Here is a 71,359-nt window from a genome sequence, read left to right as displayed (position 1 = left end):
ATTCTAAGTTTAAGTCGAGAAATCCTACAAATTCCTAGTTTGCTTAAACTAATGCTCTGATACCAACTGTGACATCTCCAAAATCACGGCCAGAAAAGACCGGTTTCATTTATACTTTTAAAATAATTTTCAGAGTAATTCTTTGATTAAAAGAGTTGCGGAATTTGTCCCCAAAACAATACATGATAAAATAAGGTTCATCAAAGCATTTCTTAAAGAAATGTATTTTCATTATATATTAAAACTCAGGATGCCATGTTCCGATACAGATACATAAGCATAAACAATACAACATAGACCTTACACAGTTACATATAACTACTGGTCTATAATCCAAAAATATCTTGACAATGTCATCCAACTTATGCTATCGCGCCACTACCTGTAATGCAAAGAAAGACTTAATGGGTCAGGATTGGGAGTCTGGTGAGCATATAGGGTTTTCAACCCACAATAAATAATTATATTTAGTTCCTCGACCAACAATAACCCGATTACCCATTCCCGTTATCCTCACTTTATGTCCCTAAAACAACAACTATTACAAAGGGACCTAATCTAGGATTTTCATTGGTACGGACATTACTGCAAAGGGGTTTCCTTAACAATAGATGTCCTAAAAGCAACCATGAGGGGGATGGAGTACACAGGTGAACACATCGTTCACAACACCTACAGGTTATGAGCCTGCTAGCCTTCCACTAGACTGTCTAGAAAGAGTCTGTGGTCGTCATCCATACTCCGCTAGATGTTTTCTTGAAAGCTGGGCTTCTCGCGGGCAGAGCTTCGGCTCGGAAACTCTTTTCTTCTCGGGATCTTCGGTCTCCGGGACTCGCTTCGGACCTCGGTATGATACCAGGGCTTTGGGGGGGGTTAAAATAGGGCTTAGAGAAAGTATCGGGAGTGAGAGAGAAGAGATAGAGCAACTAAAATCGGCTGACCCTCGATTTCTATTTATAGGGCCAACATTCGGGATTCACGTCGTGAGTTTCCAAGGCTCACGTCGTGAGCCTAGTATGTCACAGCGTTCGTCACTCGTCCACTTGCTCTGGAAGACGTCCATCACTTGCTCACATCGTGAACACTGTGCTCACGTCGTGAGCTCCGACACAGCCTCAAATTTTGTGTTTCGAACTTCAGAAATTCATATCTTTCGCATATGAGTTACGTTTTTGACGTTCTTTATATCCACGCATAGGTGAGATCATGCTCTACAACTCTCGTTTAGACTCCGTTGGGTAATTTTGACTTTATTTTTGTTATATTATTTTTAGTAGGCCGGGACAGGAAAACTCTGTTACAAAATCATATCTTCTTCATCTGACGTCCGTTTTCGTCTGTCTTTTTACCATTTGACTACTATCGACGAGATCTTCAATTCTCGTTTAGATTGTTTCGTCTAGAAATTACTCGATCTCATATTCGAATTTCGGGCTGCATACTGCTAAGTCGAAACTTCGAAAAATCACAACTTCCTCATACGAAGTAAGATTTAGATGTTCTTTTTATGCACGCTCTCGGTTTAACCTATTCTACAACTTTTGTTTAGATCGTTAAGGCTAAAAATCTCTCTATCGTAAATTCACATTTTACGTCATTCAGTGGCATGTCAGTTCTGTCGCGATACTTCGATAGGTCATAACTTCTTCGTTATAACTCGGATTTCGGCATTCTTTATATATTCGGAAACCTTGTCACGACCACTTCGTCTTCATGTATCGATATCTATTCTATCTAATATTTCATTTTTACGCTTACTTTTATTCTTTATTCAATTGAGCCACATATAATACTCAAATAATACATTCTTATTATTTCAAAATGAGTTACAAAGGTTAACCTAGACTATTACATCAATATTAATGCCTAGCCTACAAACGCGGGCGTTACATCAATACATCAAAAAACTGTATCTACAGAATATACTATTTGTTCTTAATTCTTATTCATCACCGTATGAAACAAATGAAAGGTATTATCTATCTGAAGCTCAATAAGGGTTTTAAGTAAAAGTTTCTCTTCCCTGTTTACAATAAGAGGTATAATTTTCTTTTAAAACCATTGGTCAGTAATTCTCAACTTTTTTTTTATTCATAGTTCTAATTTTTAGAATTAAACTAAACATAGAATGCTAATTTCACTTTGTAACCAAAAATAGCATTATACGTTCATTTTAAATAAAAACAAATATTATGTTACTTTCATTTTTAAGCCAAAAATAAATTGCTGATTTCATATTTAAAGGAAAATATGCATACTAATTTCTTTCTTTAGACAAGAATAACATTCTATTTTTATTTTTAAGCCAAAATTATTTCGCTACTATCATTCTTAATTCAACAATAGCATGCTACTTTTTATTTCAAGACAAACAAGTTTTTGAAGCTTTGCCTTATCCAGTCATTGCTACTGTTACTTCAGTCAATATCAAGTTTTTTTAAACTCATTTGTATGAAGTTGATAACATTACAGAAATGGTTCCTTTGTGATTGGATTTATAACTAAAATTATTTTTGTTATGTTAAGTCTCACAGTTAATCATTATCACCATATTTTGTAACATCCCAAAAATCAGGTATACCTTATGAACCTTTATCTTTGAGCATTTGGCACTTTTGGCCCTCTTAAGGAAATGCATGTTTGGCGAGTACACGGGGCGTACTGGGGTGTACGCTCAGCGTACTTGTCCGCATCTTGATCGGGAAGGGTTGCCAGGTACGCGGGGCGTACCCGGCCCAGAAGAGAAACCCTAAGATGTTGAGCCTCCCTATTTAAGCAACCATAAGGCTATTTTGTTGGCCACCTTTTCCAGAGCGTTACCATTTCAAAACCCTAAATCTCGTTCTTATTGCAAGGGAGTGTCTAGGAGGGCTTTGTATTGTGTTCTTGGCCTTTTGGAGCAAAGAGATAACCTTGGAAGAGGAAGAGTTGGAGCTCAAGCTTTTGGATCCGAGTTAAGCAGTGAAAGGAGCTTCATTTTGAGGTAAAAAGCTTCAAGCTTTGCTTCTTTTCTGTTCATGCTTTGTAGAGAGAAGTTTTAGGGTTTTTGATCCCCAAGTTCATAACTTTATGAGTAGTTGAGCTCTTAGGAGCCGAGATCTATCCCATACTAGCTCATTGAGTGATGTTAAGTGATAAAAATCCAGTCTTGGTTGTTAAAGGTTGTTCATGCATGAGTTATGGACCTTGTAAGGTTAGAAATGGAGTGTTTTGGGTGCTGGTGACTTCCACAGCCATACAAAGGCTTAAAGTCACCAACTTTATGGATTAAGTCACATTGGAGGAGTCAGATCTAGATTTTGGACGCAAGTCTTAACCAATTAAGGCCTAAATGGAAAGGAGGAAAAAGTTGGGAGTTACGCTGGGCGTAATCCCAGTACGCACGGCGTAAGGGGCCGCGTACCCCGATTCTGTGAAGGCTCCGAGTACGCCCAACGTACACGTTTCATACGCGCAGCGTAACCCGGAGGGTTGACTTTTGTTGACTTTTAGGGTTTGGTCAACTTTAGTGTATTTGAGCCAAGTAAGGGGTAAAATGGTCTTTTACCCTCCTGAGAGTGATATGAGAGGGAATGGTCTAGCCTTGGGAAATATGTTGATGACGAGTGTATATTTCATATGATTAGGCGGAGGCTAGATCCTATTTCATAGAGTCCGAGATTTTCGCGTTACCGAGTTACGCGAGGTGAGTCTTCTCACTATACGTTACCTAGAGTGGTATTATGTGTTAACCAGAGGGTCTTATGTGCTATGTATGAGATACATGCTATGAATGAGTTTATGTGTTATGTGATATATGTATGTTATATGATTGTATAGACCGGGCCGGAGGGTCCAACGATACAGACCGAACTGAAGGGTCCAACGATACAGACCGGACCGGAGGGTCCAACGATTCAGACCGGGCCAGAGGGCCCAACGAGCTATGACCTAACCAGATGGTCTAACGAGCTACGGGACTGGAGGGTCCCACTGAGACACATCGACCGAAGGGTCGATCAGTAGCCTCGAGTGGCGTATGTGTTGTATGCGGTATTTTGGGGAACTCACTAAGCATTTATGCTTACAGTTGTTGTGTTATGTGTTTCAGGTACTAGCAAGGACCGTGGAAAGGTGTCGGCGTGACCCGTACACACAGAGAGGAGATTTGAGTTGTGATCTTGGGAAATGTGTTTTATTTGATAACTACTGTGGAATACTTGTTTTGAGAATGTTTTAAATATAAATTTGGTTGATGAAAAATGGAAAATTGGTTTTGAAAATTACATCATTACATATTTTATGTACAATGACCCAGATATAACTGTCTTTGATTTTTGCATGTTATTCCTTCTTGGTAGGATTTTACAATTTTGCCCTTTGTGTTATATGACTAATATATGGTAGTTTATTTTTAAATTTTGATAATTAATTGCGGTTGTTATTTCTCTGGGTTTTGGTCCAAACCGATTTTGAACCCCTAATATGATTGTAGTTGAATTTATAGTTAGGCTAACTGCAATGAATGTAGGTTGGTATAATGAAAAAAAAAGTTTGTATAGTTGGAACAAAAGAACAATATAAATACAAAAAATACTGAATTTCATGGTATATCTTTCCGCTTATACTAAGTTTTAGTCCCTCGAGTTAAATACAACATAAAAATGAACCAAAATTTGTTATTCTCACCAAAAATAGCGATGTACTTATTGTAGTATCTAAGTATATTTTAGGCTTCCAGCATGTTTACCGTTGTTATATGAATGATATTAACTATAACTAGGTAGATTTGTTATTATAAAATATTATAATGGCAACAAATTAAAGGATGATGCTATAATAGGCAATAAATATATATATATATATATATATATATATATATATATATATATATATATATATATATATATATATATATATATATATATATATATATATATATAAATTTACATAACCAACAATCAAAAACTTTTATAGAATTATAACCATGCTATACATATATTTACAAAATATAATTGTATTATATTATTTGAATATCATCTTGACAAGTTTATTATAGCCACCCATGATCATGTTCTTGGCTATCAAATTCAAAACAACTTTATATGAAAGATATAGCTATAATTTTATAGAATTTTCAAAATACAATGCTATAATGGGAACTAATGAAAGTAGGATATTATAAAAGAAAGTAAAATCGATCTATAGTTTTTATATCGGTCAACCAAGCCACCGGCCGGATATAACACTAGTTGTTTATGTGGAGAGGTGGAGGTGGGGTCTATTTTGAAAAAAAATGTTAGATATTTTATTGATGTAAGCTTAAGGTAGTGACTCGCCATGTTCTTACCTCGAATTATTACCCATGCGCTTAACTCTCTCTCTCTCTCTCTCTCTCTCTCTCTCTCTATATATATATATATATATATATATATATATATATATATATATATATATATATATATATATATATGATATTTTTTTTAATCAACAATCAAACAATAATATAATTAAACACAAAAGAAAAAGAATATATATTAATCGGATGGAGATATGAAATAAGGATGAAAAATCTAATTTGTTTAAAAAGAAGGGGTTTGAGAAGAATAGTCGCATGCATATACTTATTTAAAGAGGTTGGTTGGATATCCAGCCCGTTTTCCAGAACATTGACAAATATAAATGCCAAATTAACATAATTTTTTATCCAATTTAAGGGTGGCTTATGTAACTCAAAAAGTGGTTTATTTATTTATTTCTAAATTTATTTTGGGCAAAATTGCTTATTGACAATACCAAACAATATTTTAGCCATGCCAAACAACATCCCTCCATTTTTACTGCTAAAACCACACCAAACCATATTGTGTTCAAATTTTCTAAAAAGCAATGTATTACTGAAGCAAATTCTTCATTTTCAGAGTGTTATCTTTCAATGTTTCAGCCATAAGAAAGTCAAAAATACAAGTTTATGTGTTCATAGTTTGTTCCTCTAAATGCATTCACATCAACTGTAATAAGAAAAAACAGCAAAAATAAGATCCCACCTTTTACTAGTCATCCAATTTTGATTTCTTCTTAGGAACCATAGTGTCATCCGATTTTCGCTTCTTGAAAAAAACCAAAGAGGCAACCTTATGTATCTGCACAAATATAAACAACAATCTCTTAAACACCACCAGCCTCTATGAATCAATACTGATATGAAGATGAAATGAGAAAAACAATAATACTTCAGTACTGAAACCACGCAAGATCTCCACATCAGGATTTGCTATTCTTTTAGAAACATTCTTTTCCCATTCGAGTGGTACTTCAACAACATCCTTATCAATATGTGCCACCGCATGATAGATGCCTGCAATTTCAACATGATAACACTCTAAGCATGTTTTTTCTTTAGCCTTCTTGAAACAAAAGGGCTATATATGTACTTACATGGTTCATTAAGGGGAGGCAAGAATGTGAAGGTGGCTGAAATATGTCTCAGAACACCTCTAATCTCATTCATGATTTCTTTATCACTCTTCTCCCTTAAACTTATGAAGATCATAAACCATTAAAATGGCATGAAAACAATGTATCAGTGGACTCATGTTTCAGGAATATCTTACCCTTTTGCAGCAGCTTCACCATCAGTCTCTATACTGAACTTCCAACTCTGAAGTACTTCATTGGTGGCCTTAGTCATAATCAGAAGTTCAATCTTGCGCAACCTCCCAGCTTCCAGCCATTCTTTATAAACCCCATTTTAAATGCAAATCACATAAGCAAAATACAATACAAAGTGTATTAAGATTAGGGAAAAATGTTATTAACAATACTGAAAGTTTACCGGAAATCTGCTTATCAAACGTTGATAAATATAACTGAACACCCACATTCGTAGAAAGGAACAATTGATGTTCATGTTTCTTCACTCTTTTAAAAGTTTCTTCAGGATAAACACCGTTAAGGTGCAGAATACTACACATTTTTTTCCAATCGAACACACAGAAATGAGAAAACTACATCTTCTAGAAATCGCCAGCAATTCTTACCTGTTTGCTGCATAACCTGAAAAGAAGGTTTATAATTAGAGATTTATGGGTGTTTAAATACAGATTTATTAGCATCAAGAAATTAGGGGTTTAAGGAGACGTCAACAAGAAACAAGAGTTTTTACCAAAAAAATCGCGCACAATGGCAGAGGATCCACGGAGAGTGATTATGTCTTTGCCTGCAGTTTTTGAACCCATTGTTCAAAAGATTTCTGAAGTTTCTGTGAGAAATTTTATCAAACAGGTTAAGTGCGCGGCATCAAGCTAAAGTTAAATGGTGAACAATGTTAGAAATTAGGTTTGGAGCTCAGGTTTAGCTAAACCTAAAATCTAAACCACTGTTAATACACGAAAACTATGAATAGAATTTCAATTATACGAAAACTTCGATGAATCTAGATATGAGATGAGCTATGTACCTTGAAGGAAGAAAGAAAGAGAGGGGTGAGAGAAGGAGCAACGCAGTCGCTTTTTTGCTACCTTCAAGTTAAATGGTGAATGGCTCGTGAAGAAAAAGATTGAATAAAGGTGAAGGTGATGGAAGATGGTGGTAACAAATTGCTACCGAAGTAGGAGGAGACTAATACGCAGAGATTCAATGAAGGTTGATATAAGCCGCTACAAAATTGCATAGGCGTGTTAATTTTTTTTTTGTGCGAGGATGAGAGACATCATTTTGGATCCTACGGGTTGAGATAAATGAATGAAACCCAATAAATGTCCTGATTTTTGGAAGTGATGTCATTAGGTTTGTGGTTATATATATATATATATATATATATATATATATATATATATATATATATATATATATATATATATATATATATATATATATATATATATATATAATAACAATAGAAATCTTATGCTGAGGCTTCCATGTCATTGCAAAAATCTCGAGCATTTAGTGTTTTCAAACTCGCCATTATCAATAAGGTTTATTTTTTTTTCCTTTAAGGGATTCCTAATTAAGTTGATAAAGATGTGTAGGTGTTAGACATGTCGTTAAGAAATAATTTATACTGTCACATCTATAACAAGAACCATCACAATCATATAATATTACAAATCATCTCTTTGCATTTTGGCTTTTTCTTGTGACTGAGCATTATTTCTTAGTAGGAAATTGTAATTATTACTTTTTCTAGCCAAGACCAAAGTTATGAGAATTACCTTTTTCATGACTGGGATTATGCTTTTGATCATAACTTTGTTTTCGACTAAAATAGTAAGGATCAAAGTTGATACATCTTTTATAGCCACGTCTTTATTCACATATATTATTTTTAGGACCATTCGTGGGTTGCATTTGCTTCGAGAAGTGTTTCTCTTTCTGTTGGACGAGATTGATGATTGTTTCATTAAGAACTCATTATTTTGCTCTGCAGCGAAGAGAGATGCATTTAGTTCGGAAGTAATGCATATTTTGATTAAGATATATATGATTTCTATTTGTTTAATCGTTTTGCTTAGAGTTATTATACTGACAACATGTTATAAATTCAATGTAAATAAAACAATATCAATAAAACTAAACTAAAACTATACAGAAAGATTAATTGAGACTTGGAGAGAATTTGATCTGAAAATATATTCAAAATTGTGTTTCTTCATTTTACATCAAATGGTCTTTATATTAGAATAGTTAAATTTTTTGATAAGATAAACATCTACTCCATCCCTCATAATAACTAGACCAATTATTTATAAGAAAACCGAAATAATAAAAGGATTTATTTATTTAACAAAACTAAAATGAAACCGATCAACTTTTTTTATTTATAACTTAGTTATCACCATACAAAACTAAAAGACAAAAATATAATTTGCTGTAATAAAATATCTTTGTTGGACCCGACCCGTATGTGATAACGATCTTTGGCGGGTAAACCACACCCACACTTTCTCTCTACCTTCTTTGTGTTCCTTCCGCAACAAATAACAATCGGTCTTCATCACACGCCATATCAAAGATTCAATCTATATCTACATTCTTGATCCATCTAAACCCTAAATTTTGATCTAACAAAGCCCTAATCTAAAACATGCATCACCAAAAAGAGATGAATTATCCTTCATCATTATCGTATTACGGAGGTGTTTGGCTTAGCTTTTGAATGACCAAAAGTCCCTTTAGAAAAAAAATCATAGGTAAAAGATGTTTGGCAAAAGACTTTTAAAAGCTAACTTTGAATTTTGCAAAGAAAAAAAACCAACTTTTTGAAAAAATCTGAAAAACCTGAATTTTTATAACTTTTCCAAAAAGAATTTTGTTCTAAAAAAACTAAACCAAACACCCCGTTACGACCAATCTGATGCCCAAAACCCTACTCCTAATCCTCCATTCGATCATTTCCCTTCTACAACCAACGCATCAGCCCCTCCACATCCTTCAATTTACCATTCTCCCGATTAATCCACTAATCACCCCTCTACTTACTACCCTAACGATCATCAGAATGGAACGTTTCTGATTCGAGTAATCCTAGTTACGATCCGAGCTCGATACCTTCTTGGTATTACCACCAATCGTATGATCAGAATCAGAATCAGGCGGTTGTGGAGTTCGGAGGTGCTACAGTTGACGACAGTGTGTATGCGTACACCGGAGGAAATTGCGGTAAGCAAGCTGGGTCCTCTAAGGCGCCGGCGGTTAGGTTTGATGATTATGGGAGACCTATCGGTGTTCCTGATGGTGGCAAGACTGAGCAGATTGTAATCGAGACACTGGAAAATGACAAAGTAATTGAAGGTATCTATGCTTACAATGGAGGTAACAACGGCAGGAAAGATCAATCGTCTTCTAGGTTGCCTGCACTAACATTTGATGATTACGGAAGACCTATAACTTTTGGTACTGATGGCGGGAATACGCAGAGGAGTTCAATTTCGTCATTGGATGATGCGAAGATTGTAAAAGCTACACCAAAAGTCCATGTGAATGAAGATGTGAAAAGCGGAGTGCAGAAATACCCTGTTATTCTTCTCTCTGAAGGGGGTGGAATTCAGGGAGACATGGATGTGCTATGTCAGGTTCGTTCTATACATCTCACAAATTCTTGTTTATATCAAAATTTTGGTATATGAATACTTAGGATTTAAAGAAATTCAACTGCAGATTGGTTTAGATGGTATTCGGATACTTGATCCTGCAACAAATCGAACACTGAAACTCTATTCCCTTGAGATGTAACAAGATGGGAGGCAAGTATCTTGCATCAAACTATAAAACCTATATTAATATCTTGTTAAAGTTTAAAATCTCTGAAATATGACTCTGAATTCTTTCTTTCCTTATAGGTAATTGATTCAAATGTATTTGCTTTCTGGACCAAAAGTTCCATTGATGTTGATGCAAGACGTGTTAGACTAAAGTCAAACAGTTATACCACAACTAATATCCTTGACATGGTAGCTGCTGCAAGCATTCAGGTTCTGGAGTACTACTATGCTTCCATATTCTCTATGATTCATAAACTTTTTTCTTGCATACTCATGGTTCTTCTTTTATTGATTCAGCTCAAGGAGATGGAAGAAGTATCAATCTCTAAACAACCAACTGAAAAGAAGAAAGTCTTCCCTGATTGGAACAACTTGATGAAGCCTGGAAATGAAGAAAGAGATCACTGGGTTAGTTTCTATTAATCTTCTTAAATCTGAATTGTATTGGAATTCTATTGATGGTGTCAAATAAAAATATGTGAATTGAATCTGATTTTGTATGTAGGTTCCAGATGAAGCATCTACTAAATGCACAACTTGTAAAACATATTTTGGAGCTTTTGTGCGAAGGGTTAGTCTCGTCTTTTCTGTTTGTTTAATTTCAATTCTTAATTCTTAATGAGGATTATTTATTTATTTATTGTTTTGTTTTCGCTTTTGCTTTGTAGCATCACTGTAGAAATTGTGGTGATATTTTTTGTGATAAGTGTACTCAAGGTAGAATTGCTCTTACAACAGAGGAAAATGCTCAACAAGTTCGAGTTTGTGACCAATGCATGGTATGCAATGCATAATTTAAAAAATAAAAAATAAAAAATTATAATAATGTATATATAAATTTTGATTTTCTACCCATTAATTTTTTTTATAGGCTGAGGTTCTTCTGGGTTTAATAGGCATGAAGATCTTGCAAAAAAACTTGAGGTGCTAATTAAATTAAATTAAATACTTGTGTAATTTTATTAATTATTTAGTAATATAAATAATTATAAAGTTTTGTTTGGTGGATGACAGGAGGAGATGGAAAAGAAGGTTAGAATTACAGAATCAAAATCCAATGTGAAAGAGGTTGAATGTCCAACTTGCACAGTGCATTTGCAGGTTTGTTAAATTCTATTTGAAAATATATTTTTGTTTTTGTTTTTGTTTTTTCTTTGTGTTTATGTAAAAATAAATATTTGGAATTTTATTTTGTTTTTAGGTTGAGGTTCCGATTACGGGTTCAAAAACCTAGAATGCAGTGTGTGTCAGCATCCTTTCCTTGTGAATGCACGTTGATGATTGATCATTTTTTTTTTTAATATTTGTTGGTGGTGATAGAAAATTAGACTTTATAAATTGGTTATAACTAGGGAAGAACCCGATTTGCAGGATTGGATACGCCAAAGAAAAAAACACAGGTACAGATGTATCGAATTAAACAAATCATGGTAGTACATTTCCATTTCTTTCCATCCAACATCTATTTCCTCCATTAATAAACTGAGTCATCAAAGTCAAAATTCCAAAAAAAAGAAGGTCAAATCAAAATGTCATGATACATGAATGGAAATAATGAAATAATGGATTAATTTGTTATGACTGACATCTCAGGGATGTTTGGAGGCTTTAGGAATGAATCCAATTTGTATTTTTAATAAAGAAACACTTTAACTCCTTTTCAGGCAATCTCTTCTTCTCTGTAAGTGCTTCTGCACTGTCATACAACCAAAAAGGACGTAATAAGGAAATATTATATATGAAGTTAAAAGACAAAGAAGTGGTTGTAGAAAATTAAAAAAAAAATGATATGAAGCTAAATGCTAATTCAGATAAATTGGAGATAAGTTACCTGAGAAAAGGTAAAATCATCACTAATTTTGGCTCATCCATAATCGTGTCTAGAAAACTACTGAATCCAGTCTGGAAAGATAACTCTGGTTGATCAAAGAAAGTAATGTAACTATGATAGATCAATCTTAAATCAATGCATGAATTATGTTTGATTGTTGTCAAAACAAAAATTCAAACATTGATAATCAAAAAACAATTTCAACAACTTCTAGTACTAAAAAAGATATTAAAAAAAAGATGGAAATGAATACCTTGCTTTCAGTCGTTGTGAAGAGTTGCATTCTTCAATATTCTTGTCTGGAACTCTAAGTCTTGCTTCTTTATCTCAGTTAACTGTCAATAGCTTGCTTCTGAAGAACACATATTCAGGAAAAACGAAAATTGAGAAATCACAAATTAAAAAATCACAAACAGTCAAAAGCATAATCAAAAAACCAATTGAACACAAATATTAGGAAAGAAAAAAAAAAAAAAAAAAAGCCAAACCTCATTTTCTACTACATGGGTCTAAGAATCGATGCAAAACTGCACAAACTGATTTACCTCCTTACATTTACAATCTAGAAATAGAAAAAAACATTATTCACTTCCTTCCACTTGTTCCAATGCGAGGTTTCCCTTTAACCTCAGACTCCTGTAACATTAATAAGATTTTTTTTATTAACAGACCTTAAACATTCTGGATATAATTAATTAACTCATTATATATCAAAATTTCATCTTTGAACCCTTGATCACATTTCATAAAATAGAATCCATCTCTTACAGGATTCTCTTTCTACCAGGATTATTAACATAAAGGAGTAAGCTCCATCTTAAACTTTTTACCGTTTTACCCTTCTATATCTGTTTGCGCCTCTCCAACATCTGAAGCACCAACCATTGAATCCCAACAAAACCCCAGGTGCAATTGGAGGGTAAATTTGTAATTTTGTACAGAGTTGGATGCTTGAGAGGGGTTGGTTTGAAACTTTATCATCAAATTATTATGATTCTTTCTTTTTGGTTATAAGTGTATGGGTAACAGATGCAATTCCAATGAGAAACAATGTTACTATTGAATGGATGTCATATAGGTCTCCAAATCTCCAATTGACTGTAATTCTCCAAGAGTTATTACTGCCTATAGAATTATGAATAATTAAATAATTAATACAAAAAAAAAATCACACAAAATAGAAGAAAAGGAAGTAAATTGTACCTTAACTGTGACATATGCAGCTGGAATGAGCATAATATATTATATACAACTTTAAGTATTGAATATTACTTGTCTGTAATGGATATGATATATAAAAACTAAGGAATCAGAAAAAATCATAATTAAAACATATATATAGACTTAAGAATGGTACCTTATTATAATCAACTGGACCAACTGTAGCTTAATAAACATCAATTCTCTTTTCAGTTTCTGCAGTAAATGAACAAAAATGTTAAGCCAATAAAGATTTTTTTTTAAAAAAAAGGTCGAAAATATAAGCATTGTGTTTGTACTTTAAGTTTTCCCATAATAATAATAATAATAGTATGCATATATTCTTTTGACTTAACAATGGTACCGTATTATGGTCAAGTGGACCAACTGTAGCATAATAAACATCAATTCTCTTTCCAGTTCCTGCAGTAAATGAACAAAAACGTTAAGACAATAAATAATTTTTTTTTAAAAAAACATCGAAAATATAAGCATTGTGTTTGTACTTTTAATATCCTTTTTCATCAAATAAATGGTGTTCATGCCCGGAGAGATACATAAATCATAAATTGAGTACATGTAAACCCAAAATTCCAACAAAAACTCCTTAATTGTTGGTTAAAATCAATTAAATTATAAATTAATTACTAAAAGAAGAATATAGAAAATAGTTACCAGTTCCATAAAGAACACGACAGTTTGCAGAAAAAAACCAAAGAGTGTGTGCACTCGTTTTAGCAGCCAAGATTATTATACTTTTGAATGCAGCAGGAAGATCAAACAAAGTCAATTTCACCACTATTGAGATCAATGTTTACACCGAGCAAAGTAAAATAAACTGAATTGGAAGAAACAAACACAAGGTTACATGAAAAAAGTAATTCAGTTAGAGAGAAACGAAGATAAAACATGATGGTTTTCGACCACATTGTAACATATTACTGAAATTCATTGAGACATATTAACAAACACTTGGTATGCAAATCAGAATTTTTTCAATTCCACCACAAGTGATGTCACCATTTATGATATACTTCTAAACCTACCAACGTAAAGGGAAAAAACAATGAAAAAACTTATAGTAAAACTATATAAAACACGAAAATATAGAAGAATTTAAAGGAAACGCCCATACCGCATAGACCAGCGGTGAATAGAGGAAAGAAGGAGTCCGTTAGCCTGAAGCCGATGAAGAAACGAAAACAGGGTTGGCTGTATATCATGTTTTTTATTCCGATGGCGAAGGCGATAGGTAGATGATGGAGACGAAAGCAAACATTGTCCATATCCGACTGCGACCGCCGCTGCTTAGCGTGACTGGATCAGAACAAAAGAAGGGAGATTAGCCTCCTTTAAAGAAATAGAGGCGGTGGGAATCTGTAGAAGTAGAGATAAAGGAAACGGTGGAGCAGGAATGTTGAGGTGTCGAGGAAATAGAAGTGGCAGTCTGACAGTGTAAGCTAGCGGAGGTAAGCGACTGGGGTCCGACGACGTCTTATTCGCAAAATAGGTCTGCAAAAAGCCCTCGATTTTCAGCTGTGCAGACGATGCAAAATACTGGTGGCGTGAGTAATCGTCGGTCGGTGGGGGTTGATTTGTATTACAGAAAGATCCATTGAAGTAGACGATGAGGAGAGGCGGTGGAGAAAAGTATTAGGCAACAAGAAGAATCGGTGGACAGCAATCCAATTCCTATTGGCACATCTGGGATGGGTAAGGCGGTGGAAGGCTTAAAAGAAAATCACGTAGACAGTCGAGACAGAGGCAACTAGAAGAAAAGAAAAATTTAAAATCAACCAATGACAGTCAAGTCTTGTCGTGGTACTTCTAAATTATTACTCTATATATTAGATTATGATCCGATTGTAAACGCGGTGAACATAAATTAAATACATATTATATTAATAGGTGTCATTGTTTTAGATGAAATTTTAATGAAAAAAATGTTAGTTAGATTCATTTTTAGACTTTTTGAACCAAACTTATTAAATAAAAATATTTAATATTTATATTAGAGCAATTTGGTTTTTTAATACATTATTTTTTAATATAAATGATCCACGTGATCTTTGTTTTATCACAACATGATGCGACTTCTTGATTAAAACATGTTGTGTAGTAGCTTTATGAATTGACTTTGTCCGGTGTACTAACCTCAATGAAGGCTCACATGATTCTTTTCATATTGGCCCTGTAAAACCAAAAGCAACAATAAGTTGTTATATGTACCAACAACATTAAATTCTGCAAAGAAATTCGATAAACATTACAGTTTAAGTGCATTGTCATAACCATAAACATCAAATTCAGATATTTTAATTTGATAAATTTATAAAGTATTTTTCCTTATAAGAATTAAAATATGATTTTTCAGGCTACACCCAATCATATATACATATCTTCTCATCAAAGAAATTATTACAAGAAAAAAAAATGTTATGAACAAAAATATAATATTAGTTTCATAATTTGCAAAAGGTTAACACTAATAAATAATAATGAATTTTCACAAATCTTGCATTTTGGTCACTGCATCTAACTAACAAATGAAATTCAGTTTAGAGGATTGATTCAAGAAGTGCATCCATGACTTCTTGTAACCAAGATATGAATGAACGGTCTATGAGGCCACAGCTGGTTTCTGGAGGGCAATACAAATTCAAGATCGTTAGCACATATCGTTCCTAATTGCTTCAATTATTAAATTTAGATCAAACTTGTCAAAATCAAATTACAAAAAAAAAAAAAAAAAAAAAAAAAAAAAAAAAAAAAAACCATATATATAACCTAGTAATCAAACAACATATTTTCATAGAAATAAATATCACAAACCCACAATTTATACTTTATATAATATTCTTAAATTATATCTTACATTTTCATCTATAATGGTTACTAACACCTCTTTCTGCCTTATTGTTGTGACACGCATGCATATAAAAAATAAGAGAAAAAACTTTAGAGAACGAATGTTGATAGAGTGATTCTTCATTGAAAACGCAGCAAAATTATTCATAGAGCTGTTGGGATTCTTCTATAGACCGCTGGAAGATCTGTATAGTGACAACCAGTTTGACTTCTATGAGAACGCACCATTTAAAGTGATAGTTTTGATTAATGTAAGTGAAAAATCATTTGGAATACTTACTAATTGTGATTGTTTCTCCTTGAATGTGAACATTAACATTCTTGTAGAGAAATAGAACTTCAAATGAATCCTGCATAGCCAAATCAACAAACATAACAACACAAAAAGAAGCCTAAATTTATATATAACCAATTAGGTTTTGTTGAACAATTTTTTCAATTTATCAAAATTTTATTTTATTACAAACCTATATGAGTAATCTATAATCTTAAGCAAGTGAAAGAAGTAATTGTTAATTTAAAGCTAGTAAAAAAAATACAATATTGTGAAATTGCTTATAATTTGCATGTTTGCTTGTTATCCCTGAGGTACCCAACCACTTGGACATGTATTATTATTTGATTAATTAGTTGATTAATTACATTATAGAATATGGAATTTAACAATTGTTCAAATTCATTTACATTTGATTTATTAATAGAAAATTGACAAATTTATAGTCATAAAAGTATGCTTTATTCAACAATTTTTTTTATCAAAATTAGTAGAAAATCGAGTTTCTTGAAGAAACAAATCAAATACACAAAAACTATATAAATAAAAAACAAAGAATTGAGAAAAAAAAACATTTGAAGATCATGTAAAAAAGGTATGACCAATATGATCTTTTTGACACTTTTCAATATAGTCATGGTTAATGTTTTCTCATCTTCAAGATGATAAGTACAAGTGAGTAGAGAAAACAAAGTTATAAGCATAAAAATATGCTTCATTCAACAAATTTGTTATCAAAGTTAATAGAAATTGTTTTTTTTTTCCGAAATACTCAATTATTAAGTATGTAGGATATTACCACTAAGGTATTTAGAGTTTTGCATCATTCTCAAGCTTCAATACAAACATCAACTAATGCTCATCACTTTCAAGTAAAATTCTCTGCAATTTAAACTTAAATATAGTAAATATAATCAATAACATTATAAAAAATGGTAAGTTTAAGAATAAATACATACAATTATTGAGTTAGATAGTTGGAAATCGAGCAATTGTAATCAAACATGTATCAAACCGATTATTACTTTCAAAACTTGAGGTATTTACTATATTAATAAAATTTAAATTCAACATGACTGTGTTTTCCCTTGATGAATTTTGGTATCATCGATCTACACTGAGAAAGAAATAGAATAATTATGAAGATATATCATGTTGATTTGCAAACATATAAGATGACCAATGCATAAATTACGACTTTAAATTTGGAGAGGATTTGAATTTTGAATTTTATTTTAGGGATAGAAGAAATTGGTGAAGGTTTGAGCGGAAAAATTAATGGACAACGTGTTTGACCAAACATTGGTCAATATGACATAAGCAATTTGATCTAATGGTGAAAAATATATAAGTGAAACACAATCAAAAGTCTTTATTGCTTTAGATGATCGATTAAAGTGCCTCTTTTAGACATAGATATCAATATTCTATTTAGTAAATGTAAATGTCTTAGTCTTCGTCTCTCTCTAGCATCATTGTAATGAGTTTTATTATTTAAATATATAAAACTGTATGATATCATTAATATCTAAAAATAATAATATAAATATTACTAATAAATTTATAAATAATTTTACAAGAAATATAAATAATTGTTTTATAACGGTTAAAATATTTATAAAAGTTTACAATTTCCTAAAAAGTGGTGGTTTTTTAATATTTATATTGAGGTTGTAATGAATAACATTGTAACAATGTTGAAATATTCACATTCAAACGAAATAATAGAGTAAAATGTGATTAAAATTTTAAATTCATCTGAGTTTAAACCTAAAAGGAAATTAGATGAATAATTCAACATTTTCGTAAAACCCAAAATATATTCAACTCATCAAAATTCTAACCCAAAAACGAATAGTATGAAATAAAGTCATCAAAAATCAAACCCCAAAACCAAATAGTATGTAAACAAAATATGAAATGAATAATATTCAAATCACTCAACCACTCAAATAAAATCATGAAAATCATATATTATTTATCTTGCTTTGGAATTAACAATTTTGGTTTGCCTTCTCTAGAAGTACGATTGTCATTGATGTTGATGGTCGTTTGTTTGAGGACATGGTTGTTAGATTATCAACATCGTAAACATCTTACCGGTTGCGATTTAATTCTTCATGTCCATACATTTTTTTAAAGGATGTCCACTTAGTTAGTGGACTTGTTGCAATATTTTTATCAAGATTCGAAGCGGGTGTGACGTTATCACCAGTAAGCGAAACAACATCCTAAATGTAGAAAATAAATTCATATGTCAACCTAAAAGTTAATAATATTTTAAAGTTATTAAAATATTAGATTTAGTTATATTATATTTAAAACCTTCTAATTTAATGTGTCTTGAGATCCGACTTCTGCCAATAAAACATTAAACGAATCGGATTCTGACGACTACATTTTGTAGTACATAGAAAGATATTAGTTGGACAACTAAAATATAAAAACGAAATTTAATAAGTGTAATGTTTGTAGTATTCTTCATAAAAGAATGTTTCCTGTTTGATGTTAATTTTTTTTTCCAATTCAACAATGATTGTATTATCAACAATGAAGTTTGAGATTGCATAATCATCAACTTTGTTCTTCAAATTATAATGTGAAATTTGAATTTGAACACCAACTTTTTATCGAAACTACATACAAAGCGAATAGATAAATCTTCATATTACCCTTCTAAAAATAAAAAAATGGTTATAAAAATAAATAGATAAAATGTAAAAAATTAGTTTTATATAAATGAAGTTAATATCGATAACCTCATTAAACTTTTGAAGCAACTCTTGTGCGGTTTTTTCCAGAAGCTTCTTTGTGTCACGATCAAATAACGTAAGTGATACCACACCGGTAAAGTCTTGTACTTGAATGTCGATTTTGAAACTAAAGTCATTGATATAAACAAATACAGTAATATAAAATTAGAAAATTTAACTAAAGAGTATAATAATATGTATAAAAGAACTATTGAAGAACTTAGAACAAGATATATGTATTTGTTCATGCAAGTTGAAGTGTAACAATAAAAACTTCTTCATCTTGCTTTTGGTCCATTCCACGAGTTTTGTCATCATATGTTAAAACGACTTTTATGGCTTTGTCTTGACACACATAGGTCAGCTTATTAAAAAAAAATTAATATAAAGGATATAATTTTGTTTCTATTACTAAATGAATGAATCTAATATATTGATTAATTTTTTTCATGACCTCTCAACAGGAATACAGTAATAACAAGTAATAAGAACAAAGTAAATACAATAAATTGTAGAAGAAGAAGGAGAACATGGTAAAGAAAAAACCTAGAAAAGAAGAATTATAGAATAATACCTTTGAAGAAAAACACTGTAAATCATAGGATTGAATCAAAAATCGTAAGAAGAACAACTTCAATCTAATCGTATATATAGGTTGTTTTTCAATAACAAAATCATTATCTTCCAAAAAAATGGGATCCTAAAATATTATCTTGGAGATTTTCGGTTATTCATCTGGAAAAAAATGATATCATTTATATTGAATCAAAATTTCAAATTAATTGACTTGCTTAATTAATGAGTTTTAAATTCAAAGCCATTATCTCAAATTGATTTATTTTACGTGGGATATACCGGGAGATAAATTATAAATAATATTGACTTTATTTTTAACTCTTAAATATTTTGCTAATTTAATAGGATTAGATTAGATTTTATAGGTTAATGACCAAATTATTGATATGTTTATTTAATGAGTTTTTTTTTTCAAAAAATAAATAAATAAATAAAAACTAAACGGGTTTGAATTTTAAAACCAGAAGTTATAAATAAGGGAGTTAAATTAGGAACAATATTAATTAGAGAAACTAATATCTCGTATATAAATATAATGATATGCTGTAATTGATAATGTAATTATTGAATTTAAAGATTCTATAATTGTTAAAGATTCTATAATTAAATGTAATTGTGTTTGAATTTTATTTGAAGAAGATGATGTCAGCAATCTAATCTAATGGTGGAAAACATAAGATTGAAATGCAATCAAGGGTCCTGATTGCTTGATTGGTGAATTAAAGGTTCTCTTTTATATATATATATATATATATATATATATATATATATATATATATATATATATATATATATATATATATATATATATATATATATATAATTTCTGATGATGTATTGGTGTAAATAATAACAAATTTGTTTCACTTACACAACAAAGGCCATGTTTTTTTCTTTTTTTTTTCTAATAAGTCTTAAATTGATAAATGATACTAAATGGGTAACTAGACAACGGTACATGTATAGATTTTTTTTTTGAAACGACAAATTATCTAAACCTATATCTAAATACCATTTATGTCCCGAAAAGACTTAAACACGTGAACAAAGGCCTTTTGGTTGTATATGTATAGATAGTGTTGTTGATATTATGTTTACTGTTTTTTTTGGACGGAACGAATATAAATAAATGACTATAATGTTTAAATTTGACAAATAAAAAATGATCATTTATTTAATAACCGTTATAAATTGCAAATGTATATTTTAACATTAAAAAATTAAAGAAAAAAGATAACATAATAAATGATAAGTAACGTAATCTAAACATAATTTAAAGTTTTAAGTTAAAATAATAAAATTAAATTGAAACAATTAATGTTTACATATGTACCGGAAAAACAAAAATTAATAGCATATCAAGTTTGTATGATATTTACGTGTATAATCCCTATTTTAATAAAAGAATAGTTTTATTCTTCTTTTGACATGTGTCATTTTATTAGGTCTCCTAATTAATGCATATTTATTCTTCTTTTGTCATGTGTTATCCTATTATGTCTCATAATTAATGCATTTTACTTGTCAACTCCATTTTAAACTTTAAATTTTAAATTTTCGACTTTAATTACATTAAATTAATAACATTAGAATAAAAATTAAAATAAAATTAATACAATTTATAAAATGATATAATTTCACATATTTTTTAAATCAATGATTAATTGTTAATTTATTTAAAATAATTAACTAGTAATTTTCAAGTTTTACTATAAAAATTAAATTAAATTTGTAACCGTGATTGCCATGGGTTATAAACTAGTAGTGAATAATTCAATATACAAACATAAAAATTCACTCCCTTACTCCAAATTTTCGATATGAATGTGATTTTTTCATTGGTAAAATAATAGCAATTAAGAAAAATACTAAATATAAAATCACGATTTAATGTTCAAAACATTTATTTTCTGTCTTAACTCACTAGGATATTTTGTTAGAATTAAATAAAAAATAAACGACTATATATTCTAATATTCTATTAAAATTGATAGATATATTAAAATATTTTAATATTCTACTTAAATTGTTAGATTTGTTAGAATATTCTAATATTTTATTAGAATTTTTTGAATATTTATAGTTTAATATTCTAGTAGAATATTCTAACATTCTAAAAATTTGATTTTAATATTTACAACATAATATTCTATCTAAATATTTCACATATATTTTGAAAAAACGTTAATTTTTTAAAATTTTTTTTGATAAAATAAATGACGAAAATAGTATTTAAATTTTTTTTTTCGAAAATTTTCATTTATTTTGCATTTTAAAAATATTTTTTTTATCTCCAAAATGAATGGCTATTATTGAATCATCATGTCTCACAAAATATGATGGTCTCACATGAACCTGACTCTCTCTCTCTCTCTCTCTATATATATATATATATATATATATATATATATATATATATATATATATACACTAGTGAATTCAAAAGGGTTGTGCTGAACACGGCCCACGAAGGGTAATTTTGGAATTAAAAAAAGACAAAACTTCAAAAATGGTCCCTGTGGTTTTTGAAAATATGAAGTTTAGTCCCTAATTTATAAAAACCTCTCAGATGGTCCCTGTGGTTTCAAAACTTTTAACAAATGGTCCTTTTCGTTAACTACGTTAGCTTTTGGCCGTTAAGTGAAGGGCAATTCTGTCATTTCACTTCAACAGGGACCATTTATGAAGTTTTACCTTATATATATATATATATATATATATATATATATATATATATATATAATATTAAAGGGTCTCACCCTCTCTCTTTCTCATACACACAACCCCCCTTCATTTCCTGATGAAGCTCCAACATGAAAGCTTTGACATAAATTACCCAAAATCCCACATTTCATGTCCAAGAGCTCTGATGGGTGCCTGTAACCCTTAGGTACGATGCGAAAGGTGTTTGAAAACGTTATGCCTGATGAGAAAGGCAACGACTTCGTTGTTTGGGAGGGTTTTGTGGTAATTTTGAATCTGTCAAGATTCAACCACCGTCGATCTCTCAAGATTCAAACCTGGTAAACCCTAATGCAATATCAAATCAAATTCGAATCTGAAATCAATTTAAAGGATGAAATCGAACCATAAATGTCTTTTGTTTATCTCAGATGGCTCGATTAATAGGTGTGTGTATGTGTGCGTTTTCGATTGTAACTTTTAAGGATCATCTTTTTCTCATTCATTTCAAAAATCTTGTGAGTTTGTGTTTTAGAGATTTTCAAATTCATCCGTTTCAAAAGAATTCAACCACCTGAGTAAGGATCATCTTTTTCTCATTCGGTTTTTTTATAAATATATATACATTTTTTATTTTCTTTTTTATATATACTTTATTTATTTTCATTTTTTAACTTTATTTTTCATCAATTTGATTTATTTACCTTTTTACCTTTTGTTTTCTATTTTATAGTGTATATATAGAGTATATTAGAGTTTTTTATGTTTTTTTTTCATATTTCTTTTCGTATTATATTTTAATTTTTTCATCTTTTTATTTTTTTTGTATTTTTAATTTATATGGACCGAGTATTTTGAAAATCTTCCAAATTTAAAAAGCATGCACTTCCTAAGCCATTTTACAATGTAATATACAAGAAAAACCGATACTTATAAATGAAATATATAATATAATTCCTACATAATATATGAACTAAAAACACACATGACTATTTGGTTTCCTAAATGCTCAATTTTTACTTTGCAAATCGTTGAGTCCATTCTGCAGCTAATGCATCATGTTTACTTCTGTCTACCAAGTACAAATGAGCAATTCCTGGAACTTAGGTTTATCTGCAACAATTGAAAAACAAAATTATCAACTTTATCTAAATTTCAGATTTTTAAAGATGCTAAAAGATTATAATATAACAATTCAAATAAGGAATTTAAGGATTAAACTATAACAAAAAGAATGAAATACATACAAGGGTTAGGGTTGGTGAAGATTGATCTCAAAACAAGCAGCACCTTTGAAATTATTAAAGCACGACTCCAACTATTTTCTTCCAAGATATCCAAGCTAACATTGCCTGTTGAATCTACATTGCAATGATATATTCCAATGATATATTCGTGTTTTGAAATACAAAAATAAAAACAAATAATTGGAAACAAATAAGAAAAAAATATAAATATGAAAACATTAAAATATAATACGAAAAGAAATATGAAAAAAAAAACTAAAAAAAAACTCTAATATACTCTATATATACACTGTAAAATAGAAAACAAGAGGTATAAAAGGTAAAAAAATCAAATTGTTGAAAAATAAAGTTAAAAAATGAAAATAAATAAAGTATATAGAAAAAGCAAATAAAAATGTATATATATTTATAAAAAAACCGAAAATAAATAAAGTATACAAAAAAAACAAAAAATAAAGTTAAAAAACATGTGGTGTAATTTTTTGCAAACCTCAGGGACTAAAATTGAACATTTTAGGACTGATTTTGCAAAAAACTTAACCAAGTTAACCATAAAAATCGTTAAGTGGGCTAGAGTAATAATTCTGTGAAAAAGTTGTGGCCATAGCAATAATAAAAAAAATATTAGAGTTTTTTCCAATTACGGGTTAAAAAATTAGGGCTTTTATAATATTAACCCCTTTTAAATCAGTCGGCTATGTAAGCGCTTACCTATCCGTTAATATCATTTCCTCTTGTATTTACTGCATGTTTTATCACCAAACATCTCTGAAGCAAATCAAGGCATAGAGAATGTTCTTTTCCTTGAAGTTGCATAGAAATTGCTTTCATTTGATCAATACATAAAGAGGGAAGAACATCAAGAAGGTGGTTAAACATTGAAACTTTTTTATGTTTAAAGTTATACCTTTTGGTAATTAAGTCAAAAAATTTACCATATTGTGCATCCAAATTGTAGGGTACATACCATGGGTCTAATTTAAAAGTATATACTCCTTAATTGAGCCATATCTAACACTCGAAACTTAAGAAAGCATGTCACATTTTGGTAAATTTTCCCAAAAAAATGATTGGGGCTAATGTTGTCACAAGATAAACATCGACTTGGGTATTGAGGAATTTCCCACCATTTTCAACGGTGAGTAATGATACATACCCCAATAAGCTATTAGTACTTCCATGTACTCAAGTTGCAAGATTATCTTGGCTCTTCAGTCTTCAATGAAATGAAATGAAGGTTTTTGCCCTTTCGTAAATTTTCCCAAAAAAATGATCGGGGTTAATGAAAAATGACTTCAGATGCAGGAGGACCCACACAAGCATGCCATAATTTAGATTCCCCCCCCCCCCCCCCCCCCCCATGTAAATGAAATCCCACATCAATAAAAATAAGTAAGCAACTAATTCTTGTATATTTTTTTAAATGACAAAAATCTTTGTAACCTATGAATGAATTTAAGGACCATGAGCCATATTGCAATATATATGCCTTGACCCATCTCTTGTTGTATGTCATTTTTGTATAAGTGTAACTTGGTGCATTATATTCTTCTTTGTCCCCATAGTCCTAGCATGGAAGTCACCCTTTAATGCATGTTAAAAGGGAAAAAAATGACAATTTCAAAGTACCAGAAGTTGGAACACAAATCGTATTCTTTAAAGTCTTGATTATCTCCTAGATAGGGGCGGACGAAGGATTCCGTAGTACAAGCTTCATTTCCACAGCTTAAAACAACAGAACGACTATAAACAATTAAGAATCTCAACAGTTAACCAAAAAAGGGACCAATTTTTTCCTGATTCTTGCTTTGTTTAGAAAAAAAAACCATTATTCAACTATAATTTTCAACTAAAATCGGTCATACTATAAAACAAAAACCCTTTCCACTTCATTCTATCTGAATCTGCCTCACCCAAACCCCAATTACCAAGTCTAAACCAAAAAAACCCAAAACAAAATCCACAAATAAAAAATAAAAAAACTAAATGATAACCTACGATATCATCTTTGAATGTCATGTCGATTAAAAAATTGGCCTCAAAGAGAAGGTTTGAGGCAGCATAAGGGAAACAAAAGCAAATAAGAGAAAATTAAATGTAAACACCAAAAGAATTACCTCTAAAATCAATGCTTTGAAGAAGATGAAAGTCAGGGAGTATGCCCAGCAAGGTCAGCCGCCCCAAATGCATGGTCAGCTGCCCCAAATGCATGTGGACAACGAAATGAAGATGTTAAGAGACAAAGTAATATCTTGAACATAGAACGCCTAATTTTTATAAAATACATTCAACTTAAATAAACCCTAAAACTGGTTAGTTAGATTGTTCCTCGTATGACTTTCTATTTCAAACTCAACCAATAAAAAGAGTTGGATGGAGGATGGGGAGTGATGGTATACATGGGAGTGGAATCCGTTCAACTCCATATGCATTTGAAGAATAGAAATTGTTAGAACACACACGCCATATCAAATTTGTGTGAACATTGAGCCATAGTCCAGCAAACGAAAACAACAAAACAAAAAGCCCTAATATTTTAGCTTCGATTTGGGGGTGTTCCTGGAAAACTTTTTAAGTCTAAAAGTTTTTTTAGGAAACAAAAGCCAAAAGTGGGTTTTAAAAAGTGTTTGGGTAGTATTTTTTGACTTTTGAGTGTGATTTAGCTTTAAAAGTCCAAAAGTTACAAAAAATCACACTTTCTTGACTTTTGAAAACTCATCATTTTCTTCTTTACAAAAAGTTATTTTGAAAAGAACTTTTGCATCATCCAAACATCTTTATATCTTTTTAGAAAAGTTAAAAGACAAAAGTCATTTAAAAAGTTTTCCCAAACACCCTCAGGTCGAAATTACTCACCCAAAGCATTTTCTAGAGAGAGCAAAAAATTCGAATAAAAAGAGAAGAAGGAGACGAAACCGGTATATATTGAAATCAATATAAAAAGATTACCTTGAAAAACACAACAAGAGGTGACGACTGGAGCTCTATTAAGAAAGTGACTCGATACAGGGAAGCATCGTCGGCGATACACGTTTTATCGACGCTTTAAACCAAGTAGTAGGTGGCAAGAACCTTAAACACCACCGTTAAGAAAATACACCGCCAACTATTAGGTCGTCCGGTATGGTTGCAACAGACAGGTTCGTGGTCTAGTTGGTCACGAACCACGACCATGCACACCATCCCGGTAGCTAGTGGTGGTTCGTGGTCGTGAGGAGTCGTAGTCGGGACAACAAATGCTATCGGAAAATATGATTGGGTGTAGAGTAACGACCATATTTAGGGTAAAAATCTTTTTTTTTTAGTTTTACTATAAACAACATTAAACCACCTTTGTAAATACCATACATATTCATTCATTTTATTCATACAATTCTTTTCTCTTCTTCTCACAATCACACACTTCTTTTGCTTCATAAACTCAAAGCTAATGGCTCCTAAAAGGATGAATTGGTCAGAAAATGAAGAAGAGAACTTAGCATTATCATGGGTAGCTGTTTCAGAAGACCTAGAAATACCTCCTAATTTTTGGGTAAAAGTTGGAAACGTTTTCCATGATTTAATGGGTTGTCAAAGTCGTAATTTTGATGAAATATGTTCCAAGTTTCGCGACATGAGAGTAAAATGCCTTGAATTCAATGGGATTTATAATTTTGTTATAAACAACGTGGACGAAGGCGACCCGTTTGTTGTGGTCATGCACCAATATGAAGACACAAAACACACGCCGTTTAAACACGTCAAAGTTTGGCGAAAATTGAAAGAGTCCCCAAAATTTAGTCATTAAAAATAACGGTTAAAACTAGTTTAAGTTCTTTTGTGGTTGCATTTTTATGTTTTTTTTATTATTATCTTTTTTATTTTATGTTGTGTGTTGTAAATTAATGTAATCTTTGTTTCATTGAATAAAAAACTAATTTAAAAAAAATATATGTTTTATTGTGTTTGTGAATTAAATTTAAATAAAAAAACTACTTTAAAAAAATATATGTTTTATTGAATAAAAAATATGTTTTATTAAATAAAAAACTAATTTAAAAAAATATGTTTTATTGTGTTTTAATGTATTTTTGAATTAAATTTAAATAAAAAAAATGAGGTGTAGAGGTGTGTTTAGTGGTAGAGAATGTGGTGCTGATGTGGCACCCACCACATATGTGGTATGTGGTGGGTATAACAGATGGTCTTATGCCTCAACGTGAAGTCAGTATGACCGCAAGAAACGCCCGGAAGAAAAACCCACCACCAAAGTCTTCTGCTTCATCGTGAGATCAGGCTGACCGGAAGCAAGTAGGTAGGAAACTTTCATCAGCAGGAAACGACGTTTCTAGAACCGCAGTATCAAGCCAGCTTACCTCTAGATGACAGACGCGTGATTAAGGCAGGCAAGAAGCCAGCTAACACGGAATCACGAGGGATGGTTGGTGGTACGTGGGCATCTTAACCTTTTAGAAAAGGGTTTCACACACACACACAAACATATATATATATATATATATATATATATATATATATATATATATATATATATATAGGAGTAGGTTGTTTTGTTTCTTATATTTATTGTGTTCTAGAATGCACCAATAGGAATTTAGTAAATCAAATAATTATTTAATTAAATAAATATAGATATTAAATGATTTCCATAATTATATGTATATTAAATGATATCTATAATTATAATTCTCGTTTTATGGAAACTAATTAAATCTCTCATTAATGTGAGTAATAACATTTTTTCAGAATGAATTCGCATCTAGGTTTTTATATATGAATTCGTATTTTGTTTCAGGACTCAGTCACTTAAAATACAATAAAGTTGTATGGAATATGAAGAACGATAGTGTATTCTACTAGAATACACTCTCACACTCTCATTCTGCTGGAATACACTCTCATTCTTCTAGATATGAATTCATTCTGAAGGATTTTTATTGTTGACATTAATGATGAATTTAATTAGTTTCCATAAAAATGAGTTATAAGTATGGATAACATTTAATATACATATAATTAATAAAAAATTCTTATTGGTACATTCTAGCACACAATAGATATGAAAAACATTTGAACCTACCTCTGTGTGTGTGTGTATATATATATATATATATATATATATATATATATATATATATATATATATATATATATATATATGGCTAGGTTATTTTGTTTCTTACATTTATTGTGTGCTAGAATGCACCAATAGGAAATTTAGTAAAATTAAATAATTATTTAATTAAATAAATATATATATTAAATGATTTCATAATTATATGTATATTAAATGATATTCATAATTATAATTCTTTTTTTATGGAAACTAATTAAATATGTCATCAATGTCAGCAATAACATTCTTTTATATATGAGTTCGTATTTTGTTTCAGGACCCACCCACTTAAAATATAATAAAGTTGCATGGAATATAAAGAACGAGGGTGTATTCAACTAGAATACACTATCATTATGCTGGAATACACTCTCATTCTTCTAGAAATGAATTCATTCTGAAAGAATATTATTGTTGACATTAATGACGAATTTAATTAGTTTTTATAAAAATGAGTTATAAGTATGGATAACATTTAATATACATATAATTAATATTAAAAATCATATTGATGCATTCTTGCACACAATAGATGTGAGAAACATTTGAACCTATATATATATATATATATATATATATATATATATATATATATATATATATATATATATATACCACTAAGTGTTTTTCAACCTAAATCTCATTGAACATGTATAGCTTTTGCCTTTTTGGACTTTGACAAAAAATAAAAAGTACATGCACCAAGGACAGTGAACTGTTCCGAGTTTTTTTCCTTGTTTAGATTAATCTTAAAGATGCTAAGATATACAAGCTTATAATCAAGAATTAGATAAGATACAAAAATCAATAAACATTTGACATGGTTTATCAGTTACCCAAAAATAAGGCTATTACACAATCCACTTCTCTTGTGGAGTAAACCGCAGACTTTTATTGAGCACTATCTACCCTAATAAATGAAAATATTATTGCCACATGTCACATTCTCATTCATTTTGCCACATGTAATTTTGTGGTAATTTTAAATTAATTTTTATTCCACATGTCATTTTATTGTTTTTCCATTTTATTAAATTCCACATAATATTAAATGTAATAATAAATGCGTATCAATTTTATTTATGAATTTTCCTTCTAATTTCAAAATTACCAAGTTAAAGTTTTATTAATTTCTTTTAATTATTTATGTAGATTATTTCTATAAATTTAAAAGACAAAAAAAAAACACTTGAATTTTTATAATTCAATATTTTTTTTTCATTTTTCTTATAGATTCAAACTTCTTAAATGTTTAGAATTTTATATTTAATTTTTATTTTAAATAAACCCATGTAATACATGGGTCTCACACCTAGTTAATTATTCAATGACGTTTTTCATATGCATAACAATCAAGTATGTATATATGTTCCACGCGAGAATTGAAATCTGGACTTTAAGGAGAAAACACAATATCTTATACCACCAGACTTCTAACTCAACACTATTATTTAGGTGTTGTTATCACTCATTCATGTGAAAGGTTTATGTTTCATTGGAGATATATATGAAATTAAGATTAGTTTGAAAGTAAATTAGATTTATCTTCCCAAAAAAAAGCTAAAAAAATGTCGGTTAATTTATAATCTTAACTCATTTAGACTATCTACATATAAAACAAATCCTGCCCGATTTTCTATTAAAAATTATTATCTCTCTCTTTTTTTTTTTCCAAAGAAACACGCAGGTTTTGTGAAGACGGAACATAGTAGCTTCAAGTCTATGTTTTTATTATATACTTTTGAAGTTATTCAAACTATGATTAGAATACAATATAAACAATATATTATTAATACAATGATTGTTGTTGCTTTGATTAATGTTATTCAATTGTTGTGATATTGTACATGACGTCCTCCGCCTCGAACGTTTCTGCCGTCTCGGTTTGGGGGTGTGACAGAATGAAGAAACGTATTAATTACAGTTTACTATTACATTTAATACTTTACATATATAAGTGTATAAACATTTTGTAGCTTTTTTAATTCTAAAAATTGAAAAAACTTAGAAATTGACACGTGGATATTATATATTTCAAAAATATGATAAAATGACAAGTGTTAAAACTTATGAAAGATTAACAAGTGGAAAAATTATTTTTATTTATTAGAGAAGATTTTCTCATGTTTTTTAGGGTGCTGGTGATCCTAAATGGGTACAAAATTTTCTTTTCAAAAATGTATGTGCTTATAAGGTCATTTTTACTATTAAGGTAGACAAATTCAATATGTCGTCACACTATGTGCGTCGTTTTACTATAATTAAATACTACAATGACATAAAGCATGTTGATAATTGCTTTAAGATTGCTCCCACGATTGATAACAGTATAATTGTTTTAACAAATAATGAAAATTATTATATAGTCGAATATGAATATGAATCTTTGTCTAAATTTTCTGATTATGAATGGAAGCTGTCAGACCTAGCATTATGGGGACCATGTATTGATTTTATACCATCAACAATGTCAACAATGGTAATTATAACTCTTATTTTGCTAATTTATGTTTATTACAATTGGGTTTTTTATATACATAAGATGCTTGTCATACTAAAGAAAATGATGGTCTTCAAACATGTATATATGTTGTAAATGATGTGGAAGATGATGGAAGTGAGAATATATGCGTTAATTATTATTATTTCTATAAAGTTTGCTTATGTTTTTTTGGTATGTTTCTTATTATTGTGATTGATATTTCAATTAGGTTGGTCATGAAAGTATTAAATATCATAATTGTAACACGCCTACCTCTATCTATACTTTAGAAGTTGTTGAAGACATTCAAGTAAGTTACAACATATTGTTTATATTTTCTATTTTCCTTACGCTATGGAAATATTTTTACTTCATCTGTTATTGTCAGCTATTTTTCTTCTATTACGTTTATTTCTCATGATTACTATTGTTGTGATTGTATTCTTACACTTAGGTAGCTTTTGCTAATATAGAATTTGATTTTTTAGAAGAATCATGTATCAGATCCTCAATAACACCAAAGAAGCATCGGCTTCAACGGCTGTGTTAGGAGTCTACTGATGATGATATTCCTACTTGACTTTAAATTGATTAATCTTCAGATTTCGCTTTTCGTTTTTAACTTAATATCATTTCATTGTATGTTACTCGATTGTTATGGTAGTTATTTTATGGTCTTTTTTATGCTTTTTTCATTCACATGCTATTTATTTGGGTAGATTTTTCATTCTACAATGCACGATAACAAATGATATAACTATGATATAAAACAACTTAAATGTAGTGGCCATGGAATGGCTAGTGCAAGAAGTCCTCAACTTCCAATGCTTTTTACCAACCATCTATAATTTCTTATGGTAAAAAAATATTCTCTCAAATCAATACATCAAAAAACTATATCTACAGAATATACTATTTGTTCTTAATTCTTATTCACCATCGTATGAAACAAATGAAGGGTATTATCTATCTGAAGCTCAATAAGGGGTTTAAGTACAAGTTTCTTTTCCCTGTTTACAATAAGAGGTATAATTTTCTTTTAAAACCGTTGGTCAGTAATTCTCAACTTTTTTTAGATTCATAGTTCTAATTTTTAGAATTAAGCTAAACATAGAATGCTAATTTCATTTTTAAACCAAAAATAGCATGATACTTTCATTTTTAGCCAACATTAGCACATGCCTTTTACTTTTTAACCAAAAATAACATTATACTTTCATTTTAAATAAAAACAAATATTATGTTACTTTCATTTTTAAGCCAAAAATAACTTGCTGATTTCATCTTTAAGGGAAAATATGCATACTAATTTCTTTCTTTAGACAAGAATAACATTCTATTTTTATTTTAAGCCAAAATTATTTCGCTACTATCATTCTTAATCCAACAATAGCATGCTACTTTTAATTTCAAGACAAACAAGTTTTTGACGCTTTGCCTTCTCCAGTCATTGCTACTGTTACTTCAGTCAATATCAAGTTTTGTTAAACTCATTTGTATGAAGTTGATAACATTAAAGAAATGGTTCCTTTGTAATTGGATTTATAACTAAAATTATTGTTGTTATGTTAAGTCTCACAGTTAATCATTATCACCATATTTTATGTACAATAGCCCAGATATAATTGTCTTTGATTTTTGCATGTTATTCCTTCTTCGTAGGATTTTACAATTATGCCCTTTGTGTTATATGACTAATCTATGGTAGTTTATTTTTAAATTTTGATAATTAATTATGGTTGTTATTTCTTTGGGTTTTGGTCCAAACCGATTTTGAAACCCTAATGTGATTGTAGTTGAATTTATAGTTAGGCTAACTGCAATGAATGTAGGTTGGTATAATGAAAAAAAAAGTTTGTATAGTTGGAACAAAAGAGCAATATAAATACAAAAAAGACTGAATTTCATAGTATATCTTTCCGCTTATACTAAGTTTTAGTCCCTCGAGTTAGATACAACATAAAAATGACCCAAAATTTGTTATTCTCACCAAAAATAGCAATGTACTTATTGTAGTATCTAAGTATATTTTAGGCAGCTTACAACATGTTTACCGTTATTATATGAATGATATTAACTATAACTAGGTAGGTTTGTCATTATAAAATGTTATAATGGCAACAAATTAAAGTATGATGCTAGAATAGGCAATAAATATATTTTTTTTTATAAATTTACATAACCAACAATCAAAAAACTTTTATAGAATTATAACCATGATATACATATATTTACAAAATATAATTGTATTATATTATTTGAATATCATCTTGACAAGTTTATTATAGCCACCCATGATCATGTTCTTGGCTATCAAATTCAAAACAACTTTATATGAAAGATATAACTATAATTTTATAGAATTTTCAAAATACAATGCTATAATGGGAACTAATGAAAGTAGAATACTATAAAAGAAAGTAAAATCGATCTATAGTTTTTATATCGGTCAACCAAGCCACCGGCCGGATATAACACTAGTTGTTTATGTGGAGAGGTGGAGCTGAGATCTATTTTGAAAAAAATGTTAGATATTTTATTGATGTAAGCTTAAGGTAGTGACTCGCCATGTTCTTACCACGAATTATTACCCATGCGCTTAACTCTCTCTCTCTCTCTCTCTCTCTCTCTCTCTCTCTCTATATATATATATATATATATATATATATATATATATATATATATATATATAATTGACAAATATAAATGCCAAATTAACATAATTTTTTATCCAATTTAAGGGTGGCTTATGTAACTCAAAAAGTGGTTTATTTATTTATTTCTAAATTTATTTTGGGCAAAATTGCTTATTGACAATACCAAACAATATTTTAGCCATGCCAAACAACATCCCTCCATTTTTACTGCTAAAACCACACCAAACCATATTGTGTTCAAATTTTCTAAAAAACAATGGATTACTGAAGCAAATTCTTCATTTTCAGAGTGTTATCTTTCAATGTTTCAGCCATAAGAAAGTCAAAATACAAGTTTATATATTCATAGTTTGTTCCTCTAAATGCATTCACATCAACTATAATAAGAAAAAACAGCAAAAATAAGATCCCAACTTTTACTAGTCATCCAATTTTGATTTCTTCTTAGGAACCATAGTGTCAACCTCATGCATCTGGTCATCCGATTTTCGCTTCTTGAAAGAAACCGAAGAGGCAGCCTTAAGTATCTGCACCAATAATAACCACAATCTCTTAAACACCACCAGCCTCCATAAATTAATACTGATATGAAGATGAAATGAGAAAAACAATAATACCTTAGTACTGAAAGCACGAAAGCTCTCCATATAAGACCTTTCATGTTCACTGTCTTTCCATTTGAATGCTATTGTACCATGACTACCATCCATATCAATATGTGCCACCACATTAAAGATGCCTGCAATTTCAACATAATAACACTCTAAGCATGTTTTTTCTTTAGCCTTCTTGAAACAGAAGGGCTATATATGTACTTACATGGTTCATTAAGGAGAGGCAAGACTCTGTAGGTGGCTGAAATACGTCTCAGAACATCTATAATCTCATTCATGATTTCTTTATCACTCTTCTCCCTTAAACTTATGAAGATCATAAACCATTAAAATGACATGAAAACAATGCATCAGTGGACTCATGTTTCAGGAATATCTTACCCTTTTTCAGCAGCTTCACAATCAATCTCATTTATGATTTCTTTATCACTCGTCTCCCTTAAATTTATGAAGATCACAAACCATTAAATTGACATGAAAATAATGTATCGGTGGACTAAAGTTTCAGGAATATCTTACCCTTTTTCAGAAGCTTCACAATCAATCTCATTTATGATTTCTTTATCACTTTTCTCCCTTAAATTTATGAAGATCACAAACTACTAAAGTTTCAGGAATATCTTACCCTTTTGGAGCAGCTTCACCATCAGTCGCTATTATGAAGTTCCAACTCTGAAGTACTTCATTGGTGGCCTTAGTTATAATCAGAAGTTCAATCTCATGCAACCTCCCAGCTTCCAGCCATTCTTTATAAACCCCATTTTAAATGCAAATCACATAAGCAAAATACAATACAAAGTGTATTAAGATTAGGGAAAAATGTTATTAACAATACTGAAAGTTTACCGGAAATCTGCTTATCAAGCCTTGATAAGTATGACTTAACACCCCTTTTCTTAGAAATCAACAATTGAAGTTCATGTTTCCTCACTCTTTCAAAAGTTTCTTCAGGATAAACACCGTTAAGGTGCAGAATACTACACATTTTTTTTCCAATCGAACACACAGAAATGAGAAAACTACATCCATAGAAGGAGAAATCGCTAGTAATTCTTACCTGTTTGCTGCATAACCTGAAAAGAAGGTGTATAATTAAAGATTTATGGGTGTATAAATACAGATTTATTAGCATCAATAAATTAGTGGTTTAAGGAGACGTCAACAAGAAACAAGAGCTTTTACCGAAATATTCGCACACAATGGCTGAGGATCCACGGAGAGTGATTATGTTTTTGCTTGAAGTTTGTGAACCCATTGTTCAAAAGATTTCTTAAGTTTCTGTGGGGAATTTTATCAAACAGGTTAAGTGCACGGCATCAAGCTAAAGTTAAATGGTGAACAATGTCAGAAATTTGATTTGGAGCTCAGGTTTCTACATAATCCTAGAGTACGTTGCTAGTGGAAGCTTAGCTCACGTAGTTTCATTAGAGGCAGAATAAACATAATTTCTGAAATCGATACGTGCATAACAAACAGCTAAATCTAAAATCTAAACCATTCTTAATACACAAAAACTACGAATAAATTTTCAATCACCTTTCTAAATAAGAAAACTTCGTTGAATCTAGCTCTGAGATGAGCTAAGTACTCGAAAGAAGAAAGAATGAATGAATGAGGGGAGAGAGAAGGAGCAACGAAAACTTTTTGAGTCGCAAAAGTAAAAATGAAATCGAACATTTTACTAAAACTTCAATCTGCAAAACTAAAAATGAAATCGAACTTTTTACTAAAACTTCAATTTTTTAATTTGTTTGTACTTATAATTTTTTTTTATATTATTTATCAATGAACTTAATTTTTGTGATAAAAGGGTATCATTATGACTGTTATTATATGTCATAAGTATAAATTTTGCAAACTAGAAATAAGCTCATTAGAAAACTTTAAAAAAAAAAAATTAAATCTGAACAAAAATACAAATTGGTTTCTTCATAATTTATTATATTTTTTTAATATTTTATTTTAATTATTCTCATGATCAGCCGGCCCATGGCACGTGCATCAAGTGCCCATGAACAGCCCCAAAAATTTATAGGGCCGAATTTTTTTATAGTATTTTTAGTAGTGTATACTCATTTAATGGCCCAAAAACAAAAAAATAGGCTATTCTTTTCATTTGTCGACTGCACGCAAGCAAGAAGGGAGGTCGAGCGGGAAGAAATTTCAGGAAAACAAAACGTTTGGGTTCTTCACTGATTACGCTGCAAGCATGGGGCATTCATTACTATTAGATAATATTTAATTTAATTTAAGTTTCTTGATAACTTTTATCATGTTGAGCTAGATAGATTAGATTAGCTTTATCCGTTTTCCTTTATCCGTTTTCTTTTCCTATAGTTTAGGAACTTTGTATCTTTTTAATCCCATTATGGGATCTGCCGATGATGAGAAAAAATCAACAATTCAATACCATCAAATTTATGATGGTATCAGAGCGGTTCAAGAAATTCTAAAACACAGCAAAACAGCAAAACAACATCACATGTATCTTAATCGATGTCAGGCGAAAAGAAGACAGAAGGAGGAAGCTCCAGCAACCCCATCGATCACAATTCTCCCTATTATTTGCATCCATCTGACGTACCAAAACAACTACATGTCAACGACATCCTCACAGATTCCAATTATGCCGATTGGGCACAGGAGATGCAAAATTTCCTGTTTCAACGTAATTAGAACCCAGATTCTAGCGACCAAACCGATTCCATCCTTGGGAGCGGTGTACCACCTGGTTGCAGAGGACGAGAGACAGAGATCTATTTCCGGTGAAAGCAGATCGGCGCCGGAGGCTGCAGCATTCAAGACCAGTCAAGGGAAAAATCCGACTTTCAATCAGAAGAACAACTGGAAGATCCAGAAAGAGAAGAAGGAGAACGATTATTGCACTCATTGTAATCGCTCAGGGCATAAACGCGATGGTTGTTTTAAACTGGTGGGCTACCCAGACTGGTGGCCCAACAAGAAGACTGAAAAAGGGAAGTCCACGGTTGCATTTGCAGATACAGACTCTAGCCCAATCCCAGATTTAACAAAAGAGCAATATCAAATGTTTGTGCGCCATTTTGCAAACGACGAAAAAGAAACTCTGGTACGAAGTGCGAACATGGCAGGTAAATCAAGTAATGAAGAGGACTGGGTCATCGATTCAGGTTGTACTGAGCATATAGCTTATATTCCTAGTCTTCTTAAAAATAAAACCAACACTCCTTTTGAATCACCAGTGGTCATACCCAATGGTGATTCCATTCCTGTCAAAGGCAAAGGTGAAAGTATACTCCCAGGGGGAGTAAAATTAGATGGAGTTCTTTGTGTACCGGATTTCAAATGCAACTTACTTTCGGTAAGTCGCATGACAAAAGACCTACAATGTGCTATAACCTTTTTTCCTGACTTTTGTGTCATGCAGGCCCTCTACAAGAAGAACTTGATTGGAGCGGGTAGACGGGAAGGGGGGCTTTACCGGATGAGGTCAAATAAAGATAGACGAGCTATGTCGACAACTACAAGAACTTGGCACAAAAGGTTAGGCCATGCCTCGAAGGGAAAACTTTCAAATGTTGATTTTCTTAAAAGTAGTTCAATTGAATTTTGCAATAAGACTTGTGATTCGTGTGCCAGAGCCAAACTTATTAGAAACCCATTTCCCGTTAGTAATAATAAAAGTAAATTTGCATTTGATCTTATACACTGTGACATATGGGGTGGTTATCGTGTACCGTCTTACACAAAGGCAAAGTATTTTCTCACAATTATTGATGATCATAGTAGAGCAGTATGGGTTTTTCTCATAAAACACAAAAACGAAGCAAGTAAATGTCTTATTGATTTTCATAAAATGGTTAAGAATCAATTTGAGAAAAACATTAAGAAAATTAGATGCGATAATGGCGGAGAATTTACTTCAAATTTAATGCGCAATTTTTATAGTAAAGAAGGGATTTTATTAGAGACTTCATGCCCTCACACGCCTCAACAAAATGGCGTTGTTGAGAGAAAACATCGTCATCTGCTTGAAACAGCTAGAGCTATCCGTTTTCAAGCAAGCATACCAAAAAGATTTTGGGGAGAATGCATTTTGACAGCAGCCTACATAATCAATCGGCTCCCATCAAAGGTAATAGACAACAAAACTCCCTATGAATTAATTTGGAACGAGAAACCAAAATATGATCACATGAAATTTTTTGGATGTTTGACTTATCACAAAAACATGAACACTAAAGGTGATAAATTTGAAGAAAGAGGGAAACCGGGTATTTTCTTAGGCTACCCCTCGGGAACAAAAGGTTACAAAATTTTTGATATAAAAGAAAAGAAAATAGTCATTAGCCGAGATGTTATATTTTGTGAAAATATATTCCCATTCAAAGAAATAATTGTAGAAAATGACGAGCTGGATGAAATTCCATCTAAGGTTTTTGATGACATGACCCACGATTATGAAACCCAAATATTTGATGGTGGGTCCGCTGAAACAATTAATGAGCCCACTGAATTTTTAGCCCAAAGTGATCAGACTTCTGCTAGTGATTCAATTAATACCGAGAGCCCAAGCGCCGTTTTTGGGAGTCCACCTCAAACCGATGTGGAAAATGATTCTGGTCCAGTGAATAATGATGGCCCAATGTTTCAGCCTGTCACGAGTCCGACTGAACAGCCAATCCATCAACCTTATTTTGATGACCTCGTTGAACCACAAAATTCAGAAAATCGAACTCGGAGCACTCGCACAAAATTTCAGCCTGCAAAATTTAAAGATTTTCAAGTAAAGCTACCCCCTTCCGTCAGTCACGATGCACCCGTTTCCAATCAAGAAACTTCTACGGTACACCTTATTTCCAATTTCGTGTCTTATAATAATTTTACTCACAATCACAAAGCTTTTTTAGTGGCCATTACTTCACATAGTGAGCCAACATCTTTTAGTCAGGCTTCAAAGGATGAGAAATGGCGTGTTGCAATGAAAAATGAAGTAACGGCTCTTGAACAAAATGACACATGGGAGATAACGATGTTGCCATTCGAAATGGATCTATAAAATAAAATTCAAACCCGATGGCACCGTGGAAAGGTATAAAGCTAGACTTGTGGCGAAAGGTTTTACTCAAATGGAGGGTGTTAACTATCATGATACGTTTGCTCCAGTGGCGAAGCTTGTCACCGTTCGTACACTTTTAGCAGTGGCAGTCAAGAAGAACTGGTTCATTCACCAGTTAGATGTCAACAATGCCTTTTTGCACGGCGATTTGGAGGAAGAAGTGTACATGAAGATTCCTGAGGGATTTTCAGTTAAAGGTGATGATCGGGTCTGTCGCCTTAAAAAGTCTATTTATGGGCTCAAACAGGCTTCAAGAAATTGGTACCATAAGCTTACCAAGTTTCTTCTTAGCCTTGACTTTATGCAATCCAAAGCAGATCACTCCTTGTTCTTATGGAATAAAAATGGTGTTTATTTAGCTCTGCTGGTGTATGTTGATGATGTTATCCTTGTGGGGAATGATCTACAACAAATTCAACGAACAAAAGACTTGTTGCATGAAGCTTTTACTATAAAAGATCTAGGAGAGTTGAAATACTTTCTTGGAATTGAAGTGGCACGAATGAAAGATGGGTTAGTTTTAAGTCAAAGAAAGTATGTCTTAGATATTCTTAAAGACAGTGGGATGTTGGGATGCAAGCCAAGCTCTTTTCCCATTGAGCAAAATTTGAAGCTTGATAAAGGAGAAAAGGAAAAACTAGTGGATGCTACTCAGTATCTACGTCTTGTTGGAAGATTACTATATCTTCAGGCTACTCGTCCAGATGTTACCTATTCAGTTAATGTCCTCAGTCAATTTGTTTCAGATCCAAGGCAAAACCACTTGGATGCTTTAACAAGGGTCTTGCGTTACTTAAAGGGAACAGCGGGGCAAGGTGTCCTCTTGCCTAAAAGCGGTGATCTCAGTCTAACAGCCTTTTGTGATTCAGATTGGTTGGGATGTCCTTATACTAGGCGTTCGAGGACTGGGTACTTCATAATGTTTGGAGGTGCACCGGTTTCGTGGAAGACTAAGAAGCAATCTGTTGTTTCTCGCTCATCGGCTGAGGCTGAATATCGTGCCATGGCATCTACTGTGAGTGAAATTCTTTGGCTTCGTTGGTTACTTCAAGATCTTCAAGTCAACATACAAGACTCGACTCCTTTGTTTTGTGATAACCAGGCGGCTAGGCATATAGCAAATAATCCAGTGTTTCATGAACGCACCAAACACGTGGAGATGGATTGTTTTTTTGTTCGAGAAAGAGTTCTTACAAAAGAAATCATCCCTATGAAGATCGACAACAGACAACAAGTGGCCGACATTTTAACTAAAGGACTTGGAGCTCAACATCTTCTCTACCTACTTGGCAAGATGGGCATCATTAATTTACATGCTCCATCTTGAGGGGGAGTATTAGATAATATTTAATTTAATTTAAGTTTCTTGATAACTTTTATCATGTTGAGCTAGATAGATTAGATTAGCTTTATCCGTTTTCCTTTATCCGTTTTCTTTTCCTATAGTTTAGGAACTTTGTATCTTTTTAATCCCATTATGGGATCTGCCGATGATGAGAAAAAATCAATAATTCAATACCATCAAATTTATGAATTACAGAGCAACGATATTATTGATCTTTTGATTGCTTATTTTATGTTTTATCCATCGATTCCAATCACCACGAGCAATCAACATAATCTTACTTCTTTATTTTTCTCAAAACTCTGAAGCAAGTCAAGGCTTCAAGCCCATCAAGCAACGATTTATTCACAATCAAAGATCAAAGGTTTTGAAATTAGAAGGTTTCGATTTTTGAAATTAGAAACAATCTACATACAACAATCTGAGGTTTAGACATTCGAAATTAGAAGGTAACATTACGACAATTCTTATTTTTTTCATGGATTTCTTATTTGTTAATGCTAATAATAAGTTCTTAGTTTTATATTTCTAAATTCTAATCAGATTTATTTTTCTTCGCATATTCTGCTTCCAATCAATAATCAGTTTGACAATTTCTAAATTTCTAAATTTCTAAATTCGTTTATGATTTTGAAGGTAGTTTGTGAATCTAAATTCGTAAGACAGAAGTCAAAAGAAACAAGGAAGTGAGGAAATTAGTTTCTAAAATTTAAAGGTACAAGCAAATTCCGATTTCTTTTTTGATTTCAGGTTTCTGAATTCGTTTTTTGGTTTGTGATATTGAAATATATCATGCTGATTTGGAATTTGGATTATGTTTTTTTTACAGTTTTGATACCCTTTTCTGGCTTTCTTGTTGATTTGAAGAATTGAAGTGTTGAAATTCTATAACCAAGAAGAAATCTACAAATCACAAAAAAGGTATTTTCTTTCTTTTCTACAATTTGCAATGCCTCCTAGATTAAAAAAATATGCATCTGGATATGAAAAACGTAAGAAAAAACAAAAAAAATTGAAGACGATAATAAAACTCAAGCAGGATCTATTGATAAGTTTATAACAAAAAAAAAAACACAAAACTTTTCGAAAAATGATACACAAACTGTTAATGAAGCTATTCTTGATGATAATGATAATGTTGATGCTAATGTTAATAATAATGTTGATATTAATGATAATGCTAATGTTGATGTTAATGATAATGTTAATGTTAATGTTGATAATAATGTTGATTTTCACACTTTTGATATATTTGATCCAAGAAATTGGGATATTCTTGATTCTAACATGATAAATATTTTAGCATTGAAAGGTCCTAAAAGAGATTTATCCATTATAAAAGGTCCTAAAGATAAATATTTAAGAAGATTTCTTGCAACATATTATACTAAAACTTTACTAGATGGGGAAAAATGTGATAGATATTGGTTTGTTTATTCTAAAGAAATTGATAAAATTTTTTGTTTTTGTTGTAAAATATTTCGAAAAGGGTGTGGAAAAGGTCAATTAGCAAATGAGGGTTTTAGTGATTGGATACATCTTAACACTAGAATTAAAGAGCATGAAACAAGTATGGAACATGTTAAAAATATAAATACTTGGTATGATTTACGTTTAAGATTACAAAAAAAATAAAATTATTGATAATGCGGCTAAAAAACAATTAGAAAAAGAAAAAGTTCATTGGAGACAAGTTTTGTTGAGAATTATATCTATTGTGAAATTTCTTGCTAAACATAATCTAGCTTTTCATGGTACTAATGAGAAATTATATGAAGATAACAATGGAAATTTTTTAGGCTTATTTGAAATGTTGGCTGAATTTGACATGTTTTCTTATGATCATATACAACGTAATGATGTATGACAAATGAAATTGGTATCCATAAACATTATCTTGGGCATAGGATACAAAATGAATTAATTCTTTTGCTTTCTTCAGAAATAAAATCTACGACTATCAAAAAGATAAAAAATGCAAAATATTTTCTATAATACTTGATTGTACTTCCCATATAAGTCACTAAGAGCAAATGACTATTATTTTAAGATATGTGGATGTCTCATCAAATGTTGTTTGCATTGAAGAATCCTTTTTTAGGGTTTTTAGATGTAAATGATACAAACGGACAATGACTTTTTGATGTTTTACAAAATGAATTGAATTTGCTTGATCTTGACATTAATAATGTACGTGGACAAGCTTATGATAATGGATCAAATATGAAAGGAAAATATCAAAGAGTGCAAAAAAAAAAAATTTAGATAAAAATTCTAGAGCTTTTTATACTTCTTGTGGTTGTCATAGTTTGAACTTAACTTTGTGTAATATGGCTAATACTTGTAGTAAAGCTAAAGGTTTTTTTTTGGAACAATACAACGTATCTATACAACTTTTGCAAATTCCAGTAAGAGATGACAAATTTTAAAAGATAATGTGAAAGGGTAACTCATAAATCTTTGTCATCCACTCGTTGGGAGAGTCGTGTTGATAGTGTGAAAGCTATAAGATTTCAAATTTTTGATATACAAAAAACTTTACGTCAAATAGTCAAAAATGATAATGATCCAAAAATAACAAGTGAAGCTAAATCCTTAGCAAAAATGAACTTGGTAACTTTGAGTTTATTGGCATTAGTAATTTGGTATGAAATGCTAAATATTGTTAATTTAGTTAGCAAACAATTGCAATCAAAAGATTTGCTTATTAATGTTGCTATGGAAAAAATATAGGGGTTGATTTTGTTTTTTTAAGGAATATAGAGAAAATGAGTTTTTAAATGCTTTAGAAACTGCAAAAGATATTGCCTTGGAAATGGGCATTGATCTAATATTTCCTAAAAAACGTGAACCTAAAATAAAAAAACATTTTAATGAAATTTCAAATGACACTTTTTGTATTGCTTCACAATCCGCGCAAGATAAATTTAGAGTTAAATATTTTATTTATATTGTTGATCAAGCAATTATCTCTTTAACTACAAGGTTTGAATAATATTAACAATATGATAAAATGTTTGGATTTTTGTTTCATTCAGAAAAATTGCTTTCATTAGATGATATTACCTTAAAGTCTTGTTGTAAGTCTCTTGAAACTTCACTCAAGAAAGATGAACAATCGGATATTGATGGAAATGACTTATATGTTGAACTAAAATTACTTTTACATCTCTTGCCTAGGGAAAAAATGACAGCAATTGATATTCTAAATTTTTAAAAACGTGTTGATTGTTTTCCTATTACATCTATTGCATATAGAATTATGTTCACTATTTCTGTTATTGTTGCATCTGCAGAACGGAGTTTTTCAAAATTAAAGATTTTGAAGTCCTACTTACGATCTACAATGACTCGAGAACGACTTAATGGATTGACTTTGATGACGATTGAGCGTAACATGTTGGATAAAGTTACTTTTTAAGATATTTGAAAACTTTATTTCAACAAATATTAGGAGGATAACTCTTTTCAAGTAGAAGCCGATCTCTTTTTGTGTATTATTTTGAATGACAATTTAATTTTACGTATTTGTAGTAGAAAATTAAAATTAATAAATTCTTTTGCTTATATTTTGAGATCTTTCAAAATTTAGGGTCTATTTTTGTTAAATCGCACAGGGTCTCCAAAATCTCTGGACCGGCCCTGCTGATGATCATTCACAAATTAATGATCATTATATATATATATATATATATATATATATATATATATATATATATATATATATATATATATATATATTATATATATATATATATATATATATATATATATATATATATATATATATATATATATAAAAGAGGCCATGCCTTATGAATAGTAACTTTTCAATATTAACACTTTTGACCCTAAACTTTGATAATATTCACATTTTTATCCAAAACCTTTTTAAACTTTGGTAATTTTTCATTGTGCCACTAAACTTCTTCATTCTTGCATTTTGGTCCTTTATTACAAAATTTTGTGGTCTTTAAAATTTAACCACAATATTTTCCACAGTTTTATAAGTTTAGTCCCTTAATTCTCAAAATCTTATGGAATAGTAAAGTTCCTTTGTTTTAGACATTTGCTACTAAACTTTTTCATTCTTACACTTTTAGTCCACTTTTGACCCAAAAACTTTTTAAACTTTGATATTTGTGTTTTTTTCTTATGTTTCATCGTGCCGTTAAACTTTTTATTCTTACACTTTTGGTCCCTTATTACAAAATTTTGTGGTCTTTAAAATTTAGCCACATTATTTTCCACAGGTTGACAAGTTTAGTTTCTTAACTCTCAAAAACTTAAGGAATAGTAAAGTTTGTTTGTTTTAGACACTTTCCACTAAACTTTTTGATTATTACATGTTTGGTCCCTTATTACAAAATTTTGTGGTCTTCAAAATTTAGTCACAATATTTTCCACAGTTTGGCAAGTTTAGTCCCTGCCGCTTACTATTGTAAAAAAACCGACCTGGGGCGAAGCCTGGGGTTTTTTACTAGTTTAAAAAATGAATTTACAAAATAAATATTTATAAAAATGAATATTTACAAATTAATAGATCTTTTAATATATATATATATATATATATATATATATATATATATATATATATATATATATATATATATATATATATATAAGTAAGTTCAAATAAAAACAGTAAATAGTGTAAGAACGTAAAAAAACAATGTTTATGCTATTATTCTGTAATGAATGTTGTATATGTGTATTGTTGAAGTAATTCTCATATGAATATTAACGTTTAATTATTCATATATTCATTAGAATGTTATTATTCTATTAGAAATTTATGTATTTGCATTTTTGTGGTAAATTCTAATTTTAGTTTTAACATGTAACTATTCATTTATTCATTGCTGAATAATGACATAAAGTTGTGGACACAAAATTCATTGTAGAATAATTACATAAAAATAGTGTTTTTACATTCTTACACTATATATTGTTTTTATTTGAACTATTATATATATATATATATATATATATATATATATATATATATATATATATATATATATATATATATACTAGGGAAATCAGAGGGCCGTCCTAAGGACGGCCCAGTGTCCTCATATATTACGTAAGAAGATGAAATGAATATGGTTTTATACGTGAAAATTAAAGTACATTGCCTATATTGGTTTCTGATAAACCGTAGATAATACATATAAAAAATAAATAAATAAATAAAAATAAAATAATAAAAAACCTTAAAGTGATGCAGTGTGAGACACAAGAAAGTAATATTGCCATATTGCAATTATCTTCCTACAAGCACTGAAAACTTCTTGATATGTAGTTCTTAATAGATTTGTGCATTTGAAGCAATATACAAAAAGTAAAGTTTGTCAGATTTTAATCTGTGAGATGTTGCTTCATTGGCTATTATGGGCCATTTTTTATAAATGGTTTTCAAAAAGCAAAATGTTTTTAAAAGGGGCCCTTCGTCCCTATTCTATTTTGGTTTCTTGGCTGGTGTGATGTTGTATGCTTTGACAATGTTGTATGTTGTGCTTGGTTCTTGCTGGTGGCATGTCTTTTGCGAGCACACAAATGCGAAAAGTAACACCGAGTCGACTGATGTTGCTATCGTATCGTGAACACTTTTCTCCTGTATTTAGTTTAATTGGTAAGTTTAATTATTAATGAATTATTGTGAAGGTAGTTGGGCTTACATTGTCTTCTGCATATTTTAATTCCTCAGGTGTAAAGGGAATGAACTTTTCAAGGTCTGGTGTTGATATTGTTGCAGAGAGTGATCCAGTTGCATCATCAATTTGAACTGTGGCTCTGGAGCTGGCCAAATATTTGTGATTTTGTAAGTATGTTGCCTGTGAATGATGTGAATTTACGGTGAAAAGGTACTTACATAAGTTGGACTTCTGATTCTGTATAGCAAAAAGGGCATATGATAATCCAGCTTACATCTGCTTCGATTAATTTTTGACAGTTGGCACATGATGTGTTTGAGAAACTTCTATGTTGGTGTAGTAGACTGAGGCTGCCTTTTATCCACACTGGCTTCTGCTGTTTTTTTTAAAAAAAAGTGTTCATGTTGATTAATTGTTAATAGTTTTTTTTTTTTTTTTTTTTTTTTTGGTAAAAAGTAAAGTAGTAGTAATTTAAGTCATTTTGTAGTTGTAATTACTTACACTTTTTAGGCTTTCAATTGCTGTTGCGATAGGAACTGTGTCATTTTTTTGTGGAATGGGGAATAAAAGATCACTTTCATTGTAAGTTTTTCTGTTAAGTAACTGTTCCAGTTCTCCTTCATTTTCATTGTACCTGTGATGTACAAATAAGTATATAATGTTGTTATAAGTAGCAGCAAAAGTTAAAAGTTTTAAAATATAGAATGTACCAATTATCTAAATGTAGATCTTTCGCCGCTGGTGGATTAATCATGATTGCAGAACCCATTGTTGTGGTAAGTGACAGACCTGTATTGGAATTAAGTTAATGATTTGATAGGTTATATGTTGTGTTGTTGTTTTGTGATGTGAGTTATACTTACCGTTGGAAGTGATCACTTTCAATCTCATTCCAAATATCATTGGTGGTGTAGTAGTCATTTTCTGTAGAGCATACCCTTCATTGTCATCAAAGGAATTCCATAACGTAAGTAGAAGAAGTATTCTCCTGAGCGATTAAAATTCAGATATGTTAATTATCATGTGGTGTATATGATATGCAATTGGCTAATATTAAGTGACAAATATTCTTGTTTTGGGTTAGTTGTTTTATTTATTCACATACTCTTCGTTGACGATGATGATGTCTCTTTTTGATGATAGCTCTGATCCGTCATGTAATTGTTCACTTGGAAAGCATTTGATGACGACACCCCTTATGTCTGTGTTTTTGGAGTACAATAAAAATAGAATGTTATTTCATTAAAACTATTTGGAAACATTATTTAAAAAAAAAATTGATGTAAAGATGTAGACCTCCTATTTGGCATCATTATTGGGTTTACTTCCATCAGAATAATAGGAAGTGGAATGTCTTAAGATACTTCACCAGAGGTCGATTTGAAAAATGAAATTTCATCACGAATAAAAGGAAAGTAAATGTAATAAATCTTTGAGTTTTGAAAGTTTTTCTTACTTTGGTAATTGTCAGTTTCAGCATGTCTGTGCAATTGGGTGAAAGGGGTAAACTGAAAGTGACATGGCAATACAGGGGGTTTAAGCTCAGGATATGGTTGAACGAGAGTCCGATTGTTGAGTGACCACGAATATTTATAGGAGCTGATAACAAATTGTGTTTGAACTTTTATTATGACTGCATTTGATATGTAGTACCGTTTGTACGGTTTGAAAGTATGCTTGAAAAGTGGGAGATGGTAGCCGTAGATGATAGCCAACACCTTTGTCCCCTGTTTTAAGTGATAATTTCCACATGTAAGAAATGAGTATTGAAAAGTAGATTGTGAAAAGAATGTTGCATGTACCTTGCAGTCTGTAAATAGAAGATGTCTTAGTTCTTCTCTGCCTATGTTTTCTTGTATGTGCCCAACTTCTAAAACTTGGATCAAGGCAGTCCATTCTGTTTTTAGTGCTGGGGTAATATCCAGTACGTTTGACATGGTGTTTATGTTTGTTTTTTTTTTTTTTTTTTCCCTTAGTTGTTGAGGATCCTTCAGCTATGAAGATAGTGACAGTTTTTAGTAAACCCAGGCTATTTCACAAAGTTATAACTTATGTTGAAAAAACTGATAAATATAACAATACATAATAATAGCATGTTGGCAGAGGTATTGAGAGAGCAAGAAAAGATAGACCTTATGTTGCCACATCAAGAATAGAATTCAATCCATAATTCGCATGCATTATGGGTCATCAAGAAGCAAAACAATTATTTACTTTTTGCTTAATTTTGTGAAAAAGAATAATCTGTACTACCTACCTTTTCATAGAGGAGGATGTGACCGTGTATTTTTATTACTTATGTCGACTCAGGTTGCATGCATGTTATTGCCTATCTCCCCCAGAACCCCCAAACTGTTTTAAGAAGACAGATGTCAAAGAAATTGTAACTTACTGAAGTGAACCTAAGAACAGATAATGTAGGTATACACGAAATAAATAAATAAAAAATAACGCAAAACAATTGTTCTGGGAAAGTTTATGGTTACATATAAGTAAACACATTCAGTAATTTAGGGTTACGGATAGTACCTGGAAGAGGCGATTTGAGAGAAGAGATGTGGATCTAAGAGTATTTGTGATGAATAGTTCTCATAAAAGACTGAACTTTCCTCGATTTTCTAAAATTTGAGTGGGGAAGAAGGTAAACGTGTCAAGAAGGTAGACTTTGAAGAAAGAAGTTCTAGGTGTTATTCTCGCTTAGTGGACTCTATGAGAATTGGATTTTCAATTTGGTAAGTCTCGCTTATATTTTGTGGACTTTATGTGAATTGGATTTTCAATTTGATAAATGTTTTTTTTACTAATTGTACGTGTTTAAATGTATAAGGACATCTATGATCAGAGTTGTATGAGAGATTAATAAAATAAATGTGAATATAATATATCGGAGGAAAAATTTAGAGTTGAATGGCCGGTTTAATAAAAATGTAATGAATATTTATGAATTTTTTTAGAGTTGAAGTAAATATATACATTCTCTTTCCTACTTAGTATTTCATAGAACTCTTCATAGGTTTAATTCATTGGAAATGGCCTAAGGAACATAAACGAATGCAACTAAAAAAAATTTGTAATTTACGTTTCTTTTGCGAAGGTTCGAAATGGTGAATTGAGGTAGAGTAGACCAATTAATTAATTTTATTATAACTTATGGAATTTCAATGTATAACTTATATATGTGCGTTCATCATTGAGTATTACCCTACAATTTAAAATTGATTTTAGAAGTATAAATTGTGAGTATGTCAGGTGAGAAATTAAAGTACAATATTGAGCATATACATTTTATTTTTGCATACGAAAAGGATTGCTTATAGAGAGTCGATTGATGATAAGTATGCCAAAGGACAAAACGACCCCATCTCCTTCAGATGACACATAAGTTGGTAATGGAAAGATAAAGTTCCTTAAACGTAGATTTTAAGGGGTTTTATTTGGAAAAAATGAAAATTTGAAAGTTTAATATAAAGTTTATAAAGTTAATTCGTTAATTTTTTTTTCCAAAAGCCTTTTAAGTTCATATTGTTACATTTTAGTGGATATTTGAGAGCACAATGTAGTACATGTGGAAAGTAGAAAGTAAAATGCTATGATGATAGTAAATGTAAAGGTTTGACTAATATGAAATAAAAGAGACGAAAGTAGCACAGTTTATTTGCAGATATGATGTTTGTACACAACATATTGCTTCACAGCAATATTTCAAACACTTAAACAGTTGAAGCGGTTTACATAATTAAACAAAAGGTGTTGCGAGATCCTAGTTTGAAGGATGGCCTTTACAGGTCTGATGTTTCTAGACAACATAATGCTTCACATGCATGTACATTTTAAAAGACAAACAACTGAAGCGATTTACAAAAAAGTAAAGATCTTGCGAATTCCTATCTTCAAGGATGGTCCGCCATCAGCGATTTTTGCTACATAGTTACGATGGATTTTCAAAACGCAAAAGACTTGGGACATGGGTTCTTCCTTCCATGTTTATTTAATCTTCTTGGTTTCCCTTGGTGTTTTACCATCCAAACTTTCTGTCTCCTTGTATGCTTCAGATTGTGGATGCTTTCGTTTAAGTGCTCCTTCACTTGGGGGCTCTCCTTTGCTTGTTCCTTCACTAACTGTTGGTGGGTGTTTCAGTTCTTGTGTTGCTTCATTACCAATGGCTGCTGGGTATGTGTTGTTGGATGTGTGGGTTTGTGTCGCCTCTTCTTTGGATGTTCCTTGACCGAGGGTGTGTGGCTGTTTGGAACCCTGTGTTTCTGCAGCAACAGTTGATGCCAGAAATGCATTGTTTGTGACCTTGTGTGCTTTAACAATACTAATTCTTGTGGTAGATTGTTGGTTGTATGTTGTCTCAGATGAACGTATGAATCCAACAACTGACATGGTTTGAATGGATGCTGCTATTAAATCGTGCATATCCTTTCCCTGTTTGAAGGTAGTTGGTTAGTTCAACTGATAACCACTGGGTTGCTGTAAAAAATAATTATTGTGGGTTCGACTTACACTATCTTCAGCCTCCTTCACTGCATTTGGTGTAAATGGAATGAACTTTTGGATGTCTGGGTTTGATATACATACACGAATTGATGCAGTTCCATCATCAATATCAACTGTAGCTCTCAAGCTGCGATATGGTTATTATTTTGTAAGTGTGTGTGTGTGTATATATATATATATATATATATATATATATATATATATATATATATATATATATATATATATATATATATATTGAATCTTAGTTTATAATGAAGAGACACTCACATTACTTGTATCTCGGAGTCCATTTTACATGATTGGCATTTGATTTTCCAGTTCATGTCTGCTTCAACTGATTTTAAGCAATTTGAACATGGTGTGTGTGAGAAGCTTCTATCTTGGGTTGGTAAACGCAGCCTGCCTCTTATCCATGTTGCTTTCCGCTGTGTTTGAAAAAAAAAGGTGTTAATTATATGGTGTTTAGTATGATTAAAGAATATTACTTTTTAGGCTTCATTCATTGTCAATACTTACATATTTGAAGTTTGCGATTGCTTTAGCGATAGGAACTATGTCTTTCTCTTCTGGATATGGAAGTAAAATCTCAGTGTCTTTGTACGCTTTCTTTTGAAGTAATTCCTTAAGTTCTGTTTTGTTCTTATTGTACCTGTGGCATAAATGTAATAGTTAGTTTCACTTACAAGTTTTGATAAAATTATAATTTTTTGTTAAAAGAAACCATTTCTGCAGCTGAAGATCTTCTGTCACAGGTGGATTAATCATGATTGCAGAGCCCATTCTCGTGCTTAATGATAGACCTGAATTGAAAGTGAGTTAATGAGTGTAAGTAAGTTTTGTGTAGTTGATAATGTATATGATGTGTTATTATCTTCAATACTCAGGCAAACTAATTACCGTTAAAGGTAGTCACTTTGACACGCATAGCAAATATTAGTGGTCCCGTCTCACATATTTGATCCAGCAAACGACCTTCATTCTTCTCAATTGAGTTCCACAAAGAAAGTATGACTGGTTTTTTTCTATATGACAGGAGTGTAGATACATCAAATGTCATATGATAATAACGTATGTTAAATAATAAATCTTGGTGAAAGGAGGAGGTGGTTTTTTTAGTACTTACTCTTCATTGACGATAATCACATATTTTTTTGTTTTCAGATCTGGTTCTTGAGATATTACATCAGTCGGGAAGCATTTGATAACAACACCTCTGACACCTGTAATTGTGGAAAGATATGTGTAAGTATTAAGATTATAATTTGCAGTTGTTATAGTGGTGACTTTGAACAGTTTCTCTTACATTGGTAAGTTTCAGTTTCAGCATGTTTGTGCAATTCACTAAAAGGGGTAAACTGGAATTGACATTGTAATGGAGGTGGAACAGATTCTGGGTATTCTTCAACAAGTGTGTTAGTGTTGAATGTCCATGAGTAGACATATGAACTGAGACGAAATTTAGGTTCCGTTGCCTTTAGGACAGCATTTGATACATGGTAGCGTTTATATGCCATCAAACTGTTCTCAAAAAACTTGACATGATTGGTATAGATCATGCCAGTGACTTGTGTCCCCTGTTTGACGGTACATAAAATTAAGATGTCAGAATTAGTTATTAAAACAAAAAATATGAAGTAAAAGTTGTCTGTACTTGAGAGTCTACGAGTAAGAGCTTTCTGAATTTGCCGCCAACTTTGCTATCTTCTTTGTGCCCAGGTTCTAAAACTTGTATAAGCACTGTCCATTTTTTCTTCAGGCATGGGGTGATGTCCAAGATTTGCCACTGATCTCTATCCATAGTACTTGCCTGCATGTTGTTTCACGAATGAAGATGAAGTTTGTTTCTACCTAATACAACTCAAACTAATTATATCGTCTAGCTGATGTCAGGTGTTAGTGAAATCGTTCCATATGAGATGCACATACCCATGCAAGAGTGAAATAGCACATGAAACCGTAAGAAACGTAGATAGTTACATCCAGAAAAGGTAAAAACGATAAGAAACACGGAGTTTAACGAATTAGGCAGTTTCATAAGCAACATTAAGAAGATAAACCTCATGAAATTGCTAGGTTAGAACCTTAAAAATTTAGATGCATTGCTAAAAACGTAATGTTGAGAAAAAAATGAAAACCGTTATAAAGTGGGACGGATTTTTTATTTACAGCCAAAAAAAGAAGAAATATACGCAAAAGTGTTCGTTTTGGTAAAAACCTTTGAACCAGAAATTTGGTAGAAAGCACATTGTCCATTGTTTCTTTATGAGTAGATGAAAAGATTTTTTGGTTACAAAAGATAATTAAAAAAAAAATCGTTTTGTGAACTGGGGTGAAATAAACGGGCACTACTAGAAAAAGGTTAATAGAGTACGGTTGAAATTATGAATATAGTACGTACATAGCAGGCGTACTAGTAGAGGGGTGTATTAGATTACATGCATAATAAAGTACGGCTATTTAACCGTATTATATGTATCTTATACCATCCCATACAATCATTACATACAATCATCTAGTACACCATATATAAACATCTAATACACCAAAACAACCGTACTTGATGTATCAAGTATCATCTAATACGCCATATATACACATCTAATACACCAATAAACAACTGTACTTGATGTCTTATTCATTCCTATTCCTAGCTTTGCATTCCAGACTTTCCAGCCCATTCTGGCTTTGCATTCCAGCCTTATTAATCAGCCAATTCCACTCCATGGATGCTGTGGAACACATGGATCACCATTCCAACTATTCTAACTAAAACAAACTCTTTAATTTCTGCAAAGCTTTTAGCATGTGAATTGTAACCAATTGATCAATCTCCATAAAATACAAACCTACTATATGATTCCATTCCAACCATAAGAAGTGGGGCATCACTGATCATGTTTTAATTTTAAAAAACAGAAAAAAAAAATTACAATAACTATTTAGTTCTTTAAACATAAAAACATTAATATTCTTTCATACTACAATCTATACAATCTAAAAGTTGTATACCTAGTTCATTAAACATAAAAACATTCTTAAATTTGTTAATGTCACACATCTGACCTCTCTTTCCCCTTTGTGGCTAATTCAGTGTATGCCTATAAAAACAAGAAAACTTAGGATTCAAAATCTCAAATAACTTTTAATGAAGAAAACTCAAATTATTGGACATTCCTGCCATTAACACCTTCATCTATAGCAATGTAAGGGTGAAAACTTCTCCACAACATAAAAAATATGAGCAAATACAACATGAAATACAAGGGATGTTTGTGTACCTCCATAACAGCAACCTCCTTAACTCGAAATCTGCAAACTTCCACAATAAAACACAAAATATAGCATCCTACTTTTATATATCACATTTTCCATAAAAAAACTTTCGTCCAATTCCTCACTAGAAAATGGTTTTTTGAAAAACATAACCAATTATAACAATGTATATAGAACAACTAACCGTTAACTTGAAAAAGACTTCACTTTATCTTCAAAAGTTCTCATCCATGTTTTAACACGTTCATCCAATTCCTCACTAGAAAATGGTTTTTTGTCCTTCCAAATGTTCTACAAACAAATTAAGATAAAAAATTTGTTATTTAACAAAGGTGACCCACTAGTACAATAAACAAAAATGCAAAAAAAAAATATCTAACAATATACTTACATTCGGAAATCCATGTTGTCGAAAAAGTACAAACTCATGCATCCAGTTCATAACGTAGTAACCACACTCCAATCAGACAATTGTTGATTGCACTAAAAGGATTATATACGTATGAGATTGGAATAGTCTCTGAATCTTTTGGTCCTGGACAGAAAATTTTGAAAGGATCAATGTGATTGAAGATTACACAGAAGATGAATTGAAATTGGAATCTTGTGCAAAGATATAGAAATCTTTTCTCCTATTCACTTTTCTTTTTTACTTACAGAAGGGTAAAATGGTCATTTACTCATTTACTCACATTAAGAAAGTTGATATTATATGATTATATCTTGTATTTGTGAATCAGTTACTTGAATATTTTTCTGAAAGAATGATATCTGAAGAGACATTAAGGAGAAATCATGTCATGCAAAGAAGATATGAAAAACAGATAGAAAGAGTTTACTAATTATCAAATAACATTAACTACTTGTTTTCTAGCCTCAGATAATCAAGAAAAACAATGCATGTTATGTGGAACTGAATTTTGACAAATATTACCTGAGGAAAACGTTGAAGAGCCAATCCTAAGTTCCTGCCCAAGTGAGGCTGCTACTATAGGAGAAGTTGTGAGCTCTGAATAGATGTTTGGTGAAAGTGTATGATGAGATTATTTTGATGCAGTGCTCGGTGGATTCTCAATTGGAATTGATGATGTTCAACCTGGGGATAATTTGTATCACAACACAAACAGAATCATTTCACAAGGGAATAAAAAATGTGATAATTTCATACCCGATTTAATAAAGGAAACCTCAAGTGCCAACCTGGTTGCAGTGCTGCTCAAACTGACAGCCTAAACTACCAACATGGCATCATCAAATCTAACATCATAATAGCGAGACTAACAAGTTCCCTTTTGTTATCTGAGGTCCCTAATATGGTCATGCTAATCAATTTGTATTATAATGTACAGTGCAAAATGACTATTTTGCCCATTTGGTTGCCACCGGAAAAAGAGTTGATTTAGATCAACATCCTGAGCTTACAAAGGGTTGTGTCAATATATTCCGTTAAAAGCGGAATGCTTGAGGTAATGCCTGTTGTAATCTTGATGTGTTTATAACTATATATATATATATATATATATATATATATATATATATATATATATATATATATATATATATAGTGTGTTTGGTGTCCTAAATAAGATCAGAGATGAAACTGGAAAGGTAATATTAAATATCTCCATCCATTTGTTTGTTTTCTATCAACTATTGATGCAATCAAGATTGTAAACCATATAAAATAAATTGGGATAAAACTATGCAAAAGTTTTGTTTCACTGATGGAAAACAAATACATTTTTGAAATTCATATTGACACATTTTTTTGTTTCTTTGACTTGTTGGCATCCATAGCTGACAAGTTATCACAGGAGAGTGAAAGTTCTACTTCGATCACCAGTCCAGAACAAAAAGACCAGATTACCCTCCATAAAGAATCACCACATTCTGATAATGATTCTAGTGTGGAACATGTTTCTGATGTGAAAACTAATGTGAAGTTTGAACCATGTAAAGGCAAGAATGTAGATAAAATGGAGGGAGATTTATGTAATTTTAAGTTGTTTAACAGTATAGCTGAAATACAGACCGAGGGAGTAAATGTAAAGAAACAAAGTGGAGACTTTACTGCTAGTGACCCAATGGAATCATGTGTAAATACTCGTGTGCTTACTAAATCATACAGTAGTTTAAATCTACCCTCCAAAAGTAGGTTACTAGAAATTAATATGATTATGATATCATAGACCAGTTGAAATTGTCGATTACTAGAAATTTTACTGATTATGGTCTAATAAACCAACAACTGAGTAGCATTTATACTTTTACACAGTATAACCATTATCGACTCCTAGCCAACAAGCAGCATTGCATAAACACAACATTAATTAAAGAAGACATTGTCATAAACAGAACATTAATCAAAGAAGGCCGATCGTACCTGTAAACAACGTGAAAGGAGGAGGCGGAAGCGGCTGTAGGGCGGAGTAGGAGACTTCGTCTGTGTCTTCGACCGAAGACCGGAGGCAGAGGCGTCGTTGGCCAGAGGCGGATGCGGAGGCGTCGTCGGCTGAAGGCGAAGGCTTCGTCGTTCTCGTGATAAGCAAACAAGTACACGCAAAAGGGAACGTAATTGCAATTTTGACTTTTGGGTCAATTTTGTTAAGTTTGCAATTTTTACTTTTGACCGATGATGAATTGAATATGTGCTCATATGGGCTATTGATGGGCCCCTTCAATATACAAATCCATATAAAAGAAAAATGGGATTCACGTTCATATATATGTAAAAAGGACAAAAAAAATTCTATTTTTTTTTCTTTTGTTTCTTGTTTAATAAAAGGGAATGTAATTGCAATTTCAATATATTAATATCATGTGAAAAAAATTGATGCCGAACCAAGATGAACATATTAAAAATTAAAATGAACATATTAAAAAGTAAAATAATTAAATATATTTATCAAATAATTATATCAATATTATATTTTTCTCTTTGAATTCATAAAAGGAAGAAGGGGAAATGAAGGTGATGAGCAATTGAGCATTTAGTGATGAACAAAGATTAATGTTCATCACTAAAACATGAATTTGTATAATATAGAACATATTACATGTGACATAAACATCAAAAACTCAACATAGTTTTTATCCTCGCATCATGTTGATACTACACAAGTTTTTCATAATGCAATCATAGTAAATCTCCCCATGAAGAACCTCAACTGCAATTATCACTGTTATTGTCCTCCAGTGTCGTGTCGTCTGTGTTGCTGCAAACAAAAATGTATTAAATACATACATAATACTATCTTCATATGTTTCAAATTTACATTAAATTATATTTTTTAGTTTTAGATCAAACAAAGGGTTTATTACCTTTCTTCAACATATGATCCTTCGTTATGGTCCGATCTTAAGTAAGCAGCGTCATTAATATCAACATTCATAGATGGAATACCGATAGAAAATGGAGGTAGGTTATCATGGATGTCATCCTCTGAATCATCTGTATCATCATAATTAGATTCGACATCAATTGTGTTGTGATCAATCAATAACTCGCCATGTTGTGATCAACACGTATATAGATTCATAAATCCTTCACATATCATATATTCTTCTATTACATCCAAATCATAGACCCTTTTACAATTTTGGTACATTTTACAAGGACACCAAATGTAACATTCTCCTCTATGCACCCGACGATCCTCAACAACTTTAAGAAACTTCTTGAGGTTATGTACATATTCACTGCTAGCCCATGGTAGTCCATACATCCAAGTTTCATGATACACCTGTGTAATAAAATACCACAAAAAGAAAGGATTAGAGTCATCCCACAAAATAATAACAATGTAAAAGGTATAATATAATATAAAATATAAATATTAACTATCTGTTCTATCAATGGGTCGGTTGTTCTCAGTAACGTACAGCTCCAAGAGCGTGCAATACTCAAGGACTGTTAAGTAGTATTTTTCATTCCAATGTTCATGTTAATTACAATTGATTTTAACAAGAGGGTGTTTGAATTTTAAGATTCCAATAATTTTGTTTGGGGACAATAATTTTGGGGAGAGAGTAATACTTACTTCTAAATTAGTTCAGCTAGGTTTGATATTAATATCTAACACTTTTATTTTATTTTTTTTCATTTTCCTTTTCCTTTTTTTGATTAACTACTTTTTTTTAGATTCTTTTTAGCATAATTTCAGAGTGGAGGATATCTTTTTCAGGTATCATAAAAGCGGCCTTAATGCAGTTTTTGGTACATCAAAATATATTTCCGACAAGAACAGTTTTTGGTTTTGAAGAAATTAAGAAAACAAGTTACGGAAAATAAGGTGGGGAAGGGCTTTTCTGGAATTGGAATCGGAATTGGAATTGTTTGTGATTTCCGTGAACTAATGGCGGGAGTTGTCACATTGCAATCAAGTAAAAAATGCGTTTTTATTTTTTTATTTTGTCCAAATTTGAATTTTTGTTACACCTGTTTGCAGTTATTCATGGTGAAAATTCAAGAAGGAAGATATTTTAGCCATGTCTGCAGCTGGAAGATGTCTACAAAGGTAATTTTATTTTATTTTAGAAACTAAATATAATTATAATAACAAAATGGTTGTTTTTTTTGTATATAGGGTATGTTGCAAGATAATCTTCCGATTATGCCCTCGGATGTTATAGAGCTGCAGAAGCTGATCATCAAGGGAGACATGTCCCTGACTCAAAAGGAGCAAGAAAATACAGCTTTGAGGGACCAAATTAAACAATTTGAAACACATTGGTCTAAACATGAAATTAAAATGAAGTCTGTGGAGGAAACTTGGCAAAAACAGATTGCTTCTTTACAGGTCACTTTACCATTTTACCCTTTTACAATTTGGAATTTTGTCTTGTGATTAACCTTAGTTGGTTTGGGCTAGTGACTTTACCCTTCTACAATTGAGTTTAATTTCTTACCCTTTTACCAATGAATTTACATTATTATCCTTTTTTTACAAGTGATTTTACCTTTATACCCTTTTACAAATAAGTGAGTTTACTTACCATATGGTTTGTTGTTGAATGGTGCAGAAGAGTTTGGTTGTAGCCAAGAAGAGTTTTGGGGGAGGGGATTCAGGGGGGATGGCATTAGCAACATTTCTTTAGGAACTCAAACTCTTGTGGAATACAATGGTGGTGGGGTGGTGGCGGATCATCTATCAAAGGAGTTGGATCAAAAAACACATGATTTTGATGATGATGCTAAAACCATTATTGGACAACAACAACAACAGATGCCTTATCTCAAACAAATGGAAAAGTTTAAGAAGGTCAAAGATAGATTTGAAATATGGAAGAAAGAGTACAAGAATCGATTAAAGGAGACAAGGGCAAAATTGGTAAAAGGTGTAAATGGGGAAGGAGGGACAAAACTGTCATGATAGGGGAAGTTAAGCAAGAGATATTAACTAGTGTTTATAGGTTTGCTTGCTCATGTTGTTTAGAAAAAGAAAAAAAAAGGAAAATCTTATATCAAATGGTAAAATGTTATTTTTTTCTTCTTATTTTATATTGTTAGGGTATTGGGTTTCAACTGTTATAGTGAACTGTGAAAATATATGAAAAGATAAATGTTTGTTTTTTTTTTTCAATTGTGATAATTTGATTTGGTTTCTTGATTTGGTATTTTGATTTGGATGGGTGTCATGTGTTTAAGTTATATATTGTATCATATATGTTTAGATTGTTTTTTCATTTGGATTGAATCATGTGGTTTTGCTCAATGTATGTTTAGTTCTTAACTTCAAACTAGATATTATGTTTAAGATAAGTCCTTAATTTTATATTTATGATTATAAGTACATTCTTTTCATTTATAGACGTAGGGTAAATTGGGTTTATTTTCATAAAAATAGAAACAAATTTTTTGAATGTAGTGTTTTATTCATTTATTCAGATATTTTGACAGGCTTGATGAAAAAGGGAATGTGGTCTCTGTTAGTTACAATGTTCATGTTAATTACAATTGATTTTAACAAGTGGGTGTTTGAATTTTAGGATTCCAAAGTCATTTGGTTAAAATTAAACAATAAGTTTTCAAAATAGAGATCCTACCATTTGATTTTGCATCTCGATCACAGACGCTCCCTTATCCATCGTGAAATAGTTGTAGTTCCTTTGTATTTTTGCCTGTGTTTGTCCGTTGCAAAAACAGAAATCAAAGCTCTTGCCGTATGATGATGATGGTCCGGTGGTGGGTTGGTTGAATTATTGGAGGTGCGAGGCGAGGCTGGCCGGTGATGATGGTGTTGCGACAGGGGAGATAGAGATAAAGGACCGATTAGTGGTGTAGAGATGGAGGAAGGGTGGTGTTAAGGTGTTGGGTTGGGCGGAGAAGTGTAGGAGGAGGAAGCTGAGTACTAGATGTTGTAAGCTGAGGAAGCTGAGTACTTATTCAGCGTATTCAATTTAGGTATTGAGCCGTACTTTATTCCAAAATGTGGCGTATTTTATTTAGGTATTTGATCTTGTTTCTAGTACAACACATTAACCGTATTAGATGTTGTAATTGGGCGTATTATATTTATTTAGCCCTTTCTAATACGGTTTTTATTTACAACCGTATTAGATGTGGGTGTACTGTATAGCCTGTTTTCCAGTAGTGGGGAAAGAAGCGACCAGAAATCGACATGCATAAAAAAAATTAGAAAAGTAAATGTTGAATGGAAGTATAAAGCTAAGTGTGCATTTGTTTTTTCAGGGAAGGGGTAAAAAAACTAATACTAATAGACATGCATTCATCTGTGCGATCGATACTGTTAAAGAAAAGATAAATATCTGTATGTAAATTGCAAAGAAGCACATTGTCCATTTGTTAGTTTTGGTAAAAAAAAAAAACTTTGAACCAGAAATTTGGGTAGAAAGCACATTGTCCATTGTTTCTTTGAGAGTAGATGAAAAGAATTTTTGGTTTACAAAAGATAAAAAAAGTCGTTTTGCAAACCGGGGTCAAATAAACGGGAAAGAAGCGACCAGAAATCGACATGCATAAAAAATTTGAAAAGTAAATGTTGAATGGAAGTATAAAGCTAAACGTGCAATGTTTTTTGCAGGGAAGGGGTAAAAATACTAATACTAAGAAACATGCATGCATTCATCTGTGCGATGTTTTTTGCAGGGAAGGAGTAAAAAAAACTAATACAAAGAAACATGCATTCATCTGTGCGACAGATGATGTTAAAGAAAAGATAAATACCTGGTATGTAGATCGAAAAGAAGAGGCAGAAGACCGGATAATTCAAATGTACATGATTTAATTGAGACAACAAAGTACCTGGGTTTTTAAAAGTGGGTTTCTAGAAGTACAAGTTCAGAAAGCTGTGAAGGTGGCAGCAAGAGAAGGAACTTGGAAATAGGAGAGGCCACGTGTTGTGAGGAGGAGTTGATGTTGTTTTTTACAATGTAAGTAGGTTCTAGAAGATAAAAAAAGGAGCAGACGAAAAGCTAAATTAATTTTGAGCCCAATAAAATAAAAGCCCAATCCAAGAAGTCATTAAAACAAACTTAAAAAAACCCAAATGTTAAAAAGTGAATGGAGAAAAAACCAGGATACCTGATAGCGATTTGTAGGCATCATTTTTGTCGAGAAATCTGAAATCTATATTAACAGGACAAATTTAATTTGAGGTGTTTTAGCTGCAAGAAAATAACAATAATTAGTAATTTCCTATGCGAGTTAATCTGTTACTTATTCATTTGCAATTTATAAGGTAAAGATCAGTAATGCACATTAAAAATTTCTTACGAATGAAAATTAGATACCATATTATATTAATAGATACATACTTGTGAAGGTGTTTGGCATGTTCCAATACTTCCGTATAAACGATATTTTTTGTTTTTATTGTCTCTGTAGAAGAATTATTTTGTTTGATAAGGACTTTCACATTTTCAATTTTTTTGGATCGGGATAGGGCTACATAGAGCTGGCCATGGGAAAAAACAGGTTCTTTCAGGTACACGCCCACAAAATCTAATGTTTGCCCTTGTGCTTTGTTAATAGTCATTGCAAAGCATAGCCTGATTGGAAACTGAATTCTCTTAAATGGTATAGTGTATTCATCACCAGTTGTTGGCTGCAAAGGGATTCTGTGAATGAAAACTTCATTTCCAGCAAAATCTCCAAAAGCTATCTCTGCACGTATCAGGTTCCTGTTAAAATCTTTGCAAAATAGTCTGGTGCCATTACATAGTCCCTCTGTAGGATTCATGTTTCTCAAAAGAATGATAGGGGTTTTATGCTTCAAAATAAGTTTATGCGGTGGCATGCCATTAGGAGTCAAACTATGCAAAAGATCCTCATAATGAGCTTGGTCGTTTGGATCGAGTGTTTCATCAAAACTATTATACTCTACTTCTTCTCCTGGAAATTTCTTTATCAAAATATCATTGATTTCATCAACAAAAATGTTTTTTGTAGTTAGAATTGCTCGATTCAAGTTCAAAGGGTTGTGTAATGAATTTACAGATAAATTTGGATAGACATGTTTAATAAGGACGTTTAAACCATCGATGTTATCATTGTTCTCAACCAACATTTGTGAGGGTATACTTACAAGATCATTGTCATCTGAATTTTCTTTGCCATCACCTATTCTCAGAAGAAAATCAGTAAACATTGGATCTAGTAACGCTCTCATGTTTTCTTCTAACCGTAACTGAGAGAGTGATCGCCATAGCGGAGAGTTTGTAAGGCAAGCAGCAATCGTTTCAGATCTAGTTCCTTTCCGTACTACTGGAAGTGTTTGCCTAAAGTCTCCACCAAGAACAACTACTTTCCCTCCAAAAATTTCTGTTGAGTCCATAAGATCCCGTAGCAAGTCATCTAAAGCTTCAACTGCTGAACGTTTCGCCATTGGAGCTTCATCCCATATTATTAGGTTGGAGCTCTTGATCAAAGTCGCTAAGGAACATCGTTTACTAATTCTACAGGTTGATCCTTCTGCCAAATCAAGTGGAATTTTAAATCTTGAATGAGCTGTCCTGCCTCCAGGAAGAAGTGATGCAGCGATACCGGATGTGGCAGTAGCTAGAGCAATGTCACCTTGTGATCTAATCTTTGCCAACAATGCTCTATACAAAAAAGTTTTTCCTGTACCTCCTGGTCCATCTATAAAAAATGCTCCACTTTTCTTACAGTTGACTCTTTCAATAATTTCATTGAATGCTATTCTCTGTTTTTCATTCAAGTTTTCTATTGCTCTCAAATCAGCCTCAGATACAATTATACTTTTTTCTGCTCTAATATCTCTTGTTTCATCCTGTAAATCATTGTACAAAAAATCATGGGGTAGCACATCAAATTCATGAAGCTGCCTTCCAATTGATTGAAGGAAGAAATCAACCTGTTGTAGCGCATGCTTTCTCGCCTCTCTATGTGTGTATTTGTTGGAATTTACAAGATCTTCTAACATCATGTCTTCAAAAGATGACCACAGTTGGCGGGGATTATTTGGACACGTGTAAACAAGGATGGTTGCAAATAGTCTTCGTAACTCATATGGCATATGGAAAATGGATGCCTCCTGCAAACACAACTGTTGACTATTGTCATCAATCAAATATCCACGGAGCAACGCCGATTCTCGAAACGTGGCAACTTTGAGTCCATTAAAAAATTTCAAATCATCATATGATTTAGGACAACGGATTTTTGACAACAGAATCCTAAGGTAATATCTTTCACCTTCGCTCGGATGTGCAATAACTATTCGGCCTATTGACCTCTCTGATTGTCTGGGTGACCACATTTTCTTGGCAGCTTTCCATGTAAAATGATCTGGATACTGCACATATGTCAAATTCAGTTTTTGTGCATATCTATCTGTAGCATTGTTAAAAAAAACTCAGTAAGCATTGTTTTTTTGCGATCAGGATTTTTTGTTATATCACTCAATCGTTGTCTTTTATTGAATGTTATCGGTTGATAATTTTCCAAATGAAGAGCCAAATGGATAACCGCTGGTTTAATATCACCTAAAAGAAATCTGTATATTCTCCATGCTCCTTCGGGAGCAGAAATCCACCTACCTGATTGAAATTGTTGGATTTCATCTATACACTCAGAATTGTAATTAGAAGTAACAGCAAAACTTATTTTATCACATCCCTTACATATATATTTATATATATATATATATTTTACAGCTTTTATTGTAGAGCATATTTCTATATTAACATGACAATCAAATTTACACAACAAATAAGCATTGTAAGGAACAACCCATCTATTATCAAGTTTAGCACCCCTAACTATGACACTAACTCCATTATTACGTCTACGATATGTAGGATATGCAGCATTAGTCTGAGTTGTCTCATGACAAAATTCTTTTGGATATGAGTTCTTGCAAGTTCCATTTTTCATACAAACATTTTTTAGATTTAGGTCACCACATGGACCATGAAGCATGTGTTTCACAACCATCTTATGTAGATGAGGATTGGAATGTTCATCTGGTAATTCAGCACAAACAATCTCATCATACTCCTTAGGTTCGTACATCTTAAAATCATGTTCAAGTATGAGCAAAAAGTGTGCATGTGGCAAACCTCTCTTCTGGAATTCTATGACATAAGTATAGGCAGCTACTTTTCCAAAGATATTTTTCTTTAAAATTTCATTCTTGAACAACTCGAGTTTTGCGTGGAAAACCCTGACAATCAAATCAGCTCTGTTATGTGTCTCTTCATGAGTCATCATGTGTTGTCTAATCTCGGGCCAATTAGGATTACATGTTAAGGTCAAAAAAAGGTCCGGTTTACCAAATTTCTGGACTAACGCCATAGCATCTATATATTTCCGTCTCATATTTCTTGTTCCACCAATAAACGTTGCTGGTAGAACGACACGTCTACCAATAGCTGAAGCTTCACTTTCACCACTTGCCATAGCATCTACAATTCCTTGTAAAAACTCTTGTCGTATATCAGCTTGTTGTGTCCTAAAAAAAGCTAATCTTTGTGTCTCTAATTTAACATAGCTATCAACTATGTATTGCTGTAACAGCCGACCAAATTGCAGCAAGTAGGATTTATCATGCCTACGAATTTGAAGTTTGTAAGCATAATATTCCCTAACCGAAACATACTTTGAACTTTCAGAATTCTTGGCCAAAACTGTGAAAAAAAATAATAAATAAAAAAACATAATGATGATAGATAGAAGCAACAAGAAAAAAGTGAAAATGAATATTTACCATTTTCTTCCATATCCAAAAGGTATTCAGCACTGGTAGCAGTTACAGGTGAGATAAGCTTTTCTACTGTGGAAACAACATTCCTTCCATTTCCCCTTTCAACGTCTTTCTTTTTGGGAATATGTTGATGCCAACCAAGCTCTCCAAATGGGAACATCAAAGGATATTGCAAAGGATCGTAACAACCATAGTAATATTGAACACTCCTGGAGCAGTCACTGTGTAACTTAACTTCAATGCTTCTCCGACCGTGTTCTCCGTTCTCTTGACCTTCAATCCAAATAGCAGCTACTTGAGAAACTTCTGGTTTGTTAAAAACCCTTTGATCCTGTCCCGGAATAGTCTTAAGAATAATCTTACATTCATCTAAGTTTGGAACATCCCTTAAATTTCTAAAAAAACGAGCATACGGATTATCTTTCAGATATTCAACACATTTCGCAATCAAGTCTATACATAAGCGCGGAGAATCCGACAAACGATTTTCCAACTCATTATCAGTGTCATGAAAGTACAATTGTAAATTTTTGGAATCATTTTCCTTAGGCGACAAGTCGTTTATAAAATGATAAACCTGACCTTGAACTCTAAAAGTGTAAATTCCTTTATTTCTTTTACTGAGTTCATTATCTGCTGTAACCCCAAAAGAAGTAAAAGCAAAGTGGTTGTTGTATGTTCTAATATATGTCCTAAATGAGATAGCTTCTTTTGATGTTGAAGTCAATAGATCTTGCATCAAAAGTGGGAGCTCATTATTTGACAAAACAACACGACCATCTAGACAACAAAAATTAGCTGTTTCTGAATAAAATTTGACAGCATCACAATAACGACAACGGCGGACGTCAGGAAGGACATCAGAAGCAAAGGGGACTTGTTGTAACAAATGTTTGCCTATCCTATTATTAAGCTGTCTTCTCATATAACCCGTCTTACCTACATTAATTGATTTTTTTAATGCTTTATCATTAGCCAAACAACTCGTTGGCAATAAAACTCTTTTTTTAGCTGTCTTTTTCTTCCATCTGTTAATGGCTGCTCTCCTGTACTGCTTCTTGTCCATTAAAACATTCGGAAGTAGATCCAAAGGTGGACCCGAAATAGCCGACGTCTCAGCTGAAGCAGTTGTATTTCGTTTTGCTTTGTCATAAGCCAAACAACTCGGTGTACGTTTACTTTTCTTTTTCTTCCATCGTTCAATAGCTTCTTTCTTGTATTGGTTCTTGTCAATTAAAACATCAGAAAATACTTTTGAGGTCTCACCAGAAATAGAAATGGCAAACTTCGATGCACTTGTATGATTATTTCTGTTTAACTTCCATCTTATAATAGCTTCTCTCCTATACTGCCTCTTGTCAAGAAAATGAGAACATATTATAGGACATTTACCTCTTTTTTCCCTCCATCTTATAATGGCTTCTCTTCTATACTGCTTCCGGTGGTATACATCTCCTATGACAATATTTTTATTTTCAGTTTTATCATTCATTACTTCTTTTTTTGAGTTGAGCATAATTATGGCTTTATGCTTCTTATCTCCATATCTATCAGTTGAACCTAGAGGGCCTCGTTTTCTGCCCGAAATAACAGAACGATCCCCCATATTAATTTTAAAAGCTGGAAAAAAGCTAAAACCGAAGAGCTAATTGGGGTAAGAAGATGCAGCAACACAAAAATTGAAACAGGAAGTATATTTTTTTCTGTTTTCCTTTTATGAAATGCAATAATATTAAAATCTAATTTTTGGAACAATTAACAATATTTTTTAGAGACAGAAAACACAAAAAGTATATCAGAAAACAAACCAAGAGGATCTTTGTTGATGATGAATATACGGGGGAGTCCTTATAACAGAGAGGTTTCAGATTATAGATTTATTTCCTGAAAAAAAAAGTAATAGAAACGCTTATAGTCAGATGATTTCTCATTAAAAACGAAAATTTGGAATGACGGAATAGTTTATTAGGACGAATAAATGAAATCACCAGTTGAAATTTCAAAACCCTTATGACTTCAGGACCTGAGAATCAGAAACAGAAAATAAACCACCATTAAAATAAAGATTTATCCACGAAGTCACCTGGCTGAATGAAAAACGAATCAAACAATACCCTTTAAAGCTGCTTGTTAAACTAATGATAGAGGCAGATGGATTATCAGTTATCGAAACGTAAATTAGAATGTGGGGTGCAAACAATATTGGGTTGTTGGGTAGAGAGAGGTGACGAACGTAGTAGTGTAGTGAGAAAGTAGGGAAGCGTCTTGGAGATGAAAGGAAGCGTGTAGGTGAAGATACGACTTTTCAAACGGTGGCACATTAATTCACCTTCCTCGTTTTGCTTAATTTTTAAAGCATGGGTTTTATTTGAGGGGAATTCCTTCGGGAAGAAGCTTTGGAAGTTGGAACAAAAAGGTCTAAATGAGGGATAACATACCTTTAAATTAAATAAAATAAAATAAATAAATAAAAAGGACCTGGTTTATTTGTGGAGGAGTTTTTCATCAAAAAGAGAGGATACAGATAAGGGGATTCCAAAAAATAATAATAATAATAATAATAATAATAATAATAATAATAATAATAATAATAAAGATTCCTTCCGGAAGAAGCGTCGGAAGAATTGAGTCTAGATCCAAAAACTAAGAATCCATAATGCCTTTTTGTTGAGTGGGAAAATGAAAAATCACAAAATTCATTGAAAAATCCTCAAAATTCAAAAAAATATCAAAGATAATTCCTAAGCTTCCCAGCAAAGTCACTTACCTCAAATTCTAGATAATGGGGTTTACTTATATATATATATATATATATATATATATATATATATATATATATATATATATATATATATATATATATATATATATATATATATCATATCATATATACTTATAAAGCTAGCATTTTTTCTTGAATCTCATGCATTTGAAACCCCCTTTTTTAACTAATGCAACTTAAACGTTTTCTTAATTATGATTTAACACTCAAAAGTTTTATAACTTATATTATGTTTAATTAGCATTTAGTGAAAAGTTTACTATAAAAAGGTCAATCTTTTGGGAAGACATGCATACAAATCATATATAAATTTAAAAAAGAAAACAAACTTAAAGGTTTTTGTGTTGTGTTGAGGTCTTATTACCACTTTTGGAGATATGCTAGTATATTAGAGCTTTTAATTTCTAAGTTTGTTATACTAATTCATTTTTATATTTTCTTTGTTTTTGGATTATTGTAATACAGTCGTTGTATATTGTGGTTTAATCGTTAATATATTGATAATATGTTATATATGGTGATTTCGAAAATATTTAATTAAATATTTTAAGTATATTTTTTTTGTAATTGTACCGTTTCAAAAAGATAATTAAACTCATATATATGTTATACTTTCCATTTCTCTTTCTCTTTCTCTCTCTCTCTCTCTCTCTCTCTCTCTCTATATATATATATATATATATATATATATATATATATATATATATATATATATATATATATTAATCAATCAATTAAGTAACACATGTTGAAATTTTTACAATCATTATTAAAAGGCATTTGAAATATTAGATTTTAAATTAATTTTGGTTGAAGTGTTTTGACCTCTATATATATATATATATATATATATATATATATATATATATATATATATATATATATATATTAATAGAGGTCAAAACACTTCAACCAAAATTAATTTAAAATCTAATATTTCAAATGCCTTTTAATAATGATTGTAAAAATTTCAACATGTGTTACTTAATTGATTGATTAATAAAAATATTAATGTTTTGAAACTCCTAACTCTTAAACATATATTATTTAATTTGCTAGTTAACTAAAATATTTTTCTATATAGACATAACATTTTTATGTCTGGTTACTCATATTTGTTTATGTAATTAGAAAACAAAGTGTACATAGAATGACTACTTCAATTTCACATAGGAATCGATACCACTAGAGATGTATGTTGTCTTTAACCGGTGGTAGGAGATCCATATACCCTTTTTAATTATTTATATTAATGCCTAGTAATATCGAATTTATATTCCTATTCACCTTAATTTGTTAGGTACAAATTTAGGAACAGGATTCTCGGCGCACCAACATAAAGTCAAACGTACGCCTTGCAAAATATGTAATTAAAATTAAATATCATATTTACTAATCGACTTATTTTAAAACTTTTGATGACATTTATGTATAATGATATATTTTGTATGACTTCATTCTTAATTTCAATGTTTAATATTTGAAAGTTCATATATGAAACCTTGGATGTTTTGGTGTAATATAAATAGTGTAATACAAAGTTTATTAGTTCAATATTGTTTATTAATAACTCATTCAAAACAACTTATTTCTTATTTTATCCAAAAAATATTATCGGACATAAGAAAAGTAGATTATATTAATGTTATACAAAAACTTATAATATATATAAGATATTATAAAAGTAAAAGTAAAGTTTATAAGGTATGGACTATATTATTAGTTCAATATTGTTTATTAATAGCTCATTCAAAACAACTTAATTCTTATTTTATTCAAAAAATATTATCGAATATAAGAAAAGTAGATTATATTAATGTTATACAAAAACTTATGATATATATGAGATATTATAAAAGTAAAAGTAAGTTTATAAGGTATGAACTATATTAGATAGTATTAAAATATAAGTTGATGGATTTTTATGTTATTTGGTAATTCGGTTAATGCCCAAAACATGACTAAAAACGTAAATTTCATTATATTTCTATTTTTTCACATAATTATTTTAACTACGTAAATGCATTCTTGTGCAATGCACGAGGTTACGCCTATTATTTATATATATATATATATATATATATATATATATATATATATATATATATATATATATATATATATATATATATATATATATTCAGGGCAAAAAATATGGAACCAATTAACACATGACAACACATCACTACATGTACATTTAGAGTAAATTGTTGAAATGATCCCTGTGATTTGGAGTAATCTACGTTTTTGTCGCGAATGTTTTTTAACAACAATAATGCTAGATTTTGGTGGCCAGAATCTGCAAATCGGTGGCCAGATTCTGCAAAACGGCGTCGGAAACTGAGTGACATTAATCGATTATATGGAATAACAGATATTAAATATGAAAGTTAATGTTTTTATAACTTACATTAATAATAATCTTCATAAATTCTTCTACACCACTTATGCATACATCTCTTTATAACAAATATGATGGAAACAAAATTTTCTACATCCATGTTACATCAATTCCTTAAACCTTAATCAATTCTTTATTACTTAATCAATTCATTGTCTTTTGTAACATCCTGAATTTTCAGGTATTATATTTATTCATTTTATTTTGAGTTTTGTGGAAGAACTCGGCGAGTTGGTGCGTAGACTCGCCGAGTAGAGACGCGATTTCTCACCCGGATTAATGACCGGACTCGACGAGTCGCATTGGTGGACTCGACGAGTCCACGTTGTTTAATGAAACCCTAATTTCTCGGGTTTGAGGCCTATTTAAAGGGCTTTATGGCCGTCATTTGTGCTCACCAGCCCCTAGAGCGAAACCCTAGTGAACTTGAGCGTTTGGAGTGAGAGAAGGAGCCATTGTCGACCTTGGAGGTGTTGTCTAGCAAGGGAAAGGAAGCTATAGCCAAGAAGAAGCAAGAGGGTTAACCTCCTAAAGATCTGAGGTCCAGAACATCACGTTTGAGGTACTATTTTC

General features: G+C 31.3%; 8 protein-coding genes, 1 long non-coding RNA gene and 1 pseudogene across 15 annotated transcripts; 2 read left to right on the top strand and 8 right to left on the bottom strand.

Moving 5' to 3' along the window:
• Window positions 1–5,854: 5,854 nt before the first annotated feature.
• On the bottom strand, window positions 5,855–7,719 carry LOC111897802 (mitotic spindle checkpoint protein MAD2). 2 transcript variants are annotated; one of them, XM_023893758.3, is made up of 8 exons: window positions 7,439–7,719; window positions 7,145–7,240; window positions 7,020–7,035; window positions 6,815–6,945; window positions 6,594–6,714; window positions 6,418–6,512; window positions 6,213–6,337; window positions 5,855–6,122 (listed from the first exon to the last, which is right to left on the bottom strand). In XM_023893758.3, exons 2-8 carry the CDS (start codon window positions 7,215–7,217, stop codon window positions 6,033–6,035), a joined length of 651 nt encoding a protein of 216 aa, XP_023749526.1. In that variant the 5' UTR covers window positions 7,218–7,240; window positions 7,439–7,719; the 3' UTR covers window positions 5,855–6,032. The 2 variants fall into 2 exon arrangements, with proteins under 2 accessions (XP_023749526.1, XP_023749517.1); XM_023893749.3 differs by having other exon boundaries at window positions 6,418–6,518; window positions 7,439–7,716.
• Window positions 7,720–9,470: 1,751 nt separating this feature from the next.
• On the top strand, window positions 9,471–14,997 carry LOC111898080 (protein FREE1-like; annotated as a pseudogene).
• A 19,191-nt stretch (window positions 14,998–34,188) lies between these two features.
• Window positions 34,189–36,235, bottom strand: LOC111897818 (mitotic spindle checkpoint protein MAD2). 6 transcript variants are annotated; one of them, XM_023893768.2, is made up of 10 exons: window positions 36,078–36,235; window positions 35,724–35,819; window positions 35,599–35,614; window positions 35,388–35,518; window positions 35,167–35,287; window positions 35,061–35,117; window positions 34,923–34,979; window positions 34,747–34,847; window positions 34,545–34,666; window positions 34,189–34,454 (listed from the first exon to the last, which is right to left on the bottom strand). In XM_023893768.2, the coding sequence occupies exons 2-10, from the start codon at window positions 35,794–35,796 to the stop codon at window positions 34,347–34,349; spliced, it is 786 nt and encodes a 261-aa protein (XP_023749536.1). In that variant the 5' UTR covers window positions 35,797–35,819; window positions 36,078–36,235; the 3' UTR covers window positions 34,189–34,346. The 6 variants fall into 6 exon arrangements, with proteins under 6 accessions (XP_023749536.1, XP_023749545.1, XP_052625306.1 ...); XM_023893777.2 differs by having other exon boundaries at window positions 34,747–34,841; XM_052769346.1 differs by having other exon boundaries at window positions 35,061–35,108.
• A 9,981-nt stretch (window positions 36,236–46,216) lies between these two features.
• On the bottom strand, window positions 46,217–47,011 carry LOC128133042 (uncharacterized). Its single transcript, XR_008231231.1, has 3 exons — window positions 46,860–47,011; window positions 46,666–46,786; window positions 46,217–46,601 (listed from the first exon to the last, which is right to left on the bottom strand). It is a non-coding gene; the product is annotated as an uncharacterized LOC128133042 (long non-coding RNA).
• Window positions 47,012–47,112: 101 nt separating this feature from the next.
• LOC128132803 (replication protein A 70 kDa DNA-binding subunit B-like) lies at window positions 47,113–48,578 on the bottom strand. The gene is made up of 6 exons (XM_052769777.1): window positions 48,444–48,578; window positions 48,098–48,368; window positions 47,747–47,843; window positions 47,505–47,629; window positions 47,352–47,430; window positions 47,113–47,275 (listed from the first exon to the last, which is right to left on the bottom strand). The coding sequence occupies exons 1-6, from the start codon at window positions 48,576–48,578 to the stop codon at window positions 47,113–47,115; spliced, it is 870 nt and encodes a 289-aa protein (XP_052625737.1).
• Window positions 48,579–50,281: 1,703 nt separating this feature from the next.
• Window positions 50,282–52,186, bottom strand: LOC128125906 (uncharacterized). The gene is made up of 6 exons (XM_052770058.1): window positions 52,042–52,186; window positions 51,866–51,944; window positions 51,661–51,793; window positions 51,412–51,569; window positions 51,148–51,268; window positions 50,282–51,069 (listed from the first exon to the last, which is right to left on the bottom strand). Exons 1-6 carry the CDS (start codon window positions 52,067–52,069, stop codon window positions 50,626–50,628), a joined length of 963 nt encoding a protein of 320 aa, XP_052626018.1. The 5' UTR covers window positions 52,070–52,186; the 3' UTR covers window positions 50,282–50,625.
• A 77-nt stretch (window positions 52,187–52,263) lies between these two features.
• LOC128132802 (uncharacterized) lies at window positions 52,264–54,032 on the bottom strand. The gene is made up of 3 exons (XM_052769776.1): window positions 52,796–54,032; window positions 52,448–52,718; window positions 52,264–52,364 (listed from the first exon to the last, which is right to left on the bottom strand). Exons 1-3 carry the CDS (start codon window positions 52,955–52,957, stop codon window positions 52,264–52,266), a joined length of 534 nt encoding a protein of 177 aa, XP_052625736.1. The 5' UTR covers window positions 52,958–54,032.
• A 4,864-nt stretch (window positions 54,033–58,896) lies between these two features.
• On the top strand, window positions 58,897–59,377 carry LOC128132644 (myosin-2-like). Its single transcript, XM_052769345.1, has 2 exons — window positions 58,897–58,934; window positions 59,004–59,377. Exons 1-2 carry the CDS (start codon window positions 58,923–58,925, stop codon window positions 59,262–59,264), a joined length of 273 nt encoding a protein of 90 aa, XP_052625305.1. The 5' UTR covers window positions 58,897–58,922; the 3' UTR covers window positions 59,265–59,377.
• Window positions 59,378–62,099: 2,722 nt separating this feature from the next.
• LOC128132801 (uncharacterized) lies at window positions 62,100–64,157 on the bottom strand. Its single transcript, XM_052769775.1, has one exon. It carries the CDS (start codon window positions 64,155–64,157, stop codon window positions 62,100–62,102), a length of 2,058 nt encoding a protein of 685 aa, XP_052625735.1.
• A 52-nt stretch (window positions 64,158–64,209) lies between these two features.
• LOC128132643 (uncharacterized) lies at window positions 64,210–68,089 on the bottom strand. The gene is made up of 4 exons (XM_052769344.1): window positions 67,718–68,089; window positions 67,592–67,626; window positions 65,607–67,487; window positions 64,210–65,526 (listed from the first exon to the last, which is right to left on the bottom strand). Exons 3-4 carry the CDS (start codon window positions 67,207–67,209, stop codon window positions 64,211–64,213), a joined length of 2,919 nt encoding a protein of 972 aa, XP_052625304.1. The 5' UTR covers window positions 67,210–67,487; window positions 67,592–67,626; window positions 67,718–68,089; the 3' UTR covers window position 64,210.
• Between the last annotated feature and the right edge of the window lie 3,270 nt (window positions 68,090–71,359).

The sequence above is a fragment of the Lactuca sativa genome, chromosome 3 (assembly GCF_002870075.4).
Source record: "Lactuca sativa cultivar Salinas chromosome 3, Lsat_Salinas_v11, whole genome shotgun sequence".
NCBI lineage: Eukaryota > Viridiplantae > Streptophyta > Magnoliopsida > Asterales > Asteraceae > Lactuca > Lactuca sativa.
This window is presented reverse-complemented; position numbering and strand designations above follow the sequence as displayed.

Bases quoted from the DNA above. Each gene is read 5' to 3' on its own strand.
- LOC111897802 (XM_023893749.3), bottom strand. From the start codon at position 7,217: ATGGGTTCAAAAACTGCAGGCAAAGACATAATCACTCTCCGTGGATCC. The intron at 6,715-6,814 runs GTAAACTTTCAG...GGGTTTATAAAG, and splicing joins GTTTGATAAGCAGATTTCCG to AATGGCTGGAAGCTGGGAGG. The intron at 6,338-6,417 runs GTAAGTACATAT...TTGAAATTGCAG, and splicing joins GCCTCCCCTTAATGAACCAT to GCATCTATCATGCGGTGGCA.
- LOC111897818 (XM_023893768.2), bottom strand. From the start codon at position 35,796: ATGGGTTCACAAACTTCAAGCAAAAACATAATCACTCTCCGTGGATCC. The intron at 34,848-34,922 runs GTAAGATATTCC...GATCTTCATAAG, and splicing joins TGTGAAGCTGCTGAAAAAGG to TTTAAGGGAGAAGAGTGATA. The intron at 34,667-34,746 runs GTAAGTACATAT...TTGAAATTGCAG, and splicing joins GCCTCTCCTTAATGAACCAT to GCATCTTTAATGTGGTGGCA.
- LOC128132803 (XM_052769777.1), bottom strand. From the start codon at position 48,578: ATGTCAAACGTACTGGATATTACCCCAGCACTAAAAACAGAATGGACT. The intron at 48,369-48,443 runs GTACATGCAACA...CACTTAAAACAG, and splicing joins TTCTATTTACAGACTGCAAG to GGGACAAAGGTGTTGGCTAT. The intron at 47,844-48,097 runs GTAAGAAAAACT...CCAAAAACACAG, and splicing joins TGAAACTGACAATTACCAAA to ACATAAGGGGTGTCGTCATC.
- LOC128125906 (XM_052770058.1), bottom strand. From the start codon at position 52,069: ATGCGTGTCAAAGTGACTACCTTTAACG. The intron at 51,570-51,660 runs GTAAGTATTGAC...TTTCAAACACAG, and splicing joins CAATCGCAAACTTCAAATAT to CGGAAAGCAACATGGATAAG. The intron at 51,269-51,411 runs GTGAGTGTCTCT...ACCATATCGCAG, and splicing joins GACTCCGAGATACAAGTAAT to CTTGAGAGCTACAGTTGATA.
- LOC128132802 (XM_052769776.1), bottom strand. From the start codon at position 52,957: ATGCAGGCAAGTACTATGGATAGAGATCAGTGGCAAATCTTGGACATC. The intron at 52,719-52,795 runs GTACAGACAACT...ACCGTCAAACAG, and splicing joins TCTTACTCGTAGACTCTCAA to GGGACACAAGTCACTGGCAT. The intron at 52,365-52,447 runs GTAAGAGAAACT...CCACAATTACAG, and splicing joins TGAAACTGAAACTTACCAAT to GTGTCAGAGGTGTTGTTATC.
- LOC128132801 (XM_052769775.1), bottom strand. From the start codon at position 64,157: ATGTGGTCACCCAGACAATCAGAGAGGTCAATAGGCCGAATAGTTATT.
- LOC128132643 (XM_052769344.1), bottom strand. From the start codon at position 67,209: ATGGGGGATCGTTCTGTTATTTCGGGCAGAAAACGAGGCCCTCTAGGT. The intron at 65,527-65,606 runs GTAAATATTCAT...TTTTTTTCACAG, and splicing joins TTTGGATATGGAAGAAAATG to TTTTGGCCAAGAATTCTGAA.